The sequence below is a fragment of the Cervus canadensis genome, chromosome 5 (assembly GCF_019320065.1).
Source record: "Cervus canadensis isolate Bull #8, Minnesota chromosome 5, ASM1932006v1, whole genome shotgun sequence".
NCBI lineage: Eukaryota > Metazoa > Chordata > Mammalia > Artiodactyla > Cervidae > Cervus > Cervus canadensis.
The window spans coordinates 61,046,470-61,118,558 of record NC_057390.1 but is presented as its reverse complement, the minus strand read 5'-3'; positions in this window follow the sequence as shown (position 1 = coordinate 61,118,558).

Here is a 72,089-nt window from a genome sequence, read left to right as displayed (position 1 = left end):
GTATATCTTGCTGCCCCAGGCTGTCCTGGAGAGATGATCATGGGGACCATTCTCTATGGAACCAGTTGAGTTTGGTCCAGATTCTTGTTGAAGGTGGCCAAGCTTAAGAGAGGAGGTTCCCCCATTACAAAGAATCTACTCATCCTTTGAAAACATACATGTAAAAGAATAGGCTGAACATAGGATAGTGTCTGCCTGAGACAATCCCAAATATTTACATTCTGACTAGTTATTAACGGTGCCCCTTCCCTTTAACTGGGCTTTCATGGTGGCTCGGATGGTATAGAATCTGCCTGCAATGCAGGACACCCAAGTTTGATCCCTGAGTCAGGAAGATCCCCTGGAGGAGGGCATGGCAACCCACTCCAGTATTCTTGCCTGGAGAATTCCATGGACAGAGGAGGTGGGCTATAGTCTATAGTATCACAAAGAGTCAGACATGACTGAAGCAACTTAGCACGCATGCATGATTGGGAAATAGTGGTGGCTGAAGTTGGGGGACAGAGGTAGACACAAGGAAATACATTTCTTGTATTTTCCACCTTTGAGTGTGGTTAGGAAATTTCATAAGTCATTGAAAAAATAAAATACGTATTTCCTGGGTCTCACCCCAGATCTACTGAATCAGGATCTCTGGGTAAGAGGATCAGATACAGATGTTGGACTGAGGTGGCATGGGATACAGGCAGAAGGCAGGAGCCTGATTTGAAAAGCCAAAGCAGTGGAGGGCTGAATCTCAGCAGTGGCACCGGGGAGAGGAGGGTGGGTGTGAGATGTATCTTGTAGTTTCCTAGACAAGACCTAGTTTCTGATTAGAGGGAGAAAGTGAGGTCTCAAGAGACTGAATGGTGTCATTACTGAAATGGACAACGGAGAAGGAGCAAATATGAACAATGAAACCTAAGGATCCATATTGAGTGTTCCAAGTATTAAAACTATTTGAGTATCTTCTTTTAATACCATTTCAGTATTTTTGCCACATTTCTTATTCCTTAAAGTCACTTAAAGACTTGAGTTCTATGCAAATAATCTAGTTTCTCTGCTCCATCCTTCAGGAACATGTCTTTAATTGGGATTTCCAGCAGGGTTGCAGTTGAATTAATCTAATCTGATTAACTATTTTCAAAAGCACATACCCTCCACCTTCCAGTGTCCAGGGGCCTTTTCTGTTTTTCCTCTCTGCCTTTCTCGGCTGTCCTACGGGTCCTGTCTTTAGAACATAGGAAGCAGCTTGGGGATTTTTGGTACACAAAGTACAGTGTCCTCGATTCCCTTTAATCCTCCGGAAAGTGTGGAGATATATGTAAACACACCCAGAAGCTCTGAGACCCCAAGATCAGCCACATCAGTGCTCTTGGCATTTTTGTCTTTTTTCCAGTCATTTCCTATTTTCAGTTGTAAGAACCTGAGGCTGAGACATGACATCTTTTAGGAAATCCAGTTAAACCCCATGCTTTCAAATAACTAGGTTTCGATTTGCCCAAGGGACGTGGGGAAGTGGCCTGCAAGCTACTTCTTTGGGAACCTCTCTGGAGGCCTGGTCTTTCCTGTAATCTCCACGGGCTGTTTGCAGAAAGTCATATTTCTTCCAAGTCTTTCTTTTCATCCCTGCCTGAACCTGCCTTCATCTTTCTAATGGCTAATTAAAAAATTACAACCAAGAGCATTAAACAGTAAACCCCTTCCCTGCTGTTCTCTGTTTAATTTCTGAGGCCCCAAGCAACATGTCTGGAAAAGAATGCCAAGGAGCCACCTTTCTGCTTGCAAACTGCATGGTAAATAGCATTCTTGTGGGAGAGAAGACTTTATTCTAATGGGTAACCCTTTGATGCAGGGTTTGCTTGGCTATTATTCACAACTTATTCCAGAAAGATTAAGTTTAGGGAGTCATACTCTCTCTAATATTATGACTTTTCACTTGTGCATGTTAAAGAGTTTGTGTCTGTGTGTGTGTGCTTCCTCTTCCCTTGGTGCCTGATGTTTCCGTGATACACTGAAGCAACTAGGAGTTTTAAAACTTACAATTATTTTTTTCATTGAAGTTAGAAATCTGAGCTTGATGAAAACTCATCCCAATTCATGATGTGCACACTTAAGCTGCTGCTTGATTCCATTTGCAAAGAGAGATCTTGGGAGGCAGTGTCTAAATAATAATCAATATAGTGCTCCATCTCCCTTTGTTTATACATTATCTCAGCACTTTATTATGTATTTTAATAGGACAAGAGTTTAAAAGCCGGAATTAGGCATAGTAGACTCAGTCTACTTTAGATTGTTCTTCATCAATTGTTTTTTCTTTTGATTATACACTTTTGGTTTATCATTCCTATGATAACAATTTCTGCATGAAAATTGACTTTATATTTCATTTTTCCCGTCTGTTATCTTCACAGCATTCATACGCAAACACCCTTTGTGCTGCGCTGGTAATATAACTGATCAGGCGAAGCTGTGCCATAAGAAATCAAAACCATAATAATGTCTTTGGATTTTGCATTTTAAATACTGCGTTCATTGTTGCACTGAGGTTTCTGATCCCTTTCCAGACATTACGGAGATTACCTTTGGTAATGCCTATTTCATTGTACTTTGATATAAAATAATGTGTGTCATAAATCATCTGAGTGACTGTCATTAAACAGAAAAGCACCTACTTAGGATATGTAACAATTTGCTTTTCTAATTTGAAGAAGATTGAGGCATTTTAATTATAGAAGGTCTTTGTATATGAGAATGGAATTCAATATAAAATTGTATTCTTTATGGGATTGTAGATTAGGAATAATAAAATCCTTATTCATTAATTTTACATTATTTTTTGCAAGCGCTAAATCAAAACATTCTTGGGAGGGTTTCCTAAATAAAACCCTTCATTTTTGTTACTATTAATCTGAGAAAAAGTTGTGTTTACTTATTCAAGAAAAAGGCACAAGAGAATCAGTTTTTATCATAGGTTAATCTGCAATCATACATTTAAGAAATTTTAAACTTAAAAATATTGTCTAAAAAAATTAAGAGATGACAAAGAAGAAGTCTAAAGTGTGAGGGATGGGTGAAGGGGGTATTTAAAATTATCGGTTACTTCAGAGTTTCAAGATGGTTTCTGTTTGGAAGAGGATAGAGGTTTGGTGCCTTCTCAGTGAAGAACAATTTATAATTATTGGAACCCTTCTTTAAAGGTGATCAGAGTTCTGCACATGGACAGTGTAGGGAGATTTAAAATTATGAGAGCTCTTCACATTGTTTAAAATATTGATTTTTTTATAAAATGGATTTCCACGTTTTATTTCTTCAGTGACTAGGTAATTACAGCAGCCCAGAAACTGAGGTACCTCAACATGAAACTAGTATTTTCTCTTTGGTTCCTTCCTGTTTCTTTCCTTCTGTCTTTATTTTTTTCACCCACTTAATATATTTTCTAGTTTCCCTTGCTGCTAGGATAAACACATCATTCTTTGTTCTTGCTCATAAATCACCCTGTGAGTGAGGAGCCAGGAAGTTATTAGGGGTGAGGGGAAGGTCAGGTTGAAAATTCAGATTGATCTAACCTATTCTAGCAAAAGAGCAGTTTGCCTACCTCGAACCCAAAGCTAAGCCCTGAGGCCAGGCTGCCCCGAAGTGACATTTCGTTCTGCTTTGTGAGGGAAGAGGCTTTTGCAGCTTTAATATTAAGTGTTACAGAGTCACAAGAACTGTCAGGGTGTCATCAGTATTTGGCTATAATTACATTTGCCTAGATGCATCAGACACTTCCTTCTTCTCTGATGTGTGTCCTCTCTCTCTTCCCCTCTTTGTCTTTCATTTATTCGGAGAGCTAGGAAGGACATTCTGAAGATTCAGTGTTGAAGGCTGACCAAGTTGTTGAGGGGGTGATTCTTGTTTGGGAATTCCAGAAGTTTCTCTTCTTGTGTTAGAAATCAATCTTGTGTATGCACACACACACACTCACACAAATACTAACAGGGGGGGCTATGGACGAGAATTAGTTCAAGGACCCTAGTTGAGGTTATAAATATGTTTCCCCAGTCTTTCTCTTTCATTTCCAAGAGAAAATCCCTTCCCCAGCTCGGCCGTCTTCCGTTTGGTTGAGTTATTTGGTAAAAGGCAGAAACAGTGTTCCATGTATTTTGTAAAAAGCTGTATCAAAGTGAATTGAACATAGTATTAAATGTTTGTCAGCTTGAACTCACACCTGCCACACACAAAGGTTTTTTGGCCTTTTCTGCGATCATAACTTGAGACTAAATTGAAAGGAACAGAGAGAGCGATCTAGCAAAGCTGTCCAGATGTTGCTCAGTCTTTGTGACTGTAAATTTCAAAATACCAGCTTTCCATCTAGATTTTAGTGCATGGGAACTATATGAAAATTCCAAGACTTACTGCCTTATTGAAATGTCTGGACATTTCTATATGAATTTTGGAACAGATGTACTGAGGTAGGCAATAAAGCTGTGATAATAAGGAACATTTCCACATCAACTCACTAAACTACAAATCTCTAATGAGGAACAAAACTCAGCAGCAGAGGATGGTGATTGGTGATTTCATTATTTTTTTAAAGTCAGTGTCAATTACCTGAATTCTTCCCTGACTCTAGTTTTGGTCAAGATTTCTGAGGGTTTAAGGTTGATATATGAATTTCAATTTTACTTTTTTTGATCAATGAAAATAATATAGGACTTTGAGTTTATCTTTATAAAAGTTTGTTATCATTTTATCATTAGCCATAAGACCCAAGAGGCTCAAATGAGATGTTTACAGTCTTCCTGGGTTTTGAAGTTTCAGTATGAGTCTCAGTGTCTATGCTGGGAGTAATCACACTCAAAAGGTAAGGGCTTGGTTTGAGTATGTCTCTGGAGCGACCGTTGACTTTATGGTTCACACCTCAGAATGAGGAAGGAAGTCTGCCATCTTGGTTGACTCTACTTGCTGCTTTCTCATTCTTAGCCTCTTCCCAGCTCATTGACTCCTCATCCGAGGATGAACAGGACCTTCCAGGATGCAGGCTCAGAAATACCACCCCCGGGACTGATACTAAACCATTTGTATCCCTTTCAGGGATTTGCAATGCAGTGCAAAGAGAGTTTTGGAACAAATGGGGTTCCACTGAATTCCTGACCATTTCTCCTAACAAGACTGGCTGTTGGTCAAGTAGCTGTTAAAGGAAGGAAAAGAGAAACAGTTAAACAAAAACAAAAATTAAACATGAATTATTTGATATTATGTGAAAGTCATTCAGTCGTGTCTGACTCTTTACAACCCCATGGGTTATACAGTCCACGGAATTCTCCAGGTCAGAATACTGGCTACGGGTAGCCTTTCCCCTCTCTAGCGGATCTTCTCAACCCAGGGATCTCCTGCATTGCAGGTGGATTTTTTACCAACTGAGCTATCAGGGAAGCCCATTTGATAGTATATGGACTTTTAAAAGTTCTTTCTCAGTCTTCCCTCTATTAAGCCTGTGGTAATTGGAAATTAGATTTTTTTAAGAAATGATTTATTTCACTCTCTGATGTTACCAGGAAGACTACAGGAGACTTTGGAAGCATAGGAAGCATCCTATGGAAAAAGGAAGGAAATGGAGGCAGGTTCATAAAATATACAAGCTCTTACCATGTAAGAATCACTTGAAGGAAAGGGCCATGGGGCACCTGACAGACAAGCACAGCATGGAACATGTTTAAAACATATTTATGAAGACACTGTCCTCCTCAAACTCTCTCTTTTTTTTTTTGGTCACATTTGGGAAATATTAAAACTATTAAAGTCTCATTTACTCTTCTCTAGAATTTTGAAAACTATTTTTCCTGGCATTACTCAGTTTTCCCAAAGTAGATTTTGTTTGTTATTTTCTTTTACTATAACATGACCCTCACTGGTCATTTCATATATTTTTCTGCTACTTGCTTTAAGAGCGTCCAGCAGTTCTAGGAAAGCAAAACAAAACAGACAAACTGCAGGAAGAGACAGTAGAAATAAAAGGAGAAAATGTTGGTGACCTCTACTTACTTAGAAAATCACTCTGTTTTCTCTGAGTGGAGTCTCAGAAGCTGTAAGAGTCCCAGACCACTTCCTCTTTTTGTTGTTTTTTGTTTGTTTCTTTCTTTGTTTTTCTTTGGCTACCCTTCATCTATTAAAAAGCAAGAGTGGTCCAAACAGGGAGGAAAAGCTGTGGTGTACTTTAAATATTTACATTTAACAAATTAATAATTGTGAAACACAGAAATCCCGTGAGCATATGTTTAAATTCATTTGAAGATAAATCAAAATTCAAAGTGTAAGGCTTTCATGAATGGGAGGCGTGGGACATGTGACTCTTTCTGAACCTCCTCCCAGTGCCCAACTCCAAGCAGGAACGGTACCTGGCCTTGACAATGTGACCTACATTTCATGATCCAGGTGTCTCACTGAGGGCCAGGCCAACAGTGGAGCTCAAAAAATATGTTTCCTTCCTTCTGCCATTTTTTAATTTTATTTATATCTGAACCTTGAAGTTTCTTGCAAACACTGGTCAGTGTGCCAGTGGGCTAGTGAGGAAAGGGGGTCATTTACATCCACGATGGTGTGTGCTGCATGCTCATGAGGAAAAGAAAAAAATGGTAGTCATTTTGAGCTGCCTGGGGAGCCACAGGCTTCGTTCTGCCATCCTGCTTTCTTCTCTTGTCTTGAAGTGAGAGTTCTAGCTGGGAATCCACAGCAGCATCGATGCATTTGAATCAGCTTTATCCTTTTCTAAATTAAATTTTTATTATGGAAAATTTCAAACATACACAAAAGTAAAGAGAGAATACTATAAGGAACCCCCATGTATCCATCACCAATCCTCAGTGATGATCAGTGATACACTTTAAAATACACATCTGTGGAAATGGCTGCAGGGAGATGGAGGTGGGGACTTTTGCACCATGATGGTCTTTGGTGTACACCTGTGCATTCCTACAGCTAAAGCTCATACACCTGCATCCATGGAAAGCTTCATAATTGCTTTTGAATGTGGAGAACTGTGTCACTGCCATAGAAAGGGAAATTTTAAGTGAACAAGGTTAGAATGACTTGCTCCTAAATTGATGCTTTCCTCGTTCTTAATTTAAGACATGTAGGTAGTTAAAGATGTTTATTAACAACTAGGGGCAAAAAGGGAAACACCATTGGTTGAAAAGTGAACTGTATTTTCTTCTTAGCTGCTTGCTTTGAGATAAGCCAGATTGTGTGTGGTGGGGGGGGGGGTGAGGGGAGGGGTGTGTGTGTGTGTGTAGAAATGGAAAGAAAAACCAAGATGGAGACATAGAAATACCTCAAGAAAAGCGAAATGACATCCATTATGATCCTTAAACTAGGCTCCTGCAGAGCGCACCTGGTTTTTGGAAAAGGAGGCTTTTCTGATTCTCAGGGATAATGTCAAGTCCAGGGCACCATAACGGGGCCATTGACGCATCCCATCATGTAAAGAGAAGTTATACTGCTCTCTACCAAGGTTTTCCTCTGATATTATCATCTTGTGATGATATGGTTTCTAGCTAGAAACCAGTGCAAAAGACGAAACAGAACTGACTTGGCACCTAGAATGCTTGTTTGCATGCTGTTAATAAGTTCCAAGGCTTCCTAAATAGGAGGACAGAGTTGTAGGCAGCTTTGATGGCCACTGGGAATTGTGATACCCTCTTCAAGGCTCACTGTCTGTAGCTTAACGCTCTAGCACTGGGGACATTATTTAAACACCATGTGCTTCAGCTTACCCAGTTGTGACAGTCTAAACACAATCCTTGCCTTCTAGAAAATTGGATGCCAAGAATGTTGAAAGGAAAAGTGATAGGTGGCTGTGGCTGTTAAGTGCTTTAGAATCCTTAAAAAAAAAAAAGAAAAAGAAAAAACAAGATACCATCCCTAATCTCCATGGTGGCCCGTCCCACTGAATGCTCCAGAGGCTGGGCTGTCTTCAATGGACATGTGACCTGTGCAGACACAAGGGCTCCACACTTGCTTAATGAATTGTCCTTGCCATCTTGGAATTCTTAATTTTTGAACAGGGCCCCTGCATATTCATTTTTCACTGAGTCTCACAATCCTATAGTCAGTCCTGTCTAGAGGACCTTCTGAGACATACCACTATTCATGTGTCAGCAATGTCATCTGACTAAGAGAGAGTTCACACTGCTATTGCTTTCATGTCTGGGAAATAAAGTGGAATGCTAGATTTTTAATTTTATATAACTAACATGCAGCACTGTGTAAGTCTAAGGTGTACAGCATGATGATTTCATTTATATACGTTATGAAATGGTTACAGCAATAAGTTTAGTGAACATCTATCATCTCATATAGGGCTTCCCTGGTGGATCAGATAGTAAAGAATCTGCTTGCAATGCAGGAGACCCAGGCTCAATCCCTGGGTCGGGAAGATCCCCTGGAGAAAAGAATGACAACCCACTCCAGTCATCTCACACAACTACAAAATAAAAGAGGAAAAAAAAGTTTCCTTTTTGATGAGACTTATTAGGGTTTACTTTCTTAACAACATTCATATATAAGACAGAGCAGTGTTAATTATATTTAACATGTTGTACATTACATCCCTAGTATTATTTATCTTATAACCAGAAGCTTGTACTTTTGACCATCTTCATTTGGTTTCCCCTGCCCCTAGTCTCCACCTCTGGAGATCAGAAATCTGATCGCTTTTTTGAGTTTGCATTTTTTAAAAGTGTAGTTGACCTTCAACAGTAAGTTAGCTCCTGGTGCCCAGCATAGTGATTTAATATTTCTGCATATTTCAAAATGATCACTAGATAAACATAGTAACCATCTGTTACCACACAAAGCTATTACTAATATTTATTATATTCCCCATTTTATATATGTCATACCTGTGACTATTTTATAACAGGAAGTTTGTACCTCTTAAATATCCCTCCCTCATTTCACACATCCACCCACCTCTCTGTCCTCTGGAATCACCACTTTATTCTCTGTATCTATAACTCTATCTCTGTTTTGTTATGTTTGATCATTTGTTTTTTAGATTCCATATATAAGTAAAATCACATAGTATTTGTCTTTCTCTTTCTGACTTCTTTCACTTAAGCATAATACCCTCTAGGTTCATCCCCATTGTGGAAAATGGCAAGATTTCATTCTTTTTTAATGACTGAGTAATATTCCATTATATATGGATACCCCGTCTTCTTTATCTGTGAATGCTGGTTTTCAGGAGACTTGTTAGACCCAAATTGTGTATCAAGAAACCTATTCTGAAAAGAAAACTTAGGGTTAAGAGGACCTTAGAGAAGCTTGTTAAGAAATATCTACTTTGAAAAATTCAAGCAGATTGCCTATAGATCATCATTTCTTGGTACCACACTGATATTTCCAGGGCTCACCTGTTTCCTTCTGTTGCATTATTTCTCTGTGTCAAGTACTATTCAAATGCAACAATTTTTACAGTCTTTGAAAACCCTTCATTCTATAACACGAATTATGAGTTTTCTGATTAGAGTTTAAACACAACTTGCTCTCAATGAGAGCAAATATTTCTTATTTTGTGATTCATCTGAAACTTGAATTTTCATTCCTGTGATTTTCAAATGAAAAGCATTATTTGTCTCTGTTCATGTTTGCCTGCTAAACGTTTATAGGCCATTGGGTGGTAACTAAACATTTTAGATTACTTGGAAGTTAGGAAAGCATATGGTTTTAATTACTTTTGAAAATGACCAAGGATGGAATACTACTTATCTTTAAGAAATTTTTAAACAAAATCTTTGTTTTGTTGTTTAGTCACCAGTCGTATCTGACTCTTTTGTGACCCCCATGGACTACAGCCTGCCAGGCTCCTCTGTCTGTGGGATTCTCCAGGCAAGAATAATGGAGTGGGTTGCCATTTCCTTCTCCAGGGGATCGTCCCAAACCAGGGATTGAATCTGTGTCTCCTGCGTTGGCAGGCAGATTCTTTACCACTGAGTCATCTGGGAAGCTCAAAACTTGTATATCTCAGTATTCTAAGTAACAGAGATCATACCCTCAGGAGAACAGCTGCCGAGGAGCCTGGGGCTGTATTAGTAAGAAAATGCAGCGTACCTGGTGGGCAGTGGGAGGCTTTCCTGGTGGGTGGGGCAGAACCAGAACTCAGGTCTCCCATGGAATCCACCTCTTTATGAAGGATGTTATCACATGTATTTAGCACTCAAGTCTGATAGCTCTATTCCACATTTTCCCAGGCTCCAAAATGCCTGGATTTGTGAATTGTCAGAAGGTTTTGATTTATTTCTTATGTAGGAAGGAGCACCTCCAATATCATAAAAAGTGAGTGAAGTGAAAGTCACTCAGTTGTGTCCAACTCTTTGCAACCCCAAGGACTGCAGCTAACCAGTTTCCTCTGACCTTGGAATTCTCCAGTCAAGAATACGGAAGTGGGTAGCCATTCTTTGCTCTAGGGAATCTTCCCAACCCAGGAATCAAGCCCAGGTCTACTGCATTGCAGACATATTCTTTACTGCCTGAGCAACCAGGAAAGCCCAAGAATACTAGAGTGGGTAGCTTATCCCTATCTCCAGGGTATCTTCCCTACACAGGAATCAAACTGGGGTCTTCTGCATTGAAAGCAGACTCTTTATCAGCTGAGCTACCAGGGAAGCCCAGCCTCTGTTTAATTACCTGAAGAATAGACAAAGCCAGGTTTCCCGCAGCCCCCAACAGCAGATCACTTGATATATGTTATAGCTGGAAGAGGTAAAAGATGATCCTCCCTTTCTGTTCCTGCTCCAGTTAAGCACCAGTTGAAAGATACAGAAGCTGGACAGATGGAAATGAACATATCAGCTTTGCGAATGAGGTTTAGGTCCTCAGGCAATCGGGCTTGCTGACATTTTACCTCTGTTAGTGTCACACTCACTGGGTTATGGGCAGGGGAGCCTAGGAAGTTGGCATCTTCTGGACCACAGTTGACAAGATAATTCCTCAAGGGAAACCAAGCAAATGCTAGCCATCCTGCTTAGTTCCTTCTCTCCAAATCGTCAATATGAGACAAGGATAAAGAAGTGCTAAGAAAGCAATTCTACTTGTGTAAATGTCTTCCTATGAAGACTTGGGGAATAAGAAATGTGTTCCCCAACAGTAAATTGAAAAAAAAAAATCCTATTGAGTTTAATGCATGATGATAATGAAAAATAAAATGTCACAAATTCACATTTCAATAATTGAGAAAATGTTTCACATGCAAAAAATTAAACCCCTTGGGACTTATCTGGTGGTCCAGTGCTTGACACTTTGCCTTCCAATGCAGGGGGTGCAGTTTCAACTCCTGGTTATGAAGCTAAGATCCCACACACCTCATGCAGCCAAAACACCAAAACATAAACAACAGAAGAAGTATTGTAAAAATTCAATGAAAGACTTAAAAAAAAAAATCAACCCCCTTAAGGAACATTGGCTAGCTCAAAAAGAATTCTTCAGTCATTTCCTCCCTTCCAAGTACTAACCAGACCTGACCCTGCTTAGGATCTGAGATCAGATGAGGAGTGCATTTAGGGTAATATGGTAGTAGACAACTCCAGTGATTCCTTAATGAAACTATTCATTTGGCTGAGGAGATAAGAAGCTTGAGGTAGGTGGGCTTTGCCAGGGACAGTTGGAGATACTGGCCTTTTACGGTGGGCTTGCATGGGACCCCATTCAGGCTAACCTGAAACCCAGCAGTGCCAGGAGTAGATTCACTTCTGGTTTGAGTTAAGCTGGGTCTGAGAGATTCCCTTCCTGTACACAGCACATTTGCAAACATTAAAAAGTGAACTGGCCTTATTTCAGGGGTAAAACTTTATAGCAGTTGTCCCTTGCGCCCATCTGCCTCCTCAGGGAGTGCCGATGAATTTGGTGCTGATTGCTGAGATCAGTACATATTACTAGCAAGATGGAGGAGTAGAAGGATGTGTGCTCATCTTCTCCTGTGAGAACTCCAAAATTACAACTCATTGCTGAAAAACCATCAACAGGAGAATGTTGGATCCCACCCAAAAAAGATACCCCAGGTCCAAGGGCAAAGGAGAAGCCCAAGAAAGATGGTAGGAGGGGCAAGACTGCATTTAGAATCAAACCCCATACCCACTAGAGACACTTGGAGGGCTCAAACAGAACCTTGTGCACACCAGGAGACCCCACAGAGACTGAGCCACAACTGCCTTTGAGAATCTCCTGAGGAGGTATGGGCCAGCCGTGACCTGCCAAATTGGCAGGGGCTCTGGGTGCAGTAGATTTGGGTATAGGATAAGCCCTTTTGGAGGAAGTCACCATTAACCCCACCATAGAGCCACCAGAACTTACATAAGACTGGGGAAACAGACTCTTGCAGGGTACAAAGAAAACCATGTGTGCATCAGGACCAAGGAGAAAGGAGCTGTGATTCCACAAGAGACTGACCCAGACTTGCCCGTGAGTGTCCAGGCATCTCTGGGAGAGGCATGGGTCAGTGGTGGCCTGCTGCAGGGTTGGGGGCACTGAGTGCAGCAGTGCATGCACGGGATCTTTTGAAGGAGGTCACTATTATACACAGCCCCACCAATCAACAGAAAATTGGATTAAAGAGCATGGCCCAGCCCATCAGAGCAAGACCCAGTTTCCCCCTCAGTCAGTCTCTCCCAGCAGGGAGTTTCAATAAGCCTCTGTCTGCCCTCTTATCCATTAGAGGGCAGACAGAATGAAATCCACAATCACAGAAAACTAATCAAACTGATCACATGGACCACAGCCTTGTCTAACTCAATGAAACGATGAGCCATGCTTTGTAGAGCCACCCAAGACAGACGGGTCATGGTGGAAAGTTCTGACAAAACATAGTCCACTGGAGAAGGAAATGGCAAACCACTTAAGTATTCTTGCATTGAGAATCCCATGAACAGTATGAAAAGGCAAAAAGATAGACACTGAAAGATGAACTTCCCAGGTCGGTAGGTGCCCAATATACTACTGGAGAACAGTGGAGAAATAACTCTAGAAAGAATGAAGAGATGGAGCCAAAGCAAAAACAACACCCAGTTGTGGATGTGACTGGTGATGGCAGTAAAGTTCGATGCTGTAAAGAACAATATTGCATAGGAACCTGGAATGTTAGCCATGAATCAAGGTAAATTGGAATTGATAAAACAGGAGATGGCAAGAGTGAACATCGACATTTTAAGAATCAGTGAACTAAAATGGACTGGAACGGGTGAATTTAACTCAGATGACCATTATATCTACTACTGTGGGCAAGAATCCCTTAGAAGAAATGGAGTAACCCTCATAGTCAACCAAAGAGTCTGAAATGCAGTACTTGGATTCAATCTCAAAAACAACAGAATGATCTCTGTTCATTTCCAAGGCAAACCATTCAATATCACAGTAATCCAAGTCTATGCTCCAACCAGTAACACTGAAGAAGCTGAAGTTGAATGGTTCTATGAAGATCTACAAAACCTTATAGAACTAACACCCAAAAAAAGATGTCCTTTTCATTATAGGGGACTGAAATGCAAAGTAGGAAGTCAAGAGATACTTGGAGTAACAGGCAAATTTGGCCTTGGAGTACAAAATGAAGCAGAACAAAGGCTAACAGAGTTTTGCCCAGAGAATGCACTGAACATAACAAACACCCTCTTCCAACAACACAAGAGAAGACTCTACACATGGACATCACCAGACAGTCAATACTGAAATCAGATTGATTAAATTCTTAGCAGCTGAAGATGGAGAAGCTCTATATAGTCAGCAAAAGCAAGAAAGACTGGGAGCTGACTATGGCTCAGATCATGAACTCCTTATTGTCGAGTTCAGACTTAAATTGAAGAAAGTAGAGAAAAACACTAGACAATTCAGGTATGATCAAAATCAAATCCCTTATGATTATCCAATGGGAATGACAAATAGATTCAAGGGATTAGATTTGAGTGATAAAGTGCCTGAAGAACTATGGAGAGAGGTTCATGACATTGTACAGGAGGCAGTGATCAAGACCATCCCCAAGAAAAAGAAATACAAAATGGCAAAATGGTTGTCTGAAGAGGCCTTACAAATAGCTAAGAAAAGAAGAGAAGCAAAAGGCAAAAGAGAGAAGGAAAGATACACCCATTTGAATGCAGAGTTCCAAAGAATAGCAAGGAGAGATAAGAAAGCCTTCCTCATTGACCAATGCAAAGAAATAGAGAAAAACAGTAGAATGGGAAAGACTAGAGATCTCTTCAAGAAAATTAGAGATACCAAGGGAACATTTTATGCAAAGATGGGCACAGTAAAGGACAGAAATGGTATGGACCTAGCAGAAACAGAAGATATTAAGAAGAGGCAAGAAGACATAGAAGAACTGTACAAAAAAGATCTTCATGACCCAGATAACCACAGTGGTGTGATCACTCACCCAGAGCCAGACAGCCTGGAATATGAAGTCAAATGGGCCTTAGGAAGCATCACTACAAACAAAGCTAGTGGAGGTAATGGAATTCCAGTTGAGCTATTTCAAATCCTAAAAGATGACACTGTGAAAGTGCTGCATTCAATATGCCAGTAAATTTGGAAAATTCAGCAGTGGCCACAGGACTGGAAAAGGTCAGTTTTCATTCCCATCCCAAAGAAAGGCAATGCCAAAGAATGTTCAAACTACTGCACAATTGCGCTCATCTCACACACTAGCAAAATAATGCTCAAAATTCTCCAAGCCAGGCTTCAACAGTATGTGAACCGTGCACTTCCAGATGTCCAAACTGGATTTAGAAAAGGCAGAGGAGCCAGAGATCAACTTGCCAACATTCGTTGGATCATTGAAAAAGCAAGAGAGTTCCAGAAAAACATCTACTTCTGCTTTATTGACTATGCCAAAGCCTTTGACCGTATGGATTACAACAATCTGTGGAAAATTCTCCAAGAGATGGGAATACCAGACCAGGTCAGGGAATACCTGACCTGCCACCTGAGAAATCTGTATTCAGGTCAAGAAGCTAGAGTTAGAACTGGACATGAACAACAGACTGGTGCCAAATAGGAAAAGGAGTATGTCAAGGCTGTATATTGTCACCCTGCTTATGTAACTTAAATGCAGAGTACATCATGCGAAATGCTGGGCTGGATGAAGTACAAGCTGGAATCAATATTTCTGGGAGAAATATCAATAATCTCAGATATGCAGATGATACCACTCTTTTGGCAGAAAGCAAAGAGGAACTAAAGATCTTCTTGATGAAAGTGAAAGAGGAGAGTGAAAAAGTTGGCTTAAAGCTCAACATTCAGAAAACTAAGAGCATGGCGTCCAGTCCCATCACTTCATGGCAAATAGATGGGGAAACAGGGGAAACAGTGAGAGACTTTATTTTGGGGGGCTCCAAAATCACTGTAGATGGTGACTGCACCATTAAATTAAAAGATGCTTGCTCCTTGGCAGAAAAGCTATGACCAACCTAGACAGCATATTAAAAGGCAGAGACATTACTTTGCCAACAAAGGTCCGTCTAGTCAAAGCTCTGGTTTTTTCAGTAGTTATGTGTGGATGTGAGATTGGACTATAAAGAAAGCTGAGCACTGAAGAATTGATGCTTTTGAACTGTGGTGTTAGAGAAGCCTCTTGAGAGTCCCTTAGGACTGCAAGATGATCCTACCAATCAATCCTAAAGGATATCAGTCCTGAATTTTCATTGGAAGGGCTAATACTGAAGCTGAAACTCCTATTATTTGACCACTTGATGCGAAGAACTAACTCATTGGAAAAGACTCTAATGCTGGGAAAGATTGAAGGTGGGAGGAGAAGGGGACAACAGAGGAAGAGATGGTTGGATGGCATCACCGACTAGATGGACACGAGTCCGATTAAACTCTGGGAGTTGGTGATGGACAGGGAAGCCCGGCACACTGCAGTCCATGGGGTCACAAAGAATCAGACACGACTGAGCAACTGAACTGAACTGATAGCTTTACAGAGTTATGAGACAAAGAAGAAGATAATGCAGTCAAGGAGTAACAGAATTGCCTTTGATAAAATTGGGTTTTTAGGTCATTTAGGATGTGAAAAGTATAATGGATGAGGGTAGGGCGGTTCCCTTGACTAGTTTCTTCCCGCAATTTGCCAGTGCTGGTATGGAAGGGTACCTGGCTCTCTGGCTGTTAGGTTCTCTCTGTTGGAGCATGCTCCCGTTGGAGGGGAGTGTTTTCCCCATTTGGAGAGGGCAGCAACCTCTCTTTCGGGTGATTTGTTATAATGACGATGATTGTTGTTAGATTATTATAGTCGCCCACTGGCAGGATTATAGTTAAAAATTTGGCAGTGTTTTCATTATAAATGACTATTTTTACAGCTCAGCTATAAAAGTTTACTTAGGTCTGAAATTTGATATACAAGCTCTCCATCCAGGAGTGCTTTCCTTTCAAATAGAATCTTAAAAAATGGTTAATAAAATTGGTCTGTCTAATTTTTCTGAGTTATATGAGTATTTTGGAAAAACAGAAATGTATCATTTGTACAGGCTCTGTAACACTTTTTCTCAGTTAGCCTTGAGTTTAAACAAGATGCTATAAAATTTACGTTATTCAAACTGAGCTTGGATGGATTGAGAAAAAAAATGATATTATGCACAGGGCTAGACTAGAGAAAAGGAAATAAGCAGATAGTCTTTATATTTAAAATTAAAAACTCTATCTGTGGACCAGAAGTGGAAGCTCTTCTGGAACAATTATCACTGTGCATTTTTATTATGCATTTTATACCTCTAAGTACATAATCACCTGCTCATGTCTATCTGATAAATAATGAGATTTTATTTCACATTTGCATTGTTAATTACACTGTTACAGAAGTAAGATATCAGGCATCTGTTATTAATAGAATGTATTTTTTTTTTTAAAATAGCAAGGGCACTTTAAATAGACAAAGAGGAAGCACTCTTTATTGGAGGCCAACCAGATCTGTTGATAATGTTTTATTTGGACTTTAGGGTAGTTGTAGCAGGAATGAAGGAAAAATACCACATGAACTGAAGCTATCAAGATAAAATATAATGTGCCTTACAGTCTGGCAAGGGTTTATGTCCTTACCCTTGAGGAAGGAATCATGGGTTTTGTAAATGCAGAATAAATATCTAATGTCGAGAAGGTGAAAAACCCAACCCATGAGTTTCCTCTAAGTGTTTGACAACGTCTGGCAATGAAATAAGGGTCCAGTTGGAAAAGTGAATTGTAGGGGTCTCAGGATAACTATGTTTACTACAGGAAGGTGGTTCTTCTGAGTGGGGCTTGCTTTCTTCCCTGACTTTCATACCTAGGGTCTTATTGAGAGGAGGTGTGGTGAAAAAAGCAATGGACTAAAAATCTAGAAGCCTGGGAATTCTCCATCTGCTCATTTCAGTATGAGGAATACTGACATTACCCTTCCAACCCCAGTGGGCTGTATGGGGCATTCAAGTGCAATGAATACCCTGTGAGAAGCAGATGAATGACAAATAAATTGCAAGTGATCAAGAAATGACTTCCCTTTGGGAAAGGCTCTGCACAAGCCAGTGATGGATGCCTAATCTTTTTGGCAATAGATTTTATAGCCTTATCAGTCACCCCAATTGGGATACAGAACCATATATTACCATAAAGAAACTCCCTCAAGTTATTCCCTAATATCATATTGTACTCTCCATCCAACTCCAACTTGATTATTCTCCAGGAATATAATTTGGTCATTTTGAGAATGCCATATAAATGGAATCATACAGCATGTAATCTTTTGAGATTGGTTTTCCACTCAGCATAAAGCCCTTGATATTCACCAAGTTTTGGCATATCAGTTCAGTTCAGTTGCTCAGTCGTGTCCAACTCTTTGTGACCCCATGAACCGCAGGCACACCAGGCCTCCCTGTCCATCGGCAACTCTCAGAGTCCACCCAAACCCATGTCCATTGAGCCGGTGATACCATCCAACCATCTTATCCTCTGTCGTCCCCTTCTCCTCCTGCCCTCAATCTTTCCTAGCATCAGGGTCTTTTCTAATGAGTCAGCTCTTCGCACCAGGTGGCCAAAGTATTGGAGTTTCAGCTTCAACATCAGTCCTTCCAATGAACACCCAGGACTGATCTCGTTTAGGATGGACTGATTGGATCTCCTTGCAGTCCAAGGGATTCTCAGGAGTCTTTTCCAACACCACAGTTCAAAAGCATCAATTCTTTGCTGCTCAGCTTTCTTTATAGTCCAACTCTCCACATCCATACATGACCACTGGGAAAACCATAGCCTTGACTAGACGGACCTTTGTTGACAAAGTAATGTCTCTGCTTTTTAATATGCTATCTAGGTTGGTCATAACTTTCCTTCCAAGGAGTAAGTGTCTTTTAATTTCATGGCTGCAATCACCATCTGCAGTGATTTGGGAGCCCAGAAAAATAAAGTCAGCCGCTGTTTTCACTGTTTCCCCATCTATTTGCCATGAAGTGATGGGACCAGATGCCATGGTCTTAGTTTTCTGAATGTTGAGCTTTAAGCCAACTTTTTCACTCTCCTCTTTCACTTTTATCAAGAGGTTCTTCAGTTCTTCTTCACTTTCTGCTATAAGGGTGGTGTCATCTGCATATCTGAGATGATTGATAGTTCTCCCGGTAATCTTGATTCCAGCTTGTGCTTCCTCCAGGCCAGCATTTCTCATGATGTACTCCGCATATAAGTTAAATAAGCAGGGTGACAATATACAGCCTTGATGGACTCCTTTTCCTATTTGGAACCAGTCTGTTGTTCCATGTCCAGTTTTAACTGTTGCTTCCTGACCTGCATACAGGTTTCTCAAGAGGCAGGTCAGGTGGTCTGGTATTCCCATCTCTTGAAGAATTTTCTACAGATTGTTGCGATCCACAAGGTCAAAGGCTTTGGCATAGTCAATATAGCAGAAGTAGATGTTTTTCTGGAACTCTCTTGCTTTTTTGATGATCTAGCGGATGTTGGCAATTGATCTCTGGTCCCTCTGCCTTTTCTAAAACCAGCTTGAACATCTGGAAGTTCATGGTTCACATATTGCTGAAGCCTGTCTTGGAGAATGAGATGAGTGCAACTGTGAGGTAGTTTGAGCATTCTTTGTCATTGCCTTTCTTTGAGATTGGAATGAAAACTGACCTTTTCCAGTCCTGTGGCCACTGCTCAGTTTTCCAAATTTGCTGGCATATTGAGTGCAGCACTTTCAAAGCATCATCTTTCAGGATTTGAAATAGCTCAACTGGAATTCCAACAGCTCCACTAGCTTTATTCGTAGGGATGCTTCCTAAGGCCCACTTGACTTCACATTCCAGGATGTCTACCTCTAGGTGAGTGATCACACCATTGTGATTATATGGGTCATGAAGATCTTTTTTGTACAGTTCTTCTGTGTATTCTTGCCACCTCTTCTTAATATCTTCTGCTTCTGTTAGGTCCCTACCATTTCTGTCCTTTACTGTGCCCATCTTTGCATGAAATATTCCCTTGGTATCTCTAATTTTTTTGAAGAGATATGTAGTCTTTCTCATTCTATTGTTTTCCTATATTTCTTTGCATATATCAGTAGTTTATTCCTTTATATTGCTGAGGAACTTTCTATTGTACATATGTATTGTTTTTTACCTGTTAAGTGATCGGAGGACCATTGGGTTGTTTTTAGTTTGGGGCTGTTATAAATAAAATTGCTGTGAATATTCATCTACAGGATTTTATAAATACAAGTTTTCATTTCCTGAAGAGAAACAGGCAAAAGTGTGACTGCTGGGTTATATAATAACTGTGTTTAACTGTATTAAGAAAATGCCAGACAGTCTTTCAGAATAGCTTAGCCATCTTACATTCCTGCTAGCAGTATATGAAAGATTGAGTTGTTCTGCATCCATCCATAATAGCATTTGGTATTAACAGCTTTTTTTTTAAACTTTAGCCATTTTAATAGATATGTAGTGTTATAATATATGTCCTTGTAGGTTTAATCTGCATTCCTCTGTTGGTTAATGACATAGGGTGATTCCCCATGTATTATTTGCCACCCATATATCCCCTTTGGTGAAGTGTCTGTTCAAGTCATTTGCCCATTTCCTAGTAGGAAATGGGCTTTTGAAGAAGTTTTGCTCTGTGCTATGACTGCAATCTCCCTATGGTACTTTCACAGGAGGCTGTACTAATAAATTAAATTTCTTTCCATCTATTGTGAATGCTGGCCATGCTGTGATGGGCCACAAGGCAGCACTCAAGAAAAATCCAGTCTGACATTTTCTTCTAATACATCTTTTCTTGGTTCCATTCTCCATGTCTATAAGCTTGGAATGTTTCTGTTTGGTTTTTCACCAGGGATAGGAAAATCTCATTAATTCAGAACGATGAAGGAAAGAGGAAGAATAGAGCTAGGATGCCTCAAGGGCAATTACAGGTGAAAAGATGTTTTTAAAGAAATGTAATGAGATTACAAGTCTTATGACTATTGAGAAATCAAGAAAATCTGATGAATAAATATTAAAATTAAATTAAATAGCTGATTTAGTAGAGACTAACACCATTTAAAAAAAAGATTGAGAATTGACTTTATAAAAAGAATCTTTCAACTTTTGTGTGCGTTCAAAATATTAGTTGACAAAGTTTTACTTTTCCAGGTCTGGACCATTTTCTGAAATTGAGTTACTTCTGAAAATTCCTATGAAAGTGCATTTTAAATTTTTTATTGAATAAATAGTCAAAGGTAAAATAATCTAAATAAAATAAAATTTGTGATAGTCTTACTTTGAAAAATCTCATCAAAGTACAGAATTCTTTTAAAGAAGAAGAAATTGCATGACTGAAGAAGTAGAAGGAATATGGAAAGACTTTTAATATGAGGAATATTTATTTTGAGAGAATTTTATATTGGAATTCCTTTCCTTTAAAGCTCCCTCCTCAGATATGGGGATTTGGCTTTGGGTCCTGCATGTTGGAGAACCTGCTTTGGCCTAGTACAGGTGCTTCTCTCCTTCAAGGAGTGAGTTCTGAGTACTCAGTGCAAAGCTCACCTGGAGCTTACACTACACCATTCCCCTTCAGGTACATCTCAGATCCCAGATCTCTGAAATTCCCTGCCCAGAGGGACAGAGTCTGTTTCCAGGGTTTGTGTGGAAACCTCAGCCCCTCTCTCATCTTCCCTGGGGCTAAGCAGGCTTCCAGCACACTCGTTGGTAAGCCCCAGGGGTGCCAGTGGTAGGTGTCTTGCAAGTATGGCTGTAGACCGAGCTTGTGCTGCAGGCTTGCAGGCTGGGGTTTCCTGTTCATGCAGGTGAAGCTTTCCCTAGGGGCAGGCATCAGGCCAGGCTGGAAAGTAGGAGATAGGGAGCATTTGTCTTCTAGTCCCAGACCCCCAAACACAGGGCCAGGCCTGCTTGTATGAATGACCCTGCAAGTTTTCAGAAGAAATACATTTCAAGTTCCAACTCAAAATTCACCTTAACACCGCTGAAATACTCCACTTTTTAAAAAATTTGTGGGGTGTGCTTTATATCCTAACAGAGAGACTCTTTCTGACAACTCCTATAATACTTAGCCTGTGCTGTGGAATTTAGAACTTAATTCTATTCTGTCATTTACAGTGAGCTGTTGTTTTATTTGAGTTTTATTTTACCTCCAACTAAACTGTGAGTCCCTAGAGATAGAAAATAAGACTTATGCCTCTGTGGTAGTTACCTACTATGTCTAACAGAGTTTTGAATATAAGGTAAATAATAAGTACTTGTTGCTTGATGGATAAACCTATAATGCCTTATACATATGTTAAACAAGACTTAGGCTCACAGTTTTAAAATTTGAGATGGCTGAGGAAAGAAGCAGTTTTTCAGGTATGAAAGAGGACAATATAAAATTAGTGAAGGGAGGACAAAGGAAAAGAGGTCATTTGAGTGTCTGGTTTTGTTTGGGGACTGAACCTGCAAAAAAAGACTTGTGCAGACTGCTTCCTTTCCCCAAGCCCCACCATCCCCTCAGGGTCTTTAAAATCAATAGGCAGACCTAGGGAGGATCTAGTAGATAGTGTCAATTTCAATTGTAAAAACAGCAGTAAGCAAGGGATTTGAAGAGCTCTGTTGTTTCACAGCAAACAACTTATTTGTGCCCAGTTCAACAGTAAATAAACAGAATGGTTTTGTATGTGATTAAGAGGATTACATGTTAGAGAATCTGCTTTTGCTCTGAAAGCACAATCACCAGTAACTCCCTCTGCCTTTCTGTTCTGATACTACCATGTTCTCCCCAAAAAAGACCAACAAAGTTCAGTTTATTTATCTCAAAATCAGTTTCTCCTTTCTAAGGTTGAGAACCTGGACTTTTTGACAGCTAAAGGTTTTCCTTTGCCTTCTAATGTAGCCTAGTTTGATTTGGCTCTCTTTACCCTAGACTCTATTCCTTGCCGACTGCCTGTGCATCCAGGTTTACTCTGAAAAGAGGGCCATACTCCCCGTAAAGCAGAGAATCTCAAAATGTTGTCCAGAAACCCTGGGGAGCCTGAAGACTCTCAGGAGGCCTTCAGCATCTGTACAATTTCTATAATAACACTAGTTTGTTACTTGCTTTCTTAGCTCATTCTCTCACAAGCGTACAGAGGTCACATAATATGATGATATCATCCCTCTGATGGATAATGGGCTGTATGCTTGTGTATTCTGGGCTCTTAAAGATTTTTTTACTATATTTTTTTTATTTTTTGGCATGCTGCATGTGGGATCCTAGTTTCTCAACCAGAGATCAAATCTGTGCCCCTTGCATTGGGAGCGCAGAGTCTTAACCACTGGATGGTTGGGGAAGCCCCAAGATTTTTTAGTCTTAATTTTTAACAGAGCAAATACCTAAAGATAGAACCTACATAAACAAAATATCTTCGGGGTCCTTAATTGTTAAGAGAGAAAAAAGAATCCTAAGAGTAAAAAATTTGAGAAGCAGTGCCTTGAAGACAAAAATAGCTACTTACATTTCTAGTTGATCCTTGAGTGGGAAGGAACCAAAGTTTAGTGAAAAGTCACAGAGATGATTAAACATTAGAAAGTCGGATTTATAAGAAGAGATGGAAGGAATTGGAATTGATCGGCTCAGCTCAGAGAAGCTCGAGAGATGCCTCAGTAATGATCTTCAGGTATGTGAAGGGTTGATGTACATACAGAACAAGAAGAAATTGGCTTGAACTGCAGTGTGTGAGATTTGAACTACAGATAAAGAGGGATTCTCTGACAGGGGCTGTTAAACAGCAGAGTGAGTGACTGATGGGCTTGTGGAATCTCCTGCTCTGGAGGTCTTTAAAAACTGAATAGATTTCCATCTGTCTGGGATGATTTAAATACAGCAGTGCCAGAAAGCCAAAGGGATGGAACAGATGATGTCTTAGGCTCCCCTTCCAGCCTAATTAATTAACTTGATGAAAGGAGCCGTGGCGATTTGCAGTAAAGGGTTTAGACAGGAATGTGCCTGCTGATCTTGGATTGATCATGGGTAGGAAGCCAGAGGTTTGCTTCATGGCTGGTGGAGATCCTCTATCATCCAGTGAAATGACTGATGCCTGCAGAAGTCCAGTTCAGGTCAGATTTTGGATTGGGCCCTGGATCTCTACTCCAGGGGACCTTCCTGATCCAGGGATTGAACCCACATCTCTTACATCTCCTGCATTGGCTGGTGGATTCTTTACTACTGCATCATCTGGGGATTCCATGGACAGGGGTGCCTGGCAGGTTATAGTCCATGGAGTTGCAAAGAGTCGGACACAACTGAGTGACTGAGCACACATACACACTCTGGATCCCTGCCAAACCCCTCTCATTATTTAGGCACAATGAGAAAAGAAATTTGGTAGGTCGATCTTAGTCAGCTCTGGTAGGACCTGGAAAATTTCAAATATTAGATGTAGGTCTTTGAGCATGGAATGCTTATGATTCTAAAGAAAAAAAGGAAGCAATCCTTAATTTTCTAGAAGGATAGTGTTAGAAAATCTGAATGGAAAGTATAGGGATAATGTTCTCCACAGACACACTCTCAGTTTTACTGTGTTAGGGCTTTATATTTTTCTTTCAGAATTAGTGGAATTTCATTGCTTTCAGCTTTCAAAGATTTTGCATTTTATTTTTTTTAATTAATTTATTTTAATTTGAGGATAATTACTTTACAATATCGTGTTGGTTTTTGCCATACATCAACAGGAATCAGCCATAGGTATATATATGTCCCCCTAATCCTGAAATCCCTCCTACCTCCCTCCCTACCCTAACCCTCTGGGTTGTCCCAGAGCACTGGCTTTGGATGCCCAGCTTCATGCATGGAACTTGCACTGGTCATCTATTTCACATATGGTAACGTATATGTTTCAATGTCATTCTCGCTTTCTCACATTGAGTCTAAGCGTCTGTTCTTTATGTCTAGCGATTATAGAGTTTGAAGTTTCCCTGTACTGGGTCAGAGATCTAGAGAATCAGCCACATTCCAAGGTAGTTTGTTTCCTTTTCTTATCGCTCGAATTTCCGTGAACAATGTGCTTGAGTCAAAACAAGAGGAAGGAAAGAATGCAAATTTGCTGCAGTTATTGTTGGATCTTGACATGAAGGACAACACAGCAGAAATCAGTAGAACCATCTGTGAATAATGAGCTGGATTAGAGAATATAAATAAGATTTTATCTAAATGTAGACCCAATCACCATGGTCTATGTTGACACTTAAAAAAAAATATTTGGATCACACATTATCTTGGCTTGGGTTGATTGACAGAAAGCAGAGAAAGAGGATGGGGCTGGGAAGACCCCCTTGGGTACTTTTAGAAACTGCAGGGTTGTTTGATCAGATATCGTTTTCAGGAAAACAGCCCTGGCAGATAGCAGATAACCCCATTGTGGGAAACGATTACCAGGCTCTCTCTATCTCCAAAAGATTCTAAGAGGCTATTGACTTCTCCTTTGACAAAGCCTTCTAGTGTTGAGGGGAAGACCAGGTCTGGGGCAACATGGCAAATATGCATTCTCTCCAGAGAAGAGGAAAAAATGGGAGAAAATTGTAGAAGCTAAAAGACAATAAGCCTCTTCGATTGTTAAGACCCATATCACGCAAATAACTAAAAGAAAGTATCTTCCAACCTAAATTCGATTTTGTGTCTCACATTTATGCCCCTTGATGTTAATTAAATGAGGGAGAAAAACGGAGAGAGGGACGGAAAGGTGAGAAAGAAGTAGGAAAGGAATTCATGTGTTTTGGAAAGCATAGAATGAACTTAGGAGAAGTCTTATTCTGAAAGATATCCAGTAAAATACTACAGATGGGATGTTTAAACACACTTGATAATGTCCTTGCTTCTTCTAGCCACTTTTGCAGCTAAGCTAGCTCAACTAAAGAGGGTAAGGGCCACTGCAAAAAGCTTATCACCTTCGTGGATTAAGAAAGACAATTTTTCTTCTCAAATCCAGGAAACTTGTGACTAGGAAGATTTGAATTAGATTTCATGGCTAGGAAAAGGAAACAACATTGCTTTCCTTCTTTTTTGTTTTTATTTTTTTAAAGTCTCATTCTGAGACAGTCCAAGACAACCTCGCTAAGGGCTCTGAGTATGTCTTTGGTGTGTCACAGTTTGGAGTTTTGATCTTTCCTTCATTTATCCAAATTGTTCTTCAAGCAGTCACCTCTGCCAGCTGTGATAGCTATTCAGACCATTGTCTTCCAGCCAAAGTTGTACTCATTTTCCAAGACTCGGTTGTCAATCTGCTGTGGCCTCCATAGCTACCTACGGCCCCAGAGGACTCCCCACACCGACATAATCCTATTCTAAGACTTACTACTATTTACCTTGCACTAGTTATTAATGTGCATGTCCATGCTTGTCACCTAACTGTGTACTCCCAGAGTAGAAGCCAAATTACAGATCTGAGTCTTACACCTAGTAGTTGCTCAATTAATGTTTACCTCTGAGTCGAATTTGATTGAACACATCTTTTCCAAAAAAAAAAAAAAGATGCAGATGCTACTAATGAATTTCATTTCTGGAAGCATATTTATTAGAACTTGCAGTAAAACAACATAGCTTATACATGCAAAAGCAGAAGTAATGGGAAAATCTATTTCTACATGCACGTTTATTCAATTTATTATGATTCAATATGATAGTGACTAAAAGAATGTGTGTGCATGCATACATATGTGCATATATATATTTCTATATGAATGCAGACAATTCATTTCTACACTTTAGTTTTTCAGCCATAAATCACATAAAATCAAAAAGAACTAGAATTGAATAAAACATTTAAAATGTCAGATTAAAATCCTTAGTGAATAATATTCTTATTTTCTTATGGAAAACAAAATGAGGATGAGCAGAGAAACAAGTAAAATTATCTTTGTATCTTCCTTGTAGAACTTTCTTATTTTTATAAAAATGCTATGCTTTGTAACGCTGATATATTTTCTAAAATTTCTTACTAATAGTCATCTACTGAAAAAATATGTAAAGATGACATCTGAAAAGTAATATAATCAGTTTTTATTTTTCCCTCTGTCCTTTACGTGGGAAGGTTACAAATTATTTTCAAGGGAAGAACCTGACATTTCTACAGATGCTTCCTTTCTAGCACAAATGCAAATTACAAAGCAAATAACTTTTTTCCCCCATAGAAAATGGTCTCTGTAGTCATACAAAGCATACTTTAAACTGATAAGAGACATAAAAGATGTGAATAATTATTGTTGGAGGAGATACAATTGTGTTTAAATTTCTGCATTTATTCTCTCCCTTTCTGTTTTCCTCCACCAAATTTCTTTTTTCAAATCAGGTTTCAAACTTGAATTTTTGCTCGGTGTGAATTTAGATGTGTGAGAGTGTGTGCTAATGTATTTTACACCACATTTTTTAAAGCTTCCTTTGAGAGATTTGTTTTTATGAAATTCACTATACTTGATTGCATAGTATTTTTTTTTTTCTTGTTAGAGGCAGAAATCAACCATTCCAACTCCTACGCTTTAAAATATGGAACCAGAAATTGGGTCCGACTCCAGGAGATAGTGAAGGACAAGGAAGCCTGGTGTGCTGCAGACCACAGGGTCGCAAAGAGTCAGATACAACTGAGCGACCGAACAGCAAGAGCCACACGGCCTGGCAGTAACAGAACTTGGGATAAATCTTGAGGTCATGTCCTATATTCCACTTTAAAAAATTGACATTGATTTGCTTATTTTTCAGCAAAATGATGTCTCTTGTAGAAAACTTTACTGGTCATAATATTAGTGAACCAGTGCAAAATCTGTGATCTAATGAACATAGGCTCTAGAAAGATTGGCTTAAAAGCATTTCTGTTTGATCCTTTACTTCTCTAGGAGGTTTTGGGGAGAAGCACTTTCAACCTTGATGTGAGCAGAATTCTTAGTGTCGAATCGACTCCAAGTTTGGTTAGACCACAATGAAGTGTGTTGAAAGCCATTAGCAATTAAGAGCATGGCTCTGGGCTGATTTGCTTTATGGTATATTTCATGCTGCTCATGCACAGTAGGTAATACACATGGATTCAGCATAAATTTAATTTTGCACATTAAGTAAAGTGCAATAGATAAATTATGCCTGAAGAGGAGCCACCAGCTGCTGTAGCCACTTCAACTAATGCACCCTGGAGGTGCCTGAGCACATCAGTTGTGTCGAACCATTAATGCATCCTGGAATCTGCATGGATACATTTGCTGCGTGGAGTCAGGAGTCGCCTCCTGGCTCTCCGGGAGGGGCCAGGGAAGGGAACTGGTCCAGCTTCCTGGGGCTGAATTGCCCCTTGCCCCCGCTCTGGGCTCTTGAGCATGCTTTGCCATAGTTGGCCTCATTCAAGGGCTCAGTGGAAGGATCCGAGACAGGATTTTCTCACGACCTGGGGAAGTGAGAAGGATCAGCAGGGACCCTAAACATCCCCCCCTGGCTTAGTTGAAGGACCCAGAGTGGGCATTCCTCTGAGGATCCAGAAATCGGAAAGGATGCATTACCAGAAAGAGGGTTGAATTAGAGCTGCTGGGGGAACACTTACTTTCAAATTTCTTGGCATCCTTGGACCTCATTTCTCAACCTTAATGTTCACTTTATGGTCATTTTTGGGGTATTTAATATATCTACATCCCATACAGGGAATTGAAGCAGAACACTCTCAGAGCTTTAAGGAAGAAAACAGATCTCCAGTCTGTGGCAGGGTTCATTCCTGTGGCCGCGAGTGGTGATGACATGCCTTAAGTTATTTGAGATGAGTAAGCAGCTACAATTCTGTTGGAAAGGTGGCTCTGAAGGTTTTCAGCCAAACACTGATAATGGAAGTTTCATCCTCTTGGCCATCCCCTTCTGGGGCCCCTTTGACTGCACCTGTTCCAGGCTTGTGCTCTTTCCCACGAGGTGGGAAGGAATGGCTTGTCAGCGCCTGTCACCGTGTCCTTGTGCCCATCGAAAGCACCCTGCTAGGACTGGCTTTCTCTTCTTTTCAAAAAAATATCAAATTAATTTTTATTGGAGTATAATTGTTTTACAAGGTTCTGTTAGCTTCTACTGTGCAGCTAAGTGGATCAGCTATCCTTATACACACACCCTCTCTTTTCTGGATTTCCTTCCCATTTAGGTGACCACAGAGCACTGAGAAGAGTTCCCTGTGATATACAGCAGGTTGTCGTTTGTTACCTATTTTATACCTGGTTGTGTATATGTCAACCCCATTCTCCAAATTCATCCCACCCTGACTACTCCCTCCCCAGTATCCATATGTCCATTCTTTATGGCTGTGTCTCAATTTCTGCTTTGGAAATAAGCTCATGCTTTTCTAGATTCCATGTGTGCGTGTGTGCTAAGTTGTATCCAACTCTTTGAGAAACCATGGATTGTAACCTGCCAAGCTCCTTTGTTCATGGGATTTTCCAGGCAAGAATACTGAAGTAGGTTGCCATTTCCTTCTCCAGGAAGAGAAGGGATCCCGACCAGGGATCAAACCCACATTTCTTGTATTTCCTGCATTGACAAGCGGATTCTTTACCACTGTGCCACCTGGGAAGCCCCATATAGATTCCATATATAAGTGATATTATATAATTTGTTTTCTTTCCAACTTATTTCACTCTGTGAGTCTTCAGGTTGTCTCTTCACAGCCAGCAGCTGTACCCTCCCTGGGTCCACTCTCCAAACCCCACTATCCAGCACCCAGCCCCTCTCTGTACCAGGAAACACATAATTCAGGCAGGGGTGCAGAGGTCAGTGGTATAGATCATGTGTGCGGTTCTTATTCTGTCCTGCCTGTCACAGACCTGTTGCTGCATTTCCCTCCAGTCCATTAAAGGTCCCTTTCTGTCCCAGCTGATTTCCTGCCGTGAGTGGGCTTTTCTGAGTTTGGGAACTTCTTCTTACCTTTAGTTCCCCACCAGAGGTCCTGGTCTCCTCCCATTTTCTTTTTTCCTTTCTTTCATCCTACCTGGCTGTGTGGGGATTTTTCTTCTCCTTTTAGGTGTCCAAGGTCTTCTTCTAGTGTTCAGCAGGTGCTCTGTGAGAACTGTTCCATTTGCAGATGTATTCTTGGTATACTTGTGAGGAGAGGCAAATTCCGCATCCTTTTATTCTGTCATTTTGACTCCTCCAGGACTTGCTTTCTCTTCACAGTCCTTTTCCCATATTCTTTCCTGGGTTGAATGAACTCTATTGGCTGCTGCTGCATCTTTGAAAAGGAAACCCAGACCCATGGAGCTCTGTGACAAGGGCAGACCAGACCATCAAAGAGTGACAGGAACAACTTACCTCAAATCTGACTCCAGGCTAAGTTCTGCATTATCTGAGTTCTCACAGAAATCCTCTTATCACTTTTATTTTGCAGAGGAACAATCTGAGGTTTTGAAACTCAAGTTACTTGCCCAAGGGCAGATGCTATGGGCAAAAAGAAGAGCCAATGTTCAAACCCAGAGACCTAGATTTAGGAGCTGTGTACTTTAGCACTTTAGGCACTTTAGTACCTGGCCTTTAAGTAGTGATTTTCTTTTTTCCTGCAAAATAGCAGATTTTCTTGAAAATTTGATTTTATAGACAAGGTAAGTCACTTTGCCTTTAAATGGAAACTGCCTCTTGAAAATATAGTAAAGATATTCTTCATGTAGGATGTCTATTCCTGATGAATGATTTCATGTTCCTGAGGAGGAGCCTGAGACAGAGTGGACAGAGACTCCTATTACCCAATATTTAGGTGACTGATGAGATCAACCTTACTTTTGAGGTTTCCACTGTTCCTTCTAGAAGAAGAACATGGCTCACAAGAGTAATGGATTGCTGGACCTTCTTGGATAATGGATTGTGGTAATGGATTACAGCCCTTCCTTGGGTCCAGTTGGAGGAGAGGGACTTAGGAGAAATCTTCCTGTTGCCCACCAGGGTCCTTTGACTCTTTAATCAGTAGAAATTGATGAGACCAGATAAGAAATTCAGGCAAGGCTTTAATGGAACTTATGCAGGCTTTCCTGGTGGCTCAGACAGTAAAGAATCTGCCTGCAATGCAGGAGACCTGGTTCTATCCCTGGGTTGGGAAGATCCCTGGAGAAGGAAATGGCAACCCACTCCAGTATTCTTGCCTGGGAAATCCGATGGACAGAGGAGCCTGGTTGGCTACAGTCCATGGGGTCTCAAAGACTCAGACACGACTGACTAACGCTATGCTACAGCCAGAGGGAGCAAAAACAAGAAACAGATTCCCTTACTCACTCCCTGAGTGGGGTGAGCCGGTTTCTTAATGGAGTGAGGGTAGCGGTGGATCAGTGGGTCAGGCCGAGGGGTGGCTCAGGTGGTCTGCCCACCTGCCGTGGTGGTCCTGTGTGCAGGGATCATGTGTGGGACTCTGCTTTTGCTCTGGGCACTTCAGAAGCAGCAGTTGGTTTTTGGCCTTTTTGTATCTTATCATCCATAATTGCCCTCCATGTATATGGCTGAGGTTATTTTTATAGTTTCTTTTTATTCTGTTACTTGAGGAGACATTTGTCCAGGAGCAAGTGCAAGCACTCTGGTAGAGGGTCCCAGGTGGTCCCAGCCATTCTCACTTCTAGTGGTGCATGGGAGCTTCCTCGTACCAGCTTCCAGAACCCTGTGTGCGTTCTCTTCCCAATTCCACCAGCAGTGACATCCCGTTAATAGCTTGAAGTTGCCTGTGGTAGGAATCCTTATACCACAGAAATTTGTAAGCACTACAAATTGGGGCTTTTTGTTTTTCTTTTTTAGATAGTAAGTTGTGAGACATTTACCAGGACACTGCTGGGCACATGTGCTGGGCACTTGGGGACCTTCAGGACTCTTTTGAGTACTCGGTAGGTCTTGTTCCATTAGCTCTCCAGTCCAGAACTCATAAAAGAAGTAGTTTTCATCAGCAGCACAAATTCTTTATAACAAATAAATAAAGTATTATTCATGCATTGAGTTTTACCAGTGTTGAATTTAGGCATTATTTACTAGGACAAACAGAAGGTGTTATCATACTGCTAACAATGTTTACATCTAAACTTGAAAGTGGGGTATGGTGGCAGAATACTCCAAACATTTGTCTAAATACACCCATATCCTACACACTAAAGGAAAGAGAAACACTAAGAACTTTAATGAAGAAAGAGGATATATATCCTTTCGCAGAGTTTCTTGTTGTGGACACAAATACTCTTCACTAGTGACTATTTCTACTTTGGATCCAGTTTGCACCAAGTAGGATCACAAAGGTATTAAAATGGGTATTAGATGTTCAGGATTCCACTTAACTTTACCCCCAAATTACCTAATGGGGTACAGACACATCTTTCTACCCACCTGCATTTGAGTTGTCTGTCCTACTTGTATTTCATTCAGTGTTCTATAATTGTAGGCAAGAGATACTAATTTAAGCAGAAAAGAAATTTACTGGATGATCTTTATTTTTTTTTAATTTACTTATTTTTAACATTTTAAGAGTATAGTTGACTTACAATGTTGTGTTAGTTTCAGGTGTATAGCAGAGTAAATCTGTCATACATATAATGTAATCACTTTATTTATTTTTTAGATTCTTTCCCCAAATAGGCCATTAGAGTATTGAATAGAGTTCCTTGTGCTATACAGTAGGTTCTTATTGTTAACTATTTTATATATAGCAATGTGTATATGGGGCTTCCCTGGTAGCTCAGATGGTAGAGAATCTGCTCACAATGCAGGAGACCCCAGTTCTATCCCTGGGTTGGGAAGATCCCCTGGAGAAGGGGTAGGCTGCCCCCTCTAGTATTCTTGGGCTTCCCTGGTGGCTCAGATGGTAAAGAATTTGCCTGCAATGTGGGAGACCCGGGTTTGACCCCTGGGTTGGGAAAATCCCCTGGAGAAGGGAAGGTCTACCCACTTCTGTATTCTTGCCTGGAGAATCCCCGAGAACAGAGGAGCCTGGTGGGTTACAGTCCATGAGGTTTCAAGAGTTGGACACGACTGAGTGACTTTCACTTCCCTTCAGTGAATATGGCAATCTCAAGCTCCCAGGTTATCCCTCCCCCTCCTTTTCCCCTGGTAACCATAAGTGGATGGTCTTTAAATGGCTCACAGGACTGATGGGGAGGTAGAAGAGCCAGGTTATGTGAAGAATTGGAATAAGGCATTACCATGAACCAGTCACTCTCTTGGCAACATACACCCACTTGAATGGACTCGGTCACAGACATTTCCCTCTTCTATTGTTGCCAATCTGCTTAAGATCCAATGTTGCTGGGAACCAGGAGGGCCAGGGACAGAGCACCTGTATACTAATAGGGAATAGGTAATTCCCCAAGAAAAATCAGAACATATCAAAGTACTGAAAAACAAATGCAGTGTGATTTACCTTGGCCTCCAAAGTCATCACACAACAGTCAATGGAGAAGACTAGAAACCATGGTCTGCTTCACAAATGAATAATTTATAAAAGATTTTAAACTTCCATGATAAAGTTGCGAGAACCTGCTATTCATGAGTCATATAATCATGAGCAGGTTTTTGTTTTTACCTTGAAATTTGAGTCTAAAGTCAAATTTAGACTTCATTTATAGACTTGTGCTTCATTTATAGAATTCCACTAGCTTATATCCAATCCATTCCTGAGTCCATTTACGTCTTTACCCTAGTGTTTGCTTTTTTGCTTTATGCTGCTTCTAATTTATGTTCTGTAGCTATATTTTATATATGCTCCTAAGCTGCCTAGAATCCTTTTTACAACAAGGCAATATATAAATAAATAGATAGATGCAGTCATTTCCTAGGATTCTTTTCTAGTTTTAATATCCAATTGTTCTCATTCAGAAAATTGTATATTCGGGTGAACAGAAGGTATTCTCTTAAATTCAAATATGGTATGAGAGTCACCTTGTCTTGACTGATACTTACTCAAAACACAGAACTGCTTTTTAAATCTCTTACTTAAATTCACGTGCAGAGGAAAGCAATACCATGGAAGTAAGAGGAATGGTAATTATTTCCCTGGAGAACAATAATTTTGCAATAAATTTCAAAAACAGCACGATTTAGCAAATTAAGCTTAAAGCCAAGGATATTAAATAGAGTTAACTTTGTAGAAATAAATTCTGATACTACAGGCTTCAAACATTACTTTAAATGTGTTCATTTTTTTTTTTTTTTAAAGCCGGTGAAGGGGCCCTTCAGGTTTTGGTGTGGGATGTCAGATTTTGGTTTTAAAGTCTGGGGAGTGAAACCTTTTTCACACCAGGCAAGATATAATGAATATATGTATGTATGTGCACTTTCTTTTGCTATTACTAGAGTGCTGAGTAAGCAGTTTTGATCTGCAACATCCCCTTCAAAGGAAACTTGTACTTTGCAGCCATGCTTCTCCACTTTGGCAACTCCACATGGAAACAGTATTTCTTTGATCCTATATTTAGTGCTGATATTGTTTATGTTTAAATGTTAAAAATAACTCTTTAAAGCCACATGCCCCATGGTTAATAATAAAAGCACATTCTCACCTTTTGGAAGAGTTTACAAGAAATCTTGGGCCACCTTCTGTAGCCATGTAGTAAACTATAACGTCTGTGAGGGCTAGAGTTGGCTGATAATTTGTTATGAGAAAACCTTCCCTTTTAACTCTCAATTCAGTGTATGTGCTCTAGCCCATTGAATTACTACTTGGACCAGTCTTTTCTTCTTTTGACCAGTCTTTGCTTAAGAGAATCAAAGCATCAATCTTAAAAGAAAGAAAGAAAGATATATAGCGATACCACACATTTCCTATCTATCATCTATCTATCTACCATCTGTCCATCTATCCAGCCATCTATCTAATAGATATTGTCTTTTTCTCTGCTTTCATCTGGAGGAACAGTTCATAAATGGAAAGACAAAAGTTGAGCCTCTCTTGCTTGAGTTAGAAGCATTCCTCCCAAAGTACTGATGCTGATCTATTGTTGGACTACACTGCATTCTCTCATTAATATTAACCATTTCCTCGAAGGGGTCTTTCTCTTTGACTCACTCTGTTTTAGGAAGCTGTTATTTTTGTAGTGGTTGCTAAGTCACCATCAAAGAATTCTAAGATCTGTGAAGCACAAACATATAAGAAATGGACATTATCTGTCTCTTTGCAGAGAGTGTGAAGAACTTTTTAAAAGATGTGGAGAAATGTGATTGGATACATCTAAAATGAAATAAATCCTACGCTAGAAATTAAATGCACTTTGCTGAAGAATTAACCACACTGTTATCAATGTTGCTCTGCTACAGTACATACAGGTCATTACTACTGAAGTGTGTAGGTGTGTGTGTGTGTGTGTGTGTCTTGATAAAGATAACACATGCTCTAGTTATACCTAAGATATTCCTGTAGAAGAAAACTGAGACTATAAGTGGCTGCCTCAATCCAATCAAGAATTTAAGTTTCTTCTCAATCTATTTACTGGTTGATAGGCTAGCTGACTGCTAGGTGGGGATGGAAAAGCCTCTTACTCTTTAGTTTTTGTTTTTTGTGTGTGTGTCTGTGTGTGCATGTGTGTGTGTGTGAAGTCTAAAAGGCGACTGTGTAGCTTAGTAATCAGAGATGAACTATGTATAACGGTGTCTGATCGAATGCTTTCTTTGATTGCTACTGATGAATCAAATCTCTTTAGTCTAACCTTGGCTTCCAAACCCCAAATCACTCTGAACTGGCTTCTACAACGCCACGTGTGGCAAATCTGTGATCTTGCCAAACCACCTGAAAAGAATTATTTTCCTTGCACACACACACAAAATAATTGTCAGTTCTTTAAAGTTCAGATTGTAGAGGTTTTGAATAATTAAAACCTTTTCTGCACCTCGGTAGCACTCCCAAAGGTTAAATACATTTCTGCTCTTGCATCTACAGGATAATTATGGGAAAGTGAATGAGTTTCTTCTCTGAAAAGACATGGAAACCAAGTAGTTATTTGTGCCTGCAAATCCTTTTGGGTAAAGAACCAGCGAGATAATAAATTGTTTTGCTAAAAACAGGAAGTTTGGCAAAGATGCAAAAGTACAGCTAAACTTTGGCCAGGCAACCCAAAACATTGTGTTCTTCTTTGAAACTATTTCCAGCAAGGGAAAAAAAAAATGTGGAGTGCCTTGAATACATAGTTTAAGAAACAGTGAAGGCATCTGGCAACCTGAACGTCTTGCCAAGCTTGTGGTTGTGCTGTGCTTGCTGATGGGAAGATGTGCCAGTTTTCAATGACTTATGTCATGCACAGCTGGAAACCCACGCATAAATAAGACCTCGAGTGTTGGGAAGTCCAAAGAGATTCGAGAAAATATCCTCGCTTTTCACTCCCTTCATCCAAACTGTAGAAACTATTAAATGAAAGGAATTACTTGGAGCTTAGATCGGAAAAGGCCAACTACGGATTTCTCAGGGAAACCTGTTTCATGGCAGGAGTGTTCAATCAGTTAAGACATTCTGGAAGTTGTTAGTTTGTTTTTCTTTTTTCCCTCCCCCTCCCCTTCCTCAGATTCTTCATACTCATGCTTGCCAACTTTATTAATATGATTGTGATTATGTGGCATCTGTTTTGGACAGACCTGATAGGATTGTAATTTCCACTTCAGTCCATCAGGCTGGAAAGACTTCAAAATGTGGGCCAGAAAAAATAGAGAAATTAACCCAAGACGTCTGGAAAGGAGAGTATTGTGCTCCTGTCAGATGGAGCGGCAGGGAACCCTGGGACATCTTGATTGGAGGCGAATGTGCTGCGGGAACAGCGCTCCCCGGGTTGGCGGGGCCCCGTCCAGCTGGCAGCAGCCAGGAGGCTGTTTTTGTTCTCTGTCTACACGGGGTGATTTGGCTGGTGGTTTTGATTTTAGGATTCAAGGAGAGGAACTCTGAATTTCAGTTTTTACCACTTATTTAGAACTAGAGGCAATGATCCATCTCCCCAAGTTTCCTTTTTGAGCAGGAGGCAGAGGGTCCCGTAAGGTTGGGCAAAGAGAGTGAACACCTCAGGCTCCTACCTGGGGGGCACCTGGGCTCGGGGAGCAGGAGCAGGCATGGAGGAAAATAGCCCCTTCCTTTTTTCTTCTGAAATGGGCTTTCTCTGGTCTCTCTTCTCTCTCTGTCTACTCAGTGAGGGTTGATTCTTACCTCTGAGGAGGCTTTTGATTTTTAGTGATTGCAAATTGTTTTCTCTCGGGGGTACACTGAGGTGGCCAGCAATCTATTGGAGCCCTTGGAGCAGGGACCTGGGCCTCAAGCTCTGGCTCTGCAGCTAGTGACCAAGATGACTTTTTCTCTCTAAACTGTGGTTTCTTAATCTGTGGATGAGTCGTTATAATGGCATCTACAGCCAGGACCTGTGGAGATGAGGAAATAGGTGAAGGTAAGCAAGGCATGGACTGCCATTCTGGGTTGCATTGATCCACCCATGATCAACAAATGATTGTAATGGGAATGAACAGAGCCCACTGCGTTATTCCTCCACCCAGGAGTTAGCTGGAAATGTTTTGATTTTCTCAGCATGGATTTGTTCTTTTTAGGAAAAAATGCTCCAGCTCTTAGATTGTTGTATTAAAAAATACATAAATATATAGACTTTACTTGTTGATTGAATGTTTATTTTAGACTTTGAAGACAGGAAAAGAAACAAAAATACCCTTTCATTTACCACTTAGAAATAACCATTATTTGAACATTTACATAATTCCTTTGTCTTTTTTTCTATGATTCTATTTGGAATTATTAAGTTGGGATGATATTATGTAAGCATTTTACCATGAATGATTTTTAAACATCTCCACTTCATTAAATATAAGTTTTTAAATGCCTTAAAATGTTATTTTAAAGTGCTTTATAAATATTCCATTATATGGATACTCTTATTGGAGTTAAGGTTTTTGCTTTTTTTTAATCTCATGATGTATATCTTTGTCTGCATTTGTATATTTCCTTAGAATAGAATTATTGGATTTTTTTTAAAAGAGTCAGTTTGAGAATTTTTAATAGATGTCAGTTATTCAAAGAAATACATAATTCTTTGAAATTATGAGGGGTTTGTTTTCCTTAGAAAGAGTGTAGGAAGAGAGAGATCTTACCCCACCATGAAGCAGGGAATCCTTGTCAAACAGACTGGGGGTTGCAGAATTGGTGAGCCAGAGCCTCTGCCTCCCCTGTAAACAAACAAAATAAACACACACACACTATATATATATGCAGTATATATACACACATATATACATGTGTACACTCTATACTGTCTCTATACTCTCAGTACAGTTCAGTTGCTCAGTCGTGTCTGACTCTGCATCCCATGGACTGCAGCACACCAGGCCTCCCTGTCCATCACCAACTCCCAAGCTTGCTCAAACTCCTGTCCATCAAGTTGGTGATATCATCTAACCATCTCATCCTCTGTTGTTTGCTTCTCCTCCTGTCTTCAATTTTTCCCAGCATCAGAATATTTTCTAGTGACTCAGTTCTTCGCATCAGGTGGCCAAAATATTGGAGTTTCAGCTTCAGCATCAGTCTTTCCAAAGAATATTCAGGACTGATTTCCTTTAGGATGGACTGGTTGGATCTCTTCTATTTGTCCATGTATACGTTTATGTATACATGTATATTGAACAAGGAGAGAAAAGAGAAAACTCTGCTTCTGATCTCCCGTGGGGAGGGAGGGAGGGAGGCTGGAAGATGGGGGAATTGGCTATAGGCAGAAGTAGTGATTGTGTGCAGGAGGATCACTACCTGGGAGAGTGGGGCAGAGGAGACAGCCTTTCTTCCCACTTCTGCATGGAGCCTGACTCCGTGCTGGTCCCTTGAGGATTGACCGCTTAGGCAGCTTCAGCAGGCAGCACACTGCCTAGACCTAATTTTTCCAGGTTAGCACTGGCAACAGTGAAAATGTGAAGCTTCCTCTGGGGTCTTTGCCAGAGGAGTTCCCCCAAAGAAGGGTGCCTGATGCATAGGAAGTGCACAGAGAAGATGCCCATGGCAATACTCCTGACAGACAAGTTTGTGAGTGTTCACGAGGTGCCTGCCTCTGCGGAAAAGGGGGTCCCAGAAACAAAATCTGTTAGTGTGGCTGCAGTGACAGGACTTTCCATTTGAGCATCAGGGGCATTTTTTTGGGGGGGGCTTTTTTTTAGTGTAACTGCTCTTGTGACTCTCTTTGTGCTCATAGCCTAGTCAAGCCCAGGGTGGCTGGCTTTCTTATATGAAGTGCTCTACTCAATGGGATAAAAAAAAAAAAGAAAAAAACTGGAAAAAAAAAAAAAAGGGAAATTGTGATGAAAGGGAACAAATGAAGCTGTGCAAATCTCAAGTTTTAAGAAATGAGAGCCTGGACCTGAGAAGGATACTCAGAGCTGCTGAGTATGCAGGCAGGAAGGAACAGCAGAGATCCTCTTCCATTTCAACGTCCTCAGTTTTCTGAGGGGCATCCGTGGGCCCCAAGGACTTGTCCCTTCCTCCAGGTCACTCGCGTGGCTGGTCTGAGTCAAAGCAGAGGTCTGCAGGCGCTTCCCTCAGAGGCCCTCCCCCAGCCTCCTCTGCCTCTCTGGTCAATGCCTTGGAGCACAGGGGGTGCTATTAATGAGGGGCCAGTGCTCATCAATTGTTCCCTGTCGTGGTCCCTTTGGGCTCTTGATGAGATGGTTGGAGGGCATCATCGACTCAAAGGACATGAATTTGAGCAAATTCAGGGAGATAGTGAAGAAAAGGGAAGCCTGGCACGCTGCAGTCCACGGGGACTCGGAGAGTCAGACACAACTGAGTGACTAAAGAACAGCAACAGAATGTCATAGGCTAGCTTCAGTAACAGAAGTTTCTTTCTCAGAGTTCTGGAGGACCGAAGTCCGAGATCAGGTGCTAGCACAGCCTCGCCCTGGTGAGAGCCCTCTTCCAGGCTGTGGACTGCCCCATTCTCATTGGGTCCCCCTGAATGAGAGAGAGAAGATGAGGCATTCTCGCCAGTCTTTTTATAAGGGTGCTAATCCCATTCATGACAGTTCCTTCTCATGACCTTGTTTAATTCTAATCACCTCCCAAAGGCCCTACCTCACATTGCGGGGTGGGGTTTCAACACATGGATTTGTGGGGTGTGCAGACATTTGATCCATAGCATTCCCCATAGAAAGCACACAGGACTCCAGCATTAGGCCAGTGTTTCCGGTTTCTACGGTCGTGATGCTGTACCTCAGACTATTGAGATCGACATCTCTGTGGGTGAGACTCTGACCAGTCACCTAGGGAAGGCAGGATCCGGCCCCTGTGTGAGAGGAGTGGCTCCTCAGTGTCACCACAGGTCCCAGGCTCTGCAGTCGCCTGGCCTCAGGAGCTGTGTCACCTGCCAAACTGGCCTGTTGGTTACATGGTGATCAAAGTCAGGGGGTGGACTGACTGATTACTGAAGTCCCTCCCAGCTTTAGAACCAGAAAGTCTAAGTAAAAAGAAACAGACATGGTGTTAGAATAGCCTTCTTTAAGCACCCTTTTCCCTATCTTGTGATATTTCTTGTCCCTATAGTTCCTACCACAAAGATTCCCATGAGCTCTTCATCTTTCTTGAATGAAAGAGAAACCGCATCAGGTTGCCTTGAAATCTCTGGTGGGCCTCACAGCAGCCTGATGTTTGCGATCTGGTGTTGGCAGTGATGACTGAGACAAAGGCCTGACTCAGGCCATGTACTCCCCCCACCCCACCCCTCCCCCCCGCAAACCCTGCACGCTCCCCACAACCTCCCAAGACCTGTTGTGGAAACACCAGCGTCATGCTGATGAAGTCACGCCCCAGGGGATTTTGGTCTTGGAGCAGCGTTACGGCTGAAAGAACACAGTCCATGCAATCAGAGGTAATTTCAAAATAAATCTAGTCTCTACTTGCACTTCTCAGATGCCCTGTGTGGATGGTAAGAGGGCCTCCTGCCCTCCTCCCTTCTCCCTTGAACACTGTTCCCTCGCCGCAGGCCCGCTGTTGCCTGCAAAGCTTTCCAGACTCTTCCCCAAGGTCCTCCAGCCTCTGCCTCACCCACTTCTGGGGTCCCTTCCTCCTGCTCCTTTGGAACCCAATCTCTGTCTGGAGAGCTTCCCAGGTGGTGCTAGTGGTAAAGAACCCGCCTGCCAATGCAGGAGACATAAGAGACATGGGTTCGATCCCTGGATCGAGATCACCTGGAGCAGGGCATGGCTACCCACTCCAGTGTTCTTGCCTTGAGAATCCCATGGACAGAGGAGCCTGGCTGGCTATGGTCCATGGGGTTGCAGAGTCAGACAAAACTGAAGTGACTCAGCAAGCATGCACTCACTCTATTTGGAAGCCCAAGAGTGTCCCCCCAGAAGGCAGGAGGCAGAACTGACCCAGAGGCTGAAGGAGGCAAATAGTAAACCTCAGAATCACCCTGAGCAGCAAAGAGAGGAAAAAGGCAGGGAGTTCAGGCACTGATGCTTGTTATCGGTTGTTCACGCAAAAGGAGCGGGCGAGGCTGTTGGAGCCGAAAGTTGCTGGGAGTCGGGGGCGCCTACTACGAGGCGGTTGAAGAGGGAGCCAGAAGTGCTGGCCTTGGCCGCCTGGGAGCTGAGAGCTGGCTTGGGTGACTTCTCGAGGCTCTTGCCTGCTGGGAACTCTTCATCCTCTGGCTTTTCACGCACGGAAAGGCTATTTGGCAGCAGCTCACCTTGGGCTCTGTAAGTCGTGTACTGCTGCCTTCAAACACAGCTGGCTGTAAAAGCCGGGTTTCATTAGGCTCACTGACTACGGGACCTCGTGAAGGTTTTAGAAACAGAGGCCAAGTGAATTTGGTTTAGTGTTTCCTTGGAGTTTTCCGGAACAGAGGGCAGAGAAGGGGAGAGGTGTTATTTATTGCTCACATTTTCTTTTTCTTTTACTGTAGCACTTGGGGTCAAGGCTGAGGGGTTCCAGAGAAAGCTCTTATTGACGTGATGCAATTTTATGGGCAGAACGTTTCCTTCTTCTCCTCTCTGCATGCAGAGTGTATCCAGTAGCGTGAGACAGGGCCAGAAGATAGCTTGGAGCCCTCTCTGGAGTAACGCAGCTTGGAAGAAGCTGTGTGGAGAATCATCAACCTCACTGCATCTAGAGGGAAAGGAACTACCAGATGGGGGGCAGGATAGTACATCCTGATACGAAAAAGGGGGAAGTGAGCCACCACTGCCGATTTCATCCATCCCGTGTGTTTGGAGCAGTTTCCCATTGCCCAGGACTTGTTTGCCCCCCACCCCAGCCCACTGATAGCAACCTCAGTGCCAGGGTAGGAATCCCAATGCTTGGAAAGCAAGGAGGCCCAAAGCCAGTGATCACAGGGACTTGGGGGGAGCAGGAAACATTTATCCTACATAAGCCTGTTCTCTACTTGGCAAGTCTTTCAGTGAAATGGGAGAAAAGATGGGTTGTGGAGCCAGAATTACTTGGGCTTACATGATGCATTAACTTTGTGAGTTCAAGCCTCTTAACTTTTTGCCTCGGTACCAAAAACATATTAATACTTGTCCCCACTTCATCCAGCCATTTGAGGATTAAATGAGATAACATTTGTAGCAGACCTGGCACAGTGCCCAGCTTGCAGTAGTTGCATAATAAATGCCATTTCTCTCCTTCCTCAGACACACATACGCACACACCTGGAATAATTCTTCAAGGCAGTTTTTTGTTTTTTTTTTTTTAAAGGATCAATTACTTTTGTTCTAAAGCACCAGCTCCTAGCAGGCAGGGATTATGAGTGTATTTGAGTTCTTTCCAGAATATGGGTGAATGTGTAAACTCCAAGTCAGTATGTGAATTGGTGCTGAGTGTCTTCGTGGTGGAGAACTAAGGATGTGGAAGGCTTGTTCCTGCCCTCCCCGAGTGTACAGTGAAGCTGGGAACATAAGGTACATACACTGTCAACATTTCGAGATAAAGATTAAAAAAAAAAATGTGCCCTGTTCCTGATGGGTTTGGTTATCAGGCTCCCAAACACACGACCGGTCACCCCCAGGCAGCTAGTTCCCACAGTCTTGTGTGGGGACAAGTGCAGCCTCTCTTTCCTCAGGTGGTTCAGTGACTGCTGGAAACACCACCTCTGTACCCTTCTTCCTAAACCCCCACACCACCATTGCTGCAGGCTCTGTTCTGGTTCCCCATCTGCTCCCAGATTTGGAGCAGCTGATTCCTGAGGAAGCTGGGGCCGAGGGGTCCACCCCGCCTGGGTGCCAGCTCTTCCAATGAGAGCCGCCATTTCTCCTCTGCTCCAAGTGGAAGATTGGACATGAGCTCCCGTTTCACCCACTCTTAGACAACGGTGATTACCAGCTTCCACTTTAGAGTCAAAATGCATGGGTTCAAATTCTCCTTCCATCACCTCCTAACCATGGCTTTGTACAAATTAACAACTAAGTCTCAATTTCCATGTGTGGAAAACTGGGGCTTATAAGTTAGTACCCTTCTCTTTTTGAAGACTAAACGAGATGACTTAAATGTAGCATAGCACATAGCAGGTTATCAGGAAGTGTTTGCTATTATTATCTAATGACAGTTTTGGGGTGTGAAATGTGTGCTACATTCATCTTTCTTTGTCATATTTCCCCAAAGCCTGGGTCTATGGTCCTCTCTCACCTGATCTTCCTCCCAGACTCTCTGTGTCCCAGGATGGGACATAAAACCTTCAATTCAGCTCCTCATTTGGGAAAGCTGCTTTCCTCTTTCTGGGATCACTTCCTTTCAAACCAAGGCTTTGCCACATTTTTTAAATCCCTGTGCTAGTATGAGACTGTTAATCTTGGCATCTAGTAAAATACTCAAAGAACTCAGCATCAGTTCTTCCAAATAGCCTGGGGTCTTTCACACAGCTAGGAAACTGGAAGTCTGCTTGATACCTTTGAAGTCCAAGAAAGGATGTTGAGATCAAGTACCGTAGAGATGCTTTTAAAAACCAAGAGTGGAAGCCATTTTCACAAGAACAGTGTAAATAATAAATGCTCTTTTGTGTAGAGAAAGAGCTTTGACTCTGTGTAAGGTGGGCACCAGTGTAACCATCTAGGCTTTGAATTTCATCATCCATGACCTCAGAGGAGTCACTCTTGGTTGGAATTTTCCAACCATAAAATGGAGATGCCTGGGATGGGTCATACTGATTAGTGAAAGAGAAAGTGAAAGTTGCTCTGTCATGTCCGACTCTTAGCGACCCCATGGACTATACAGTCCGTGGAATCTCTAGGCCAGATTATTAAGTGGATAGACTATCCCTTCTCCAGTGGATCTTCCCAACCCAGGAATCAAACACAGGTCTCCTGCATTGCAGGCAAATTCTGTATCAACTGAGCTATCAGGGAAGTCTCAGAGGAATCTTCAAACATGAGCTGCCAGGCAGCTTTTTGTATTGAACTCTAGATGGGGAAGAATAGGAGGTGGGGTTTGGAAGAGTTTGATAATTTCATGGGGGCTATAAATGTCAATTAGAGAAAGGGCAGAGAGCCCTGGAGAAAGGGGACAAAGTAGAGAAGATGAAATGGAAAGCAGAGGAGTAAGAGGACAGAAGTGGGGGGAAAGAAACATAAGAAAATGAAGATGCCTTTTTAAGGTAGTGAAGAAGGGTACACACAGACTGCATAAGAAAGCATGCTCTGGTCTCTGAAATTATGCAACTTCAATCAACAGTAAAGAACAATGAGCATCTTGAAAGCATCTTGTCCCCAGTGTGTGATTCTTAGCAGTAGAATTTAAAGCTACAGAAGAGCACATAGGTGAGATGTTGTGGGACTTGGAAATGACATCACAGACGTCCAATTTAGGCCCATGCTCTCTGGACCCTCAAGCTTTGATTTGATGAAAAAGAGTTTCCCTGATACTCCACTATGATCTCATCCTTGACCCACCGTGGCACTTTTTGGAATGACTTCCATAGGTTTCTTTCTTCCATATTGTAAGACAAGACTGATTGGCTTAAGGAAAGTGATTTAAAAATATATCATTGATTTAGGAAAATCTTTTAAGGTCTATGACATTTCATGGCTCAGCAAGGTCAATTTTTGCTCCAGTGTCTCCAAAGAAGAACTCTTCTCTCTAAAGGTTTGATTGATTTATTTTAAATAGAAATACCATTCCTTCTTATACCCTGTAAGCCATCTTGGTTTTAAATTTAGTTCTTGGAGGTCTCCAAACTCACTGGACTCAAGAAAAATCATCAGTCTTCTTCTATAACTCCCTTTGATGGCCTAAATCTCTCAGGTGCTCCCAAAGTCTTGTTAAGAAGGAGGGTGGCATTACCCCAAGGAGTGAATGGGCACTTGCTTGGGCCCTTTAGAGTAACCTCGACCTTTTGTACTTTTCCAGGCAAGAGAGATGGTAAGAGGCTACCTTACCTAGTATCTAGCCTCTAGGATGATGCTAAACCTAATATATAAATACTGAATATGAACAACTAAGACCTTTATCGACCACTCATTTAAGTGAGAGCAGATTAGTAAACCAAGGGTGATGATGCTAAGTGATGGATTTGATATTCAGAGTTTGATTTCCTTCAGAGTTGCTGGGCCTTTGCCTGTCCAGTCCTCTGTATCCCTCTACATTCCCTTAGTCCTCTCTGAGATGAACACAACCAGGGCATCTTGAAAACAGGAAGCCCTCCCAGACTTTGTACAGCACCAGTTGCATGGGAGACCAAGGCTCTATCCACTACAATCGTGACCTCATTGTGATTTTGATTTACTTGACCCATAACCAGAGCTCCTTCTGCCCAGAAGAGGGAAACCAACACTACCTATTTCTCATGTGATTTTGGATGTATCCTTGAACCCCTGGGGACTTAGTGTTTGCTTGTTTCTGAGAGTTGAGGTGATTGACAGGATTTGATGACATCATGTATGATAGGGCTTTAGAAATTGTAAAATGCTAAAGTCAAGGGAAGGCCTGACCCTAAATTGAATGGCCTCTGAGGCAAAAGCACTACTAGAGGCCATACTCTACATGTCTACATGTTTGAAAATCATAGAAACTGGCAAGTAAAAAGTTCCATCTTTCTGCTTTCATACAAATTAGAGAAGCCTGGTTTACATTGAGAATTTTTGGATTCCTTGGACTTCTTGACCCCTTCCCACATCCCTCCCTTTTTCTTTCCACCTCACTGTTACCCTACAGCAAAGGACTTTGTGTTGGCATCTTGGTTCACTGGTTCAAAGCCCTTAACTTCCCCTCCAAGCTGCTGCTTCTTGCAGTGTGCTAGGCTCAGAAGAAGGAATTAATAGCAGTTCTGTGTATCATACTCGTGATGAGCCATGGGGTCTCTTCTTTTCTTTATTTCTGTCCCTTCCTCTTCCCTCTCCGCAGCCCACCCCTCTTCTTCTCCCATCTCCCCTGCTTCCCTTCCCTTTGATCATGATCTAAATTTGTCAAAATACAAGGGCCATTGCTCTGAGTCCTAAGAAGTCAATTTATTGAAATCATTACAGCATTTTCCTAGCACAGATGATCGTATACCAAAAATATTTAATAGCTGAAGAATGAATTTTGTCTTTGTGATTTTATTTTTTCATACTTCTGGAATTCCCCAAACAAGTTTATATTCTCTGGCCCTTTCTTTCTTTTCCTAGTTTTTGTTTCTATTTTAAACAAGCTGTTGTTGAGTGATACAACTGAGACCTCTTATATCCTCAATGCAGAATACTACCCACTGATGTGTGAGTAATAGTACTATTGCTATCAGTTATTAAGTTGAGTTAATAAAGTGCCCTGAGAATACACACAAGGTTTGGGGGATGCAATTTTAAATATACCTGGAGACTACTTATTCCCTTATCAAATATTTAAGTGGCTTTCTCTCCACAGCATGATGGTTTAAGATCCAAAAGGTACAGGAAGATATTAATATAAGAAAGTATCAATCTGAACAAGTGAATCTTTGACTATTACAGAGGAAATTAACACCACAGTTAGCAAAAGTTGGAAGGCTGGTTTTAAAGTAGAGGTCACAACTTCAAATATGAAAAAAGATCATTTGGAATTGATGCTTTTAGATGCTTTGCCTTAGTAATATCAGTCCCTTGCCTACTTACATGGTATCTGGATGCTTACTATAAAATAAGGCCTAACTTGGAATAGCAGAGGCCATGGCATGACTCACAAAGTCCCCCATGGAAGCCTTGTGGGAAATTCACAACCCTGGTTTTGAGTGGGTGAGCATGGAGAATTGCGGGTCTAAGGAGGAGCATCAGGGACAAGCCCACCCAGGACTAGAGGAAATCCTGTATGAGAGCCACTGTATATCAAGCAGATGACTTTTAAAGGAAAGAGTTGTAGTATCTCTCAGCAAATATTGTCATCCAGCCTTAAAAGAGTCAGTCAAGGCTGAAATGAAACCAGAAATGGCTTGGTGGGTTACCACCCAGGCTCCCCACTAACTGATTAATATTAAAAATTGCATCAGTAGGACTCAATCTAAAGATTTTAATATCTGTTAATTCCATTTCTGGTCAAAAGTCTTGAAACCAAGATGGACATTTTGATGCCACTACTTTGTTACAGCTGTATTGTCAACAAGACACCAATAAGAATAGCCAACTCTTGTAGAATAATTGTTTTCTTTGACCCTATGCTGTTAGTGAGGGCTTCAACTTCATTGGGGTTTGGAATGTAGATTTGAGCTGATCTCCTGTGGACCCTATTGGATTGGAGACCCCGCAGTAATACACTTGTTAATAAGGAGAAAGAAAAGAGTGAAATTTGATTGATTTCTAGGAAGCAATATAACAGATTTCTAGGGGCCCTGAGTTTGAGATCCAAGGGAAGAAAAAGGGTCCCCCAAAGTGTCTGCAATCCAAAGAGTGCAAGAGAAGGAAATGATCGCTCCATCTGTGTAAGAATTCAGAATGCCGTTCCTGGTCTGGCAAAAGGAAGTGATGGATGCAGGCAGAACAGCAGACATGTCGGTCCTTTCCCAAAGCCATGGCTGTTGGTTGCATCAGAGGCTGGAAGAGCTCCAGAAGCAGGCTGGTCTCTGGCACTGATCTGCCAGTTCGCCTCACCTCCCCCATGAGCTGGAGCTTTTGGATTATATGTCCAGGGAACCCCGTCGAATGGGCCTGAAGTTTCCAGTTGTACAAATCTGATCTCTCCCCAAGGCTTACCCTGATGTTGATTCCAAGTCTAGAGTACGGGGCTGTCGATGACGTAAGAGACAAATGCTTGCAAGCTGAACTGGGATCCTTTGGGAGGCTGTGGCAGAGGTCTCAGGGGCTGAGTGGATGGTGAGGGGGAAAGTCTCTGGGATGTGTTCCTGCAGACCTGAAAGCCTGTGTTGGTCCCTTTTCAAGATCGCCTCTTAATGCAAAATGTGGTTTCTTCAAACGCAAAATGTGGGATAACAGTCATGGGTTCTTACAGAGATGCAGACAGTGAACAGACACGTGGACACAGTTGAGGAAGGAGAGGGTGAGACAAACTGGGAGAGTAGCATTGAAACATATACCTTACCATATGTAAAATAGTGGGAATTTCCTATATGACGCAGGGAGCCCAAACCTGGTGCTCTGTGACAACCTAGAGGGGTGGGATGGGGTGGGAGGTGGAAGGGAGGTTTGAGAGGGAGGGAGTATATATATACCTATGGCTGATTCATGTTGATGTATGGCAGAAACCAACATGATGTTTTAAAGCAATTATCCTCCAATTAAAGATAAACAAATTTAAAAAATAATCTTAGGTGCTATGGTGAAACTTAGAGGGCCAGTGGTAACAAATTTTCAGACTCTCACTATACATGGTATATTGTAACACTGAATTTCAAAGAATTAAAATTCAATTCATTTAAATAATATAAATAAAAGTCATTGTGTTGCACTTAAAATACTGAAAATAGTCTTTACACTATCTTTTAAAAATGTACAATTATTATGGTGATACTTATTAAAAATGACCATTTTTGTGCACTTAATGATGCTCACTGACTATCTGCCTTGATTCAGCCTTAGCGCAGTGATGCCCAGATTTTTGCTTTCACAGGCTGGCAAAATTAAATATGCATAACAACAACAACAGAGCCAAACCCAACAGTATGGTAAATATGCTGCTGCTGCTTACTCACTTCATTTGTGTGCAACTCTTTGTGACTCTATGGATTGTAGCCCACCAGGCTCCTCTGTCCACAGAATTCTCCAGGTAAGAGTACTGGAGTGGGTTGCCATGCCCTCCCCCAGGGGATCTTCCCAATCCAGGGGTTGAATCCCAGTCCCCTGCATTGCAGGCAGATTCCTTACCACTGAACCAACAGGGAAGCCCATGGTAAATGTAGTAATAATAAAAGGGGACTGACATCAGATTTGGAACTTTAAAACTTTTAATTTATTTTCTAATTGCATAAGGAGTAGCTAAACACAATCTTCTCATTAAAAATTGTCTAATAATGCTGTGTTAATTTCAGGTGTCCAGCAAAGTGATTCAGTTATTGTAAATCAACTATACTTCAATTTTTAAAAGTCAAACAATATAGATAAAGCAAATGTCTCTTGTGACATCCAGCTAAATCTCAGTGCCTTCCACAAAGGCAACCACTGTTGTCAGCTTGCTGTGGATTCTTCTAAATCTTTCTCTATACATTATATATATATAAATAGGTCCACATAAAGTACATATTTTGGATGCTTTATTTAGATAGATGATGTTATACAGTACAGTTATTTTCTTTCAGCTTTCTTATCTTAACTTTGGTGATTTTTCTATCTCAGTGCAGCACTATTTCTTTTTTTTATTGTTGTACCTAATTCTGTAATGGGAATGGACATTCCTTATCTGTGCCTCTTTTTGCCCCGTGTGTAGGCATACTAGACTATTTCAGTTTTACATATGCACAAAGATATGTTGGCAGCTTACCATGTTTTTCTAAGTAAAGGTTTCAATAGAAAACAAATTTCCATTTACTCTTCCAATTACTTCTTAAAATATAAAAGGACAATCACATACTTTAAAAGAAGGAAAATTACAGGTTAAAAAAAAATGAAAATCTCCAAGAAAAGACAAAAGGAACTTTAACATATTCTCAGTCTAGATCAGGGATGAGCCTAGTGCCAGAGTATGATCTGGAGGACTTCTGGTTGAGTCTAACCTTAAAAACAAATGAGTCTTCTTCTATCGAGTAACTCTTCCAAAGAAAACAAGGAACGACGACAGCGGAGGATGTCGGAGTGTGGTGACTGATTTCCCTTGTCTGCGGAGTCGCTTGCTGGGCCCACCTCCCATTCCCGTAGGAGACACCCAAGGGTAGAATATATTATGGACCAGCCTTCATGTGTGACCAGGGAGGGCTTGCTCATGCCAACGAGTTATGATCTCTTCTTGCTCTCAAGAACTATTGATTTCTAAGTGTGAGGCTGCTTCCTAAATTGTGGTTGGTGTTCCTAGGAGTCTGGCAGATGGACTTAGGAGGCGGCAAACAGATAAACTTTCTTCACAATCCATGGGGTCGCAAAGAGTCAGACATGACTGAGTGACTTTTCACTTTCGCTATATATATATATATTATTCAGTATATACCTTCTACAATATATAATAATGTGTTGGTTTACAGGGGAAAAAAGCAAAGATACTTAACACCTAATGCAAGACACATGGGTTGATTGAAAGAAAAATATTTGAAATTGGATCTGCATGTATTGACATAAAAATAAATCAACAGTGTTAAAGTAAAGTAAGTTCTCTGGTAATCTCCTCAGCTTTTTTTGAATCCCAGTTTCCTCATCTTTCAAATGGATTCAGTAACAGCTACCTCTCTGTAGGCCTTAGGAAGTGCCTGGCACATACAGGATGTGAGTAAATGAGACTTGGTTTCCCTTTTTTCACTTTCTTCTCTACCACCACTAAGATTCCCTTCTCTAGGTCCTAATCTGGAGTCTCATTCTGACAGAGTTTAAAACTTCTGTTCATCAGAGTCTGACTAAGGTGTTACCTGCCAACAATTGCATCTGCTTTCAGACTGTGCACTTTCTTGAAACTCTCAAATCTTCTACACATAAAGGAATGGATCTTTTAGTGATAGAACTGCAGTCCCAGAGACGAAATTCTCAAGGAGGAAGATACTTTTATAGGCAGGAAAAGAACACCATGCAGATTATTCGAGCCTGAATGGGGTACATATTTGGCAATATATTTGCCATATTCCAGTGAAGAGTTGTCAATTCCTCTGGGCCGTGGTGTTTGCTTTCTGACATACCAGGCCAAGATTAAAAATCTATCAAAATCTGAAAAGAAATGTTTGTTGTGAAAAAAAGAAAAATGAAACCAGCTATAGCTACTCATCTAGAAATAATCTAAGGGAAGTAAAAGCTCCCGGTTCAGTTTTGAAACTGGGTTTTATTTTCCAGTGGACTGGAATGCACAAAGAATCCTGGTTTGCAGGAATCTCCCACGGGCCTCCCCAGGATCCTTTGTGAAAATGTAAGTTATACTCATTCTCACTCAGAGTGAGAGCGTTGTGTATTGTCTGGAAACAATTAGAGGTATTTTTCCATCTTGATCTGACAACCTCAGACACATAGGCAATTGGGGGGTGGGGTGGGGAATGGCAGTGGTTTGAAGTCCAAGTTCTACTATTAACTATTTAAACAGTTAAAGTATTAAAACTAATTAAGTTGCATATGCTTGGAGCCCCAAAGGGTGGCCGCTGGTGGAACGCGGAGCCTCAGAAAGGTTTAAAAGTCACCAGGAAGAAAAATCCTGGAGCTCTGGAAAATATTTTGTCACTGATAATGATTTTCCAAGAACTTTCAGGAAAAGAGTGTGACAATAAAAGGCCATTCAGGGGAACGCATGAACTGACATCTGAGGCTGCTTGGGGACCTGAGTGACTGCAGGTGAGCCTGACATAGCCTGGTTTAAGGTATGACGGCAGAGCAGTGCCCCCTGACCAGGCTGGGCAGGGGGATACCAGAGAAGGAGGCTGCAGAGTGATAGGTCTTTTTGTCCAGATGTGCCAGTTTCCTTGAGACTGTATTTGGGTTATTAGAAAGAGAAATTATGCTGGTTTACCTATTGGTTTGTTTTGAAAGAAGGCTGGAGTGGAAAGAGTTCAGGGAGGGGTCAGCGCAGTTGGAGAAGGGGCTGGGGGGACGGGGCCAGCGTGAATAAGAGGTCCGTTAGAACCTGGGGCTGCTGCAGCCAGACAGTTTTGTGAAACACCTTTTAAACCTTTTTTTAAAACTGAAGCTAGAGGCAAATGTTCCCACCTTTCCCCTGTTTGTCAGCAAAGCCCAAATTGCCAAGTGCTGTGGAGGACAATTGTGTCAACAGCACAAGGCTTTGCATCTGCCAAATGGTAATCAGCAAAGAGGCCTCACATTTGGGTAGAGATCTCACACTCTGCGGCGTGTTTTCACAGCTCTGGTTTAGTGGATCCTTAAACTCGAAGGGACGCAGGAGGGTGTCTCCATTTCAAAGATGGGAACCTGGGGGCTGGGAGAGGGGCAGGATCTCGTACAATATTGCAGAGCTAGCGAGCGGTGGGGTGAGCATTCACCCCAGTTGCACTTGGTCCCTCCCGTCCCAACACCAGGTGTGTCTGCCGGGCTGCCTCCAGCTCAGAGCTTGGGATGCACAGTGAGCTCATGGAAGCGGGGGCAAGGGGAGGTGGAACAGTATCCTGTTAGCACACAGCCATCTATTTCTTTTCCTACCTTTCCTCCCCTTCCCCTTCCTCCTCTGCATGTGCCTGCAGCCTCCAGGTGGAACAGAGCAAGGACATGCTTCAGCCTTGGGGCAGAAGCAGAATACACAAATGATGATGTGAGATGCCTGGGATCCTAAGGCTAGTCCTGGGTAAGGCAGCATGTTTCAACCGGGCTTCAGAATCACCTTTCTAAAGTATAAAATTCAACAGAAAATCTCTGCAGATCCAGTAAATTGGGTCCAGGAATGTGAAGGCATCTCATTGTCTCCACTGAGACAAGACTTAAGACAATCACCTAAGATCTTAAGAATCCTTGAGAATATACCCTGTTCTTTAAAAATACCAGCTTCTTGTTTTCAAGGATAGAATGAATAATTTTCTTGTGCAATAAGAAGCAAAGTAGCAATAAAGAGTCAACATAGTAATAGCATTGATTCTATGCTGAAGAAAGCTAGTCAGTCTTTTCTTAGAAGATGGATTTATATCTAGTCACAGAATCTCTTAACTTTGACTAGAGATGAACCTTGAAGTTCATAATATTTGTGCCTGTGATTTGGGGTCAGGTTGATAATAGACCCAGGTCTCTGTTATCCACAATTCTGGAGCTGGCAACGCTGCCCAGGTTGGCCCCATGGATATGTGGATGATGGTAAGCAGAGCAGGCTTCTGAGAAGAGAAATGCAGGAGTACCCAAGACCAGGTTCTGAAGCTGAAGTGAGGGAATTTCCTGGCAGTCCAGTGGTTAGGATTCTGCCCTTGCTCTGCAGTGGGCACAGGTTCGATCTCTGGTTGGGGAACTAAGATCCCACAAGTAGCATGGCATGCCCAAAAAAGAAAAGAAAAGAAAATACTGAAGCTCAGGTGATTAGCACATTTTTTTCCTGATCCTTGATTCTGCACATTTTTATGCTCATTTTATGTAGAACTGAATTAATGTGTCTAACACATTTTCTCATTCCCTTGACAAATTTGGGATTGGCTCACAGAAAAGAAAGGAGAGTTCAGAAGTTGACAACAAAAGTAGCGTAAAACCCACAAGACACAGATATTCATCATTCCTGGGCCATTTGTCTAGTGGCAAGTAGACAAAGGCTTTGAAGTCAACACCATCCTGTTACCCTGTTTAATATTTGAACTTCCAAAGGAGTCAGTCAAATTAGATTTGGCACACACTTCTTGGGAAAATAGGAAATTTTTAATATTACTGAAAAATTATTTTTATCTAAATGACAATAAATCTGTCAGCCTCTCTTGTTTTTTCATTGTGACAAATAGATAACATAAAATTTACCATCATAACCATTCTTAAGTATACAGTTCAGTTGTTGTTGTTCAGTCACTCAGTTGTGTCCGCATCTTTGCAACCCCAAGGACTGCGGAACGCCAGGCTTCCTTGTCCTTCACCATCTCCTGGAACTTGCTCAAACTCATGTCCATTAAAGTGGTGATGCCATTCAAGTATATTCACATTATTGTGCAACAAGTGTCAGAAGTCTTCCCTTTTGCACAAATGAAACTCTTATGGCCCACAAATCCTCATCTTCTCCTCTCCCCAGCTTCTGGAAACGACCATTCTACTTTCTCTTTCTATGAATTGGACTACTCTCAGTATCTCATGTAAGTGGAATCATACTATGTTTGTCTTTTGGGACTAATATTTCACTTAGCAGAGTGTCCACAAGGTTCATCCATGCTATGGCATGTGACAGGATTGCCTTCCTATTTTGTGCGTGGGTGCTCAGTTGCGTCTGACTCTTATGATACCCCATGGATTGTAGCCTGCCAGGCTGCTCTGTCCATAGGATTTCCCAGGCAAAAATACTGGAGTGAGTTGCCATTTCCTTCTCCAGGGGATCTTTTTGACCCAGGGATCGAATCCGAGTCTGCTGCATTAGTAGGCAGATTCTTTACCACTGAGCCACATGGGAAACCCACCTTCCTTTTTAAGGCTGAAGAATATTCCATCGTGTATATAAACCACATTTTGTTTATCCATTAATCCGCTGATGGACACTTGGATTGCTTCCACCTCTTGGCTGTTGTGGACAGCGATGCTATAAACATGGGTGTGCAAGTGTCTCTTTGAGACTCTACATTTATTGTTTTTTAAAGAGGTAATTCTTCTCCTAGTCAGAAAACATGACTATCAAAAATAAGTTTAAAATGAGCCTCTTTTTATTTGTTTTATTTAACTTTTATTTGAGATATTTACAAAGATCTAAGTTTTCTGTAGAATAAATGCTTTTGTGCAGGCACCCGATAGGTGGGTTGTGGATATTTCAGGACTGCCAATCTTGATCTCCATCTCTGAACAAGGATCTCATTCTTAGCCATGAATGACTTGTCTTTTTTTTTTTTTCCTGCACCGAAGTTTTAAGCATGAGCACTTCATTCTTTCCTTTCCACGTGCCTCCGCTTCCACCCTATGACCTTCTTTTCCCTAACCAGAGAGAAGTCCTGACCTGTCCAGGGCCCACCCCCATCCTTACCTGGAGGGGACCACCCCCCACCTCACCTCATTGGTTATCATTATTATGTCACCCAGATCAATCACTGGGCCCTCGCACTGTTGTAACTGTCGCTTTGATCATTCGTTACACTTTGTTAGTCCTCATCAGATCCAGGCCCCTCTAATCGGAAACAGCGGCCTTCCAAAAGTCAGGCAACCGGGTGACCAGGGGCAATTACCACATTGTTTGGTTTTTAAATTAGTCCCTTCTTGGTGCTCTGATCACCATCAGGAGGCTGGTGATTCAGAAAACCAGGGGGTGCCCACTGCTCGTGCCGCCCCAGCTGGCCTGGATTCCCAAGTCCTGCCAGTGGTTCCAAGTTGAGGGCAACTCCAGTGAGCTGAAAAACAGCCTGTGACCCAGAGGCACAGCCTCCTCATGAAAGGGAGTCCTTGCCAGGTATACTCACCCATGGGCGTTTACACAGAAGACAGTCCCCACGGTAATCTACTTCCTCTGTTAGGAGCTAGGGGACCCTACCAGGGGAACCCAGACCCACAGCAGCAGAGCCCAGGGCTCAGCAGAATTCTGTTCTCTTTTTGCCTCCACCCAGGAAGCTGCCTGAGCTGGCAGTGAGGTGGGCGGAGGCAGGTATCTCTTGGGTTTCCATATAAGTGAGTAGGAGCTCCAGCCTCCAGCTCAAATACCTGGGGCTGACCCTACACAAAGGTGTGAGTGGGGTCATTTGGCAAGAAATTAAAGGTCAACCTATGCATCTTTTAGTTCATCATTTTCTTTAATGCCAGTTAAGTTTAATTCCCCAAACTTCAGGCATTTATGTACTACTTTCATGATTTTTTGCCATGCACAAGATTTTAAAAAGAAAATCTTTTTATTTTAAAATGATTATTTCAAAGGAACTATTTTATACTTTGAATAGAAAGCAAGTATTTCTTGTCTTCCTTTCAGCAATGACCTTTAAAAATGTCATTTATTCCCCCTCCTGCTCTCTCCATGGGACCCTGGCCCCACCAGTTAGCCCACAGGTGAATACTCTTCTTCCCCCTGCTGGTCCCAGTATAGCATCTGTCATGATTATGGTGGGACAGCTTGGTGGCCTTTGAATAGTACAGATTGGGTGTGGTGGATTACTATTGTTAATGGAAAATTGTAGTGTATTCTTGGTAAAGATTTCTCATAGGTAGGTGTAGTAATGCCTTGTTTTGGGGAAATGACTCTGATGGCTCACTGACAGGCTGTGTGGAATAATAGGGGGCTTTGGGGTCAGGGCGTTTTCTTAGCTCTCCTTGGCTCACTTTGGACCATATCTTTCTTGTGCCTGATGGACAGTCAGTGGAGCTGACGTCCTTCCTGCTCATCTGCTCTCTACAGACTCTGCCCACTCTCCCCTGGAACATTCATCAGCTCTCATGTTTTATTAGCCAGAAGAGTGGCATTCTTCTGTAACAAAGCTTTTACTCCCAAGGTGTCCACTTGAGGACCTTCAAACTGTGTCCCACCACATCTCTTAGATTTCACATGGTGCAAATGTGGTCAAAATTGGAGAATTCTTAAGCTACTGTTGATGAGCCCTTGGGTGGAGGGACTTAAATTCCTTAACAGCAAATTTTATAGGAAGCACATAAGAAGAAATGCATACAGCTCCTGCTTTCCCTCCTCCATCTCAAAATCTTCAGTTATCAGGAGGGACACAGCTCAAGCATGCCTTTTGATTTAAGGTAAAAAGGAGATATTTTGTTTTTCAGTAAGGCAGAATATATCTTAATGTAGTAATTGAATTTAGTTCTATTTAGTCTAGTTTGATGGGGGTAGATCTAGAGTGGGGAGGGAAGAATTGACATCGTTTAATACTTAACAGATGGGTAGAAAACAAAAAGTTTAGGAGATAAGAAAGTCAGAAGGTTACCAGCTGCTGTTGGGATAGAGTAAAATGGAATTTATTTGAAAGGTTAGGCTTATGTCTGTTAACACATGTCTCTCTTTCTATTACACTTTAGATTTACAAATTATTCAGAGGGAGAACCATCATGTTGGTTAAATCTTGAGTGGATTGCTGTATTCAAAAAAGGCATCTTTGTGTTTCATGTGAGCTGTACCTTAGCATGGAAGATGCTTCTGCTCTGAATGGTGGAGAATTTGGAGTAGTAATTTGTTAGCACGTTAACTTCATGAAATAGGTGTTTTTCCCTTCTTCTATTCTCAGATTTGGATGTCTGGATGCAGATGTAGAGAACAGACTAATGGACAAGAGTGGGGGCTCGGAAGGAGAGGGTGAGAAGAATGGAGAGAGTAGCATGGAAGCATATACACTACCATATGTAAAATAGGTAGCCAATGGAAATTTGCTCTGTGACTCAGGGGACTCAAACTGGGGCTCTGTAACACACAGAGGGGTGGGAAAGGGTGGGAGGTGGGAGGGAGGTTAAGAGGGAGGGGGTATATATATACCTATGGCTGATTCATGTTGATGTATGGCAGAAACCAATATGATATTTTAAAGCAATTATCCTTCAATTAAAAATAAATACATCTAAAAAACTGGGTGTCTGAAGATCATTAAACAATTATAGGAAGGGGAGTAAATTCCTCAACATGTGTGTTAATTTTCATGAGACAAGAAATTCTACTTCTAAGAAAGCTCATTGGGCAAGGGCCACACCTTTATACCCTGGAAAGGATAAATTCACCACTGAAAGCGGAGGGAATTACTCCACTCAAAGTTTCCTAATAGAAGCCTCTTGGCACCATGTACACTTGCATTGTGTCTTATCTCTAATGTAGGTGGTGGTGGTGGTTTAGACACTAAGTCGTGTCCGACTCTTGCGACTCCAGAGACTGTAGCCTGCCAGGCTCCTCTGTCCATGGGATTCTCCAGGCAGGAATACTGGAGTGGGTTGCCATTTCCTTTTCCGGAGGATCTTCCCGACCCAGGGATCAAACCCAGGTCTCCTGCATTACAGGCAGATTCTTTACCAACTTAGCTATAAGGGTCAAGTCAAAATGACCGCAGGTGCTGAGAGATGACACAGCCTGACAGCTTGGAATCTGAGCCTTCACGGAGTCTGGGACAATGACTTCCTCAGGGATGTTGGTAAATACTAACTCACGGATTCAGTCTCCAAGTTTCTGGTGGAGATTCAGTTGCTTACTATTTAGCAGGCATTCTTTAAAAAACAGTGAACTAGTTATTGCTTGAAAAGCAGATTGAAGATATACTAGGTACTATTAAGACGAACTTGAGGAAGGCTACTTTTATGCACACCTTCTGTAAAAGCCATTAGATAATTCTTTGGGTCAAAAGGACAATGCATTAGGATAAATAAGTAGGAAATAAGAGAAGTCCTTGAACAGAAAGTGGAACTCTTGACAGGAACTCCACGTGTGGTAGGATGGATTGGTTCTAAGGTTACATGGGATTGCCAAAGGAAAAGAGATTTGTGGCGGAGGCTGTATGATGGGGAAGGATGGGCAGGCTATTGATGAGAAACTGGCTAAACAATTGAAGCTCCAGAAACTTAAATATAAAACCAAACATAATATTTCCTTAACACATTAGCTTTTTCTCTCTTGGAAGCAAGACATGTTCAATGAACAATTATTAATATTTGTTGGGTGTCTGCTACACACTTATTACTATGTTAGGATTTATGAGAAAAACTAAAGGGTAAGAGATAGAGTCCCAGACCTCAAGGAGTTTATAACTCATTAGGGGAGTCAAGGGTTAGATAGAGTAGGAGACTCTAAGAAGGAATACAATCAAGCAGTGTAATGAAGGGCAAATGCTAAGTTCTGTGGGAAAGGTCCACCAGTAAAGGCCAGGGCTCTTATTAATAGAGACTTTGGGATAATTGCCAAAGGCTTTATAGGAGGGTGCTGTTTGATCTAGGTCTTGAAGGGTTTTATTGCTTTTAAATTTTAGGTGGGAAACCCACTTCAAGCTATTTCCATTTCAGATCAATATTGTTATTTCTCACTCTTTCTTTGCAGATTCTTCTATTATTTCCCCCTTACATGTTGGTATCTTTCAAGTTTTGTATTTGGCCAAAATGCTTTTCTACTCAGAAAACCAAACACTATCAATATAATGAGTTGAAAACTTGAATAAGAACAGGAAATGAATAGGTAACACACAAAAATATGAGTCTAGTATAGGGTACAATGAAGATTATGAAACTTGTGAGAAATGAAGAGCTTATATAATCTTATATAAGCATGCATGCATGCTAAGTCGCTTCAGTCAGGTCCGACACTTTGTGACCCTATGGACTGTAGCCTGCCACGCTCCTCTCTGTCCATGGGCTTCTCCAGGCAAGAATACTGGAGTGGGTTGCCATGCCCTCCTCCAGGGGATTTTCCAGACCCAGGGTTCGAACCCACGTCTCCTATGCATCCTGAATTGGGAGGTGAGTTCTTTACCACTAGTGCCCCAACAGTATTCTTGCCTGGAGAATCCCCATGGACAGAGAAGACTGGCGGGTTATAGTACATGGGGTCGCAAAGAGCCGGACACAACTTAGCGACTAAACCACCACTATATATGTTGTTTTTGTTCAATAAATTACTTCTACTAGTGGGAATTTGGTTTGCCAGTGGGTGGCTATGATCCATCTACTGACTTCTAAAATCTCCTAAACCTGAGCTCTTTTCCTGAGTTTCAGTTTTATTGTTCTGAATATCTTACGGTCACCTGCATGAAGTCCCTGTGCATGGAATATCTTAAACCAAGGATTGACCCTTGTGGACCAAACCCAACCCATACTCCCACCCTGTTCCACTGAAACACAGACACACTCTTTTATGTATTATCTATGGCTGCCTTGATGCTACAGAGACAGAGTTGAACAGTAGTGACAGAGAGCACATGGCCAGCAAAGCCTGAAATATTTACTATCTGACCATTTTTGGAAAAAGTTTCCCAAACTCTACTTTAAACCAACATGCTCCCAAATGAACTCATCCTTTTCTCCCCCAAATCCACCATCCATTTACTCTGGAGTCCCTCTCATTCCTTCCTCCACCTCACCTTCCTCATTTAAGATGCCCCTAGACCTGACATTGCTCAAACTTCTCCCCCCTCAACATTTCTCCCACCACAGCCCTGACCCAGCCCCTCCTAGTCTCATCCATCTTAGATCAGGCATCTGAACACCTGTTATATTTTTATAAAAATAAATCTGGTCATGTTACTTCCTACCTAGAATCCTTCAATGACACCCATTTCCTCCTGAATGCAACACTTCTTCCCAGTAAGACAATGATGCAATACCCTTGCTCACTCACATCCCTTCCTACATATTTAACATCCTGTCTTCCATTCTCTCACTTGTTCTCCTAAGTCTATCTTGCTAATGTCTTAATATTTATCATTGATTTGAATGAATTATCCTCTTCTTCATGCCTCTGAGAGATGTACATACTGTTCTCCTTGTAACTCTTGGTTTCAAATCTAAGAAACTTAATTGTCAAAATTCAACCTAAGCATCACTTCTTTTGTAGCACTGTCCCACCCATGATCTTTCCGCCCTTTGCTCTGCACCCCCAGTCCACCAGAGTTAGGATCCTTCCTTCTGATTCTGTAGTTTATTTTGTATAACTTGCTAGAGAACACCTCAAATTACATTTATTTCTAGTTATATTGTGTTCTCTCCCTCTCTACTTTAGGTGTGAACACTCTGAGGAATCCTATGTTATATATTTATATCCCTAGTAGCTATAATAAAGCTTGCCAAAGAGTAGATGCTCCATGAATGTTCAGTGAATTCCTGAAGCTTATTATAAGTCACCAAGTCTTTAATAAACAAGGTCTAATCCCTTGTTGAAACACAGGACATTTGCTGGAGGACTACCAACTTTTGGGCATAAATTGTAAATACAGGTTTATGACTGTTTAAATGATCGGTTAACTCAGATACAGGGAAGCTGTTTTGAAATGCAAATCATGCCATGTTGTTTTCACCCTTAAAATCTTTCCATGAAAAAAAAACCAAAAACAAAAATCTTCCATGGCTTCCCACTAAGAATAAAGCTCAAAATCTTTGATTCTGGCAGTCCTGTCTCTTACCACCTCTCTCTTGATTCACTGCATTCTGGGAACACTGACCTTTCTTCTCCAGTTCTTCAAATGCATCACCCTTTTCTGCCTTGGGGTTTTGCACATGCTTTCCGTCTCCTAGAAAGACTCTCTTGCTCTTCCCCTGACGCAATCCTGTTCACTCTGCCTTTCATAGTCCTGAAGTCACATCCTCTGAGGGGCTTCTCTGATCCAGTTTCTGTTCATAATGCCTAGTCGTTCCCATTAAAGTATTACTATTTATAATAGTGTGCCTGTTTCTTGGATGGTGTGCTTAACATCTGTCACCATTCCATGTAGATGAAAAGCTCAAAAGTCAGAAGTCATATTCGTTTTATTCACTACTGGTATTGCCTGGCACAAATGGGGTGCCCCATAAGGGTTTTCTAAATAAACAATAATTGAAAAGGGGAATATTCTGGTTATTTCTGAATAGAGAGGTGATTATATCTGTCAGCAGTATGTAGGATAGACTGGAGTGAGGAGTCACAGGAGTAGGGAGAAGCATTAGGAAGCCCTTGTGTCTATGTGAGACAATGCATTTCTGAACAACTGTTATGAAATAGGGATGGGAAGGAAGAGGCAAAATTACCACTGTTTTCAGATTCCATTCTACCAGAAAAACTCAGAGAAAAACCTCTAAGAATGAGTAAGTAAGGTAAAGAGGTTGGCCACTTTCAAAAATATGTGTGCTAAAATCATAGCTTTCTTACACACCAATAACAACTAGCCTTAAAAGATGTAATGGAAAATAGCAAGCAAAATTTTTTTAATTACCAATAAACTAAATAGGAAATATAGGAATGACTTATTGTGAAATTACATAGAAAACGTCAATAAATCTTCAAATTAACAAATTCTTTAATGAGAAACCTCAACCTTATTAAAGGTGAATTACACCTATAACTATAAATGTAAGGCAACAACAACAATAACAACAATTCTTTTCAAAGTACTTACGGGAGTTTTATAAAATTTGATAAAGATGACTTTGAAGTTCATCAGAATGAATAAATGAGAATAGCAAAAACACTATTAACAACAATTTTAAGCTATAATAATTAAAACAGTATGGGATGCGAGAATAGCCAAAGAAACTAATGAACCAAGTGGAAAATCCAAAAATATACCTAGGTACTTATAAAAGTTGTTAAGGTGAGAACCAAGATATTTTAAATCATTGAGACAAGAATAAATTATTCAGTAAATGATTCTGATACACTGTAAAAGCAGTGGGAAAATTGAAACCTTTACCTATACCAAAAATCATTTTTAAAAATATTTATATAATACAGTATACCACATATGCTATATATTATATGTATTTATTAAGCCATTAAGATATTATGAGAAAACATCCATGTAATCTTTTGGGGGAAAGTACTTTTCATAACAACATCAAAGACAGAAATTTTACAGGAAAAGACTATATTTAACTACATAAGCATTAAAAATTTCTTTGTTAAGAAGACAATGTTAAGGTTAACATTTTAAAAGGCTGAGTTTCTCAAAAATGGATAATAGGAAGAGGCAGCTAATATATACACACATACAAGAAAAGAAATACAGATGCCTTACAGTATAGGACAAAGTTTAATTTCCCTAGTCATTAAAGAAATGCAAATGATATCAATAACAAGGTGTAATTTTCACCCAGCTACCTGACAAAATTAACATTAATGATAAATTACCATCCATTAATATCCATACTACTGGGGGTGATGTAAACTGCCAAAACTTCCTTAGAACATGTTGAAAGTCTTTTAAAAACATATGTAGAAAGCATAAGCTTTTTGAATCATAAATTCCCATTTCTAGAACACTTTTCTCTCCAAATTAAAACTATACTCAGAAAAAGAGATCAGATTTGTGGTTACCGGAAGCGAGCGGTGAGGGAAGGGAGAACTGGATGAGGGCAGTCAAAAGATACAAACTTCCAGTTATAAGATAAGTAAGTCCTAGGGCTTCCCTGGTGGTTCAGATGGTAAAGAATCTGCCAGCAATGCAGAAGACCTGGGTTTGATCCCTTGCTTGGGAAGATTCCCTGGAGAAGAGAATGGCTACCCACTGCAGTATTCTTGCCTGGAGAATCCCATAGACAGAAGACCCTGTCGGGCTACAGTCCATGGGGTTTCAAAGAGTCTGACATGACTGAGCGACTGAGCATGCTATATATGAAAGTTGTTAAGAAAGTAAATCCTAAGATTTCTCATTGCAAGGAAAATTTTTTTTCTATGTCTTTAATTTTGTATCTACATGAAAACACGGATGTTCACTAAATTTATTGTGATAATCACTTCATTATGCTGTACACCTTAAACTTGGTGCTATATGTCAATTATATCTCAATAAAACTAGAAAACATTTTAAACTATATTCAAAGACTTCATAAATAAGTTACACCATTTATATTCACATTGTTGGCAGGTGTGGATACAACTAGGATTGTATCAGCATTAGATGGTGTGACAACTGGTTCCGCCAACTACTGCCTGTCTGTCTGCATTCCCACCATCCCCCCAGCAAAAAAGGCTACACGTATAGCCACACTTTCCCACAGTCATTTTCTTCCACATACTCATGCATAAATTCTCTCTTTCTTCCCCCTTGCAGTTTCAGCTTGTCTCTAACAAGCACACACTAGATTTTCTTCTTCTAATATTCCTTTGCTTTCCTACCTCCTCCTAGACTAAACCATCAACTGTCTTTTCAAAAAAGCTATGCACACAAGTATTTGAATGCAAATGTTTATAGAAGCTTTATTCATAAATTCCTCCAAATGGAAACAACCCACATGTTCACAAATGGGTAAATGAGTACTACAAATACATCAGTGTATGTGTGCCCATAACATGGAGTTGTATGTGTGAATATGAGAGAATTAGTATGTGGAGCAACATGGACAAATCTGGAAAGTATCATGCTGAATGAAAGAAGTCAGATTCAAAGGGTTGAATACTGTATGATTCTGTCAATATGATGTTGCAAAAAGGCAAAAATAAGGAACTGCAAAACAGGTTAGCTGGTTCTGGGGCTGGGGAGAGGGGATTGACTACACAGGAACATAAAGAAAATTTGAAGGCTGATTTAAATACTCTATATCTCTATCAGTACATGACTATATGTACATGTTTTTCAAAACTCAGTAACCTATATATCAAGAAAGGATGCATTTTACTGTATGGCAATTAACCTGAATAAACTGAAAACTTCTGACAGATTGGTTTTCATTTTTCTACAAACACACACACCCCACAATACATACACACAAACATACACTCACAGAAAGCAAGAGAAGACCCAGGGGAGAAGAAAAGAGACTACTAAAATGGAAAAGGAAGGGAAATTTTTTTGTTCAGATTCTTTTGTAAAGCAATATAGCTCCTAGTTGACCATAAGAGAAATATGGAGCTTAACTGCCTAAAATTGTCAGCTATGTGTCAAGAACATATTAGCAGAATAAAAGCTCTCTCATAAAATTTGAGAGGGTCCCTGAAATAAGAGTAAACAAAATATATTTAAAATAAAAATCATATCATTATATAATAAAACAAAACATTGATGCCTCTCTCCACTTAGGACAACCCTATTCGGAACTCCTTCCAGACCAGAAGGCTTGTGCTTTGCTGTGTAGCTGTCTTAAGATAAAATCTGGTATACTCAGACCTCCCTCCTTGCCAGTCATAACCCGAAAGCCAAGGAGTCAGCAGTGGGTAACTGTTTCCAGCACCACCATCTTCAGAGACACAGCCATTATCCAGTTCAGGTCATGGTCAATGAAATAGAGGGAGTGACCTGTGTTTTTGCCATCTAGTGAATGTGAGTAAAATTAATACACAGGATTACATTGGAAATCCACATTTGGCATGAGATTTATTTTCCAATCAGAATGGGGAGCCCACTTGCAAAATATTTGGGCCAGGTAGTATGTGTGAGTCCAAAGACAGCATGGAAAATCCTGGTCTTGAGGCGAATAATGGTAATGTAGCTCACAGAAGGAGGCTGGCTAAATTATGGGAAAAGTGACTTCTGGAAGGCCAAGTCTAACTGTGTAAAATCCATCCCTGCTCAATCCCATCTTCCCCTGCCCCCACTCTGGGAAACCCCAAGCCTATCTTTTGAACACTCACATTAGTGTTCTGGCTTCTTGCCTGAGAACTTGAAAATGAAAGGATAAAAAGTGAGCTTGATGTTCTCTGCTAGGCATAAGTAAGTCCCTTTTCTTCTTCAACACAGGCCCAGATCTCCACTGGGGATTAAAGAGTAAGAATCCAGTATTTTTAATAGAATGATTTGAGGGCAGCATCATATGGATTTAGTGGGAGCCAAAGGATAGGGCCCCCCCTCAGTCCCTGGGGTCTGTTTCCCAGACTTTGGCCATGCTGTTTTCACATATGGGAAAATCAGGTGGAGTTTTCTTTCCAGTCTTAACATCCTCTGGTTAAACCATATGCTTGCATTTCTCAGCCACTTCTGTTCAAATATGTTTTCCTAATGAGGCATTATATTCCTATAAAATCAAGCTGTTTTCCTTCCAAAAGAATATTTTGTTTAAAAAAACCCCCAAAACTCTATTAGTGTGTGGACAATAATATTACATTATTTTAAAAAATAGTCTGTGATGATACTGCCAAATACTGGCAATAATAAATTGCCAACTACAATTGTATCGCCAACTACAATTTATTTGTGTTCCCCACACATATCTTTGGAACATGTTTTCCCACAGAATTTACTACATGTGCTAGGTTTCCAGGCTAGCCCTTACAATTGTACCTAATTAAATGAAAAAAAAAAGTTTGTAATGGTACTGTTGTAATAGTCAAAGAAAAATAAAACCCAAAGCTTTAGAAATTATTAAGATAAAATGACAGTGCAAGAGAACAAAGCCCAAAAAGATTACAGAAAAAACCCCAATAATTAAACACATGAAAACAAACAAAAATCATAGTTACAGAGAACAGATTGATGGCTATCAGAGGGGAGGGGGTTGGGCAAAATGGGTGAAGGGGATTAAGAAATACAAACTTTCAGTTATAAAATAAGTAAGTCCCAGAGATGTAATGTATAGCCATGGGTAATACAGTGAATAATACTGTATTAACTTTGTAAGGTGACAGATGGCAGCTAAGTTTGTTGCGGTGACCACTTCACAATGTATACACATTGAATCACTATGCTCTATACCTGAAACTAAACTATTGATTGTCAATTATACGTCTGTTAAAACATAACAAAAAATCAAAAAATCATTTATCTCAAATATGGGTAAGTCAAGAAAAAGTGAGTAAACTGGAGAAAAGCTTTTGCCTTGAATTATAGGAAGATTTTGAGGGGGATTTCCAGGCACTTTGAGGGGTTGAAAATTTTACATTTTTTAAATTAGATTACATTCCTATCAAGATGAGCAGATTTTTTTCTTTTCCTTGGTGTTGCAATTTGCTAATATTAGGCTTCATTTGGGGGTGTGAAGTTGATAGGAAGAAAAAAACTGAAGAGCAGTGCTTTTCCTGAGGCAACAGAAGACAGTGGATGCTTTGCAGTCTCCTTTCACTATGGGAGAAACAATGTCCCTTTCCACCCTCCCTACACATTTCCCCCTGGTGGCCCATTTTTCATCTATGGAGAGATCTTCACATATATCTCATGACTCCCATCAAGTTGTCCCATAGATTAAATAAGTGATATTTGTCCAACATGTACAATCACTTCCCTAAGATTTCCTTCCCAATCCCACTCACCTCCAGAAAACAAAAAGAAAAGAAGCCCTCCTTTTAATAAGAGCATCCCTCCCACCTCCCTAGTCACCTGGGCCAAGAGTACTAAGGGTTCTTCACCCCGGAGCCCATGTGTGACCAGCCCTCACATCCTCTCAAATGTCCCTACCCACTGCTTCTTGGTTTTGTTCCCTCTGTCCCACTCCCAGCACTGCAGCAAGAATTCAGTTATTACAATAACTGCTCTGCCCGCCAGCCGACTTCCTGTTGCAGTCCATTTTCCAGACAGCCAACGAAGTGACCATTGCTCTGTTCAGAAATCCTTCAGGGCTGCTCAAAGGGCAATTGCATGCCTCAGAATAAGGGCAGGGGTGGAAGGAGGTGCTTGCAAGAGAGTGCTGGATAAAATGCAAGCTCCTGGGCCCTGCCATGGGACCAGCAATCTGAATCTTTGAAGGAAGGAAATCTGATAAGACCTTGAAATTTGCATTATAAGGAAGTTGAGGTGGATAAAGAAAATGTGGTACATATATACAATGAAGTATTACTCAGTCATAAAAAGAAATGAAATCGTGCCATTTGTAGAGATGCGGATGGACCTAGAGTTATACAGAGTGAAAGTGAAGTGAAGTCGCTCAGTCGTGTCTGACTCTTTGCGACCCCGTGGACTGTAGCCCACCAGGCTCCTCCCTCCATGGGATTCTCCAGGCAAGAATGCTGGAGTGGGTTGCCATTTCCTTCTCCAATACAGAGTGAAGTACATCAAAAAGAGAAAAACAGATATATTAATGCATATATATAGAATCTAGAAAAATGGTATAGATAATCTTATTTGTAAAGCAGAAATAGAGCCATAGACGTAGAGAACAAAGTGTGTGGCTAACAAGGGAAGAGTGAGGGGTGAGATGAATTGGGAGGTTGGGATATACACTAATAATATTACATATAAAATAGGTAACTAATGTGACCCTACTATATAGCACAGGGAACTTAGTGCTCTGTGGTGACCTAAAAGAGAAGGAAATCTAAAAATGAGGGGATATGTGTATACTTACAGCCAATTGACTTTGTTGTGCAGTAGAAACTAACAACGCTGTAAAGCAGCTATACACAGATAAAAACTAATTAAAAAAGAAGTAAGTTGGGGTAATTTTTCCAGTGCACTTAGGCTTGAAAATCGCGGATTTAGGAGAAGACATCCATGCCTTGGAACAGAGGGAAAGGTCATCTGTGCTCTTCAGTTGGTCCGCTTGGAAGCCTCATCTCATCTCAGGCCCTCCTCTCTCTCCTCCACAGAGCGCCATCACCCAGGCTCCTTTGCAAGCATCTCTGTCCTGCCTGGAATGTCCCCTCTAGCCCCCATTTCCTTGTGAGCATGATTCACCTTTCAATTTCCAGCAGGAGCTGGGAAACTGAAGTAGAAGAAAAGTAATAATTTGTCCCAAGGTTTCTGAGGGTGCTCATGGGAATTCTTAGGGTACATTTCAGTAGCCATTTTCTATGTCTCCTTTGGTTACCATTAAAGGTATCCCCAGAAATCCTCCCCCAATCCTCATTTAAGAATGAGGATGTCCATTAAAAATAGGACATAAAAATAAGCTCATGCTTGCCCCAAATGACACTTATACCAGGCCCATGTCTGAGCCACACAGAAACAGGCTTTTTTTTTTTTTTAAATGGCTGTGTAAAATGAAAGACTCTCAAAAAGCGAGAATAATCATTATTATTTGTTCTAAAATCCAAATGTATATTTTCCATCCTTTTTATTTACAATATAAAGTGCTTTTCTCAGTAAATCAACAAATATGAGTATTCATGTCACCAAGTGCTGATGATTAAAAATAATTACTTTAATGGTAGCTGGCCCGATGCCAAACACGATCAGGTTTTGCATTTCAAGCATGATCATGGATAATTTACATCTCCTTTTGCACCAATACCCCACTATTCTTAATGGATTCTATTTTAGTTTTTATGAATTAGTAGAAATTTAGTGCCTAATATTATAGTCCACCATTTGCTTTTAGAATCCACAGAACTACCTTTTTTTTTTTTTAAGTAGGATGGTTCATCATGACATAATTCTTTAAGTTACTTATTTAAATGTTTAGGTTTCTGCTTTTGTGAATTCTGAATGGAGGCACAGGAATGGGGTAAAATAGGAGGGGAAAAAACAGAACAAGGTCTCATGCCTCCTGGGGCCTCTTCCTTACTCAGGAGAGTCTTTGCGGCTATGTTTGGCAGGCAGTCTCCTTCACAAACAAAGCATAGGACCCCTCCAAAAGGCCTGTCCCAGCCTGAGGGCCTGGAGCCTTAACCACACAGGAGGCTGCCTCTCAGTGTGACAGAAGATGGGGCTGTCTTGCTCCCTTTCTTTTTCTTGCTCGTTTGAGCTTTCATAAGTAATGAAAATATGTCACAAGAGGGTTACAAAGAACCGTAGCAAGTTTTTAAATGTTGGTATGTGTGCTCAGTTTCTGTCATGGCTGACTCTTTGTGACCTATTGGACTGTGACCTGCCAGGCTCCTCCATCCATGGGATTTCCCAGGCAAGAATACTGGAGTGGGTTGCCATGCCCTTCTCCAGGGGATTTCCCGACCCAGGGATCAAACCTGTAGCTCCTGCACTGGCAGGCGGATTCTTTACCACTGCACCACCTGAGAAGCCTGTTTTAAATGTTTACATTGAACAAATTAACACTTTCACCAAAATGTAATGTAATTGTATTATTCAGAAGATGATTACAGGATTTAGTAACAAGAACTGTATTGATATGTGGTATCCTAAAGGCAGTGTGGCCCAGTAATAGGAATACAGTTTAAATCTGTATAATGCTTTTCAATCCTGTCTATTTATCTCTGTGACACTAATAGGAATACAGTTTAAATCTGTATAATGCTTTTCAATCCTATCTATTTATCTCTGTGACACTATATGGACAAATGACAGCATCAAGTCATTTGAATTTAATGTCAAAAGTAAAGATTTGATGTCCCAAGTGATTGCAAGTTCTGTCAAATGGCCCTTTGGTTTCCCTGCTAGATAGATTTGTAAATGTGTGTCAAGCAAATGCACTTTAAAATGTATTCACTGCAGGTAAGATCAGGGGAGAGAGAGATGCATGCCCCAGAATTTGGTTCAAAAGATGTGGATGTAGTAAGCAGAGAAGACTCAGAAATATTGCCAGGTCAAGAGGAGGCTCTATTGGTGCCGGGGAGAGGGAGCAGAAGGGTTAAATGAGCAAAGATCCTCCAGGTATAAGCCTAGGGCAACCTATCCTAAACATTGAGCGTAACTTAAGTTGTGCTAGCCAATGGCAAGTGGGGAGAAGACAGGGCTTTATTTGCTCATTCTGATTTATGTGTTACCTGAATCAGTGTCTTTTGACAGTGGGGAAATGAACAGTAGGTTGGATAGTGACTTCGTTTGTAATATCTCCTTTGACTATCCTTAGGAAGACTCATGATGATGCTAAAGGAAAGAACATTGGTACCATTTTGCAGGACGACTTGATTCCAATTCAAACTGTTCAGTTCAGTTCAGTCACTCAGTTGTGTCTGACTCTTTGTGACCCCAAGGACTGCAGCATGCCAGGCTTCCCTGTCCATCACCAACTCCCAGAGTCTACTCAAACTCATGTCCATTGAGTCGGTGTTGCCATCCAAACATCTCATCCTCTGTTGTCTGCTTTTCCTCCTGCTTTCAATCTTGCCCAGAATCAGGGTCTTTTCAAATGAATCAGTTCTTCGCATCAGGTGGCCAAAGTATTAGAGTTTCAGCTTCAACATCAGTCCTTCCAATGAATATTCAAGATTGATCTCCTTTAGAATGGACTGGTGGGATATCCTTGCTGTCCAAGGGACTGTCAAGAATCTACTTCAATACAACAGTTTAAAAGCATCAGCTCTTTGGTGCTCAGCTTTCTTTATAGTCCAACTCTCACATCCATACATGACTACTGGAAAAACCATAGCGTTGACTAGATGGACCTTTGGTGGCAAAGTAATGTCTCTGCTTTTTAACACAGGGTCTAGATTGGTCATAACTTTTCTTCCAAGGAGTAAGTGTCTTTTAATTTCATGACTGCATTCACCATCTGCAGTGATTTTGGAGCCCCCCAAAATGAAGTCTCTCACTCTATTGTTTTCCCATTTATTTGCATCAAGTGATGGGACAGGATGCCATGATTTTTGTTTTCTGAATGCTGAGTTTTAGGCCAACTTTTTCACTCTCCTCTTTCACTTTCATCAAGAGGCTCTTTAGTTCTTCTTCACTTTCTGCCATAAGGGTGGTGTCTTCTGCATATCTGAGGTGATTGATATTTCTCCCAGCAATATTGATCCCACCTTGTGCTTCATCCAGCCCACGATGTACTCTGTATATAAGTTAAATAAGCAGGGTAACAAAATACAGCCTTGATGTACTCCTTTCCAGATTTGGAACCAGTCTGTTGTTCCATGTCCAACTCTAACCGTTGCTTCTTGACCTGCATACAGATTTCCCAGGAGGCAGGTCAGGTGGTCTGGTATTCCCATCTCTTGAGGAATTTTCCATAATTTGTGGTGATCCACACAGTTAAAGGCTTTGGCCTAGTCAATAAAGCAGAAGTAGATGTTTTTCTGGAACTCTCTTGCTTTTTTGATGATCCAGAGGGTGTTGGCAATTTGATCTCTGGTTCCTCTGCTTTTCTAAATCCAGCTTTAACATCTGGAAGTTCACAGTTCATGTATTGCTGAAGCCTGGCTTGGAGAATTTTGAGCATTACTTTGCTAGTGTGTGAGATGAGCGCAATTGTGTGGTAGTTTGAGCATTCTTTGGCATTGCCTTTCTTTGGGATTGGAATGAAAACTGACCTTTTCCAGTCCTGTGGCCACTGCTGAGTTTTCCAAATTTGCTGGCATATTTCACAGCATCATCTTTTAGCATTTGAAATAGCTCAACTGGAATTCCATCACCTCTACTAGTTTTGTTCATAGTGATGTTTCCTAAGGCCTACTTGACTTTGCATTCCAGGATGTCTGGCTCTAGGTGAGTGATCACACCATCGTGATTATCTGGGACACGAGGATCTTTTCTGTACAGTTCTTCAGTGTGTTCTTGCAATGTCTTCTTAATACCTTCTGCTTCTGTTAAGTCCAACCATTTCTGTCCTTTATTGTGCACATCTTTGTGTGAAATGTTCCTTTGGTATCTCTAATTTTCTTGAAGAGATCTCTAGTCTTTCCCGTTCTATTGTTTTCCTGTTTCTTTGCACTGATCACTGAGGAAGGCTTTCTTAGCTTTCCTTGCTATTGAACTCAGGATTCAAATGAATATATCTTTCCTTTTCTCCTTTGCCTTTCACTTCTCTCCTTTTCACAGCTATTTGTAAGGCCTCTTCAGACAACCATTTTGCCTTTTTGCATTTCTTTTTCTTGGGGATGGTCTTGTTCACTGCCTCCTGTACAATGTCACGGACCTCTGTCCATAGTTCTTTAGGCACTCTATCAGATCTAATTCCCTGAATCTATTTGTCACTTCCAATGTATAATCATAAGCGATTGGATTTAGGTCATACCTAAATAGTTTAGTGGTTTTCCCTACTTTCTTCAATTTGAGTCTGAATTTGGCAATAAGGAGTGCATGATCTGAGCCACAGTCAGTTCCCGGTCTTGCATTTGCTGACTGTATAGAGCTTCTCCATCTTTGGCTGCAAAGAATATAATCAATCTGATATTGGTATTGACCATCTGGTGATGTCCACGTATACAGTCTTTTCTTGTGTTGTTGGAAGAGGGCGTTTGCTATGACCAGCGTGTT